Consider the following 60,948-nt stretch of genomic DNA (forward strand, 5'->3'; position numbering starts at 1 on the left):
AACTGTCAAAAATGAAAAGGAATGCATAAACATCAATATGCTAGGCATTAGAGAGCTAAAAGGCACTGGTATTGGTCATTTTGAATCAGACAATCATATGGTCTACTACGCCAGGAACAACAACTTGAAGAGGAATGGCGTTGCAGTCATCATCAAAAAGAACATTTTAAAATCTATCCTGAAGTACAATGCTGTCAGTGATAGGATAATATCCATATGCCTACCAGGAAGACCAGTTAATATGGCTATTATTCAAATTTATGCACCTACCACTAAGGCCAAAGATGAAGAAATTGGAAGATTTTTACCAGCTTCTGCAGTCTGAAATTGATCGAACATGCAATCAGGATGCATTGATAATTACTAGTAATTGGAATGCAAAAGTTGGAAACAAAGAAGGATCAGTAGTTGGAAAATATGGCCTTGGTGATAGAAACAATGCTGGAGATCTCACGATAGAATTTTGCGATACCAACAACTTCTTCATTGCAAATACCTTTTTTCACCAACATAAATGGTAACTATATACACGTGGACCTTGATGGATGGGATACACAGGAATCAAATTGACTACATCTATGGAAAGAGACAATGGAAAAGCTCAACATCATCAGTCAGAACAAGGCCAGGGGCCAACTGCAGAACAGATCATCAATTGCTCATATACAAGTTCAAGTTGAAACACAAGAAAATTAGAACAAGTCGACGAGAGCTGAAGTACACCCTTGAGTATTATCCCACCTGAATTTAGAGGCCAACTCAAGAAAAGATTTGACACATTGAACACTAGTGATCGAAGACCAGACGAGTTGTGGAATGACATCAAGGATATCAAACATGAAGAAAGGGGTCATTAAAAAGACAAGAAAGAAAGAAAAGGTCAAAATGGATGTCAGAATAGTCTCTGTAACTTGCTCTTGAAAGTCGAGTAACTAAAGCAAAAGGAAGACATGATGAAGTAAAAGAGTTGAACAGAAGATTTTAAAGGGCAACTCAAGAAGACAAGGTATTATAATGAAATGTGCAAAGACCTGGAGATAGAAAACCAAAAGGGAAGAACACGCTAGGCATTTGTTCAGCTGAAGGAACTGAAGGAAAAATTCAAACCTCAAGTTGCAATAGTGAAGGATTCTATGGGCAAAATACCGAACAACACAGGAAGCATCAAAAGAAGATGGAAGGAATACACAGAATCACTGTACCAAAAGGAACTGGTCAATGTTCAACCATTTCAGGAGGGAGCATATGATCAGCAATCGATGGTACTGAAGGAAGAAGTCCAAGCTGCACTGAAGGCACTGGCGAAAAACAAGGCTCTGGGAATAGACGGAATACCAACCAAGATGTTTCAACAAACAGATGCAGCGTTGGAAGTGCTTACTCATCTATGCCAAGAAATTTGGAAGAGCACAACATGGCCACTGACTGGAAGAGACCCATATTTATGCTTATTCCCAAGAAAGGTGATCCAACTGAATGTGGAAATTATTGAACAATATTATTAATATCACATGCAAGTAAACTTTTGCTAAAGACCACTCAAAAGCAACCACAGCAATATATTCACAGGGAACTCCCAGAAATTCAGGCTGGTTTCAGAAGAGGACGTGGAACCAGGGATATGATTGCTGATGTCAGACGGATCCCAGCTGAAAGCAGAGGATACCAGAAAGATGTTTATCTGTTTTATTGACTATGCAAAGGTATTGGACTGTGTGGGTCATAACATGAATAACATTGGGAAGAATGGGAATTCCAGAACACTAAGGAACCTGTACACAGATCAAGAGGCAGTCGTTTGAAGAGAACAAGGGGATGCTGTGTGGTTTAAAGTCAGGAAAGGTGAGCGTCAAGGTTGTATTCTTTCACCATATTTATTCAACCCATATGTTGAGTAACTAATCCGAGAAGCTGGACTATATGAAGAAGAACGGGGCATGAGGATTGGAGGAAGACTAATTAACAACCTGCGTTATGCAGATGACACAACCTTGCTTGCTGAAAGTGAAGAGGGCTTGAAGCACTTACTGATGAAGATCAAAAGCCACAGCCTTCAGTATGGATTATGCCCAACATAAAACAAAAATCCTCACAACTGGACCAATAAGCAACATCATGATAAACAGGGAAAAGATTTAAGTTGTCACAGATTTCATTCTACTTGGATCCACAATCAATACCCATGGAAGCTGCAGTCAAGAAATCAAATGACACATTGCATTGGGCAAATCTGCTGCAAAGGACCTCTTTAAAGTGTTGAAAAGCAAAGATGTCACCTTGAAGACTAAGGTACACCTAACCCAAGCCACAGTGTTTTCAATCATCTCATATGCATGCAAAAGCTGGACGATGAATAAGAAAGACCAAAGAACTGACACCTTTGAATTGTGGTGTTGGTGAAGAATGCTGAATACATCATGGACTGCCAGGAAAAGTAACAAATCTGTCTTAGAAGTACAACCAGAATGCTCCTTAGAAGTAAAGAACGGGAGACTATGTCTCACATACTTTGAACATGTTATCAGGAGGAGTAAGTCCCTGGAGAAGAACATCCTGCTTGGTAAAGTAGAGGGTCAGCAAAAAAAAAAGGAAGACCCTTAATGAGATGGACTCACACAATGGCTGCAACAATGGGCTCAAGCACAATGACTGTCAGTATGGTGCAGGACTGGGCAGTGGTTCGTTCTGCTGTACATAGGGTTGCTGTGAGTCAGAACCAACTCGATGGCAGCTAACAACAATATGTGTGTGTGTGTACATGTACTTGTACATGTACACACACACATACACACACACATACACACAAGGTTAATGCACTTGGTTGCTAACCAAAAGGTTGGTTACCCTGAGGCACCTAAGAAGAAAGGCCTGGCAATCTATTTCCAAAAATCAATCATTGAAAACCCTACGAAGCATAGTTCTGCTCTGATACGCATAGGGTCACCATGTGTTGGAACCAAAAGCAACTGGAGATATATATGATATGTATATATATGACTTGGGGAAAGTGGAGGTTTCAAGTCTGGCAGAAAATGTCTGTCACCACTCCCAAGAGGACATTCACAGAGCATTTGGGACGCCCAGGAAACCTGTCCCTTGGGCTTAAGTGAAAGTGAGGGGTCTAAAAGCAGAAAAAACAGGGAGGGAAGAAGTTTAGAAAAGAGGTCAGAGACCAGGTGAAAACGAAAAAGTACTTCTGAAGGCCCAGAAGATACCAAACTTCTCTAGGAGCTAGAACAGGGATAGAGATTCAGGAAAAATACCTCAGAGAATTAGAAAAAAAAACCGTGAATGCATTATGGCATAAATATCTTGAAATCAGACCTGCATTTCTGCCCACCGCTATTTACTAGCTGTGAGGTTGTCTATAAAAGTCACCCACCTCATCTGCCCTAGTTAGCTCAGGAGTAAGGAGGATCAATAAAGTGTGTGTAAAAACACTGCAGACTGTAAAGCACTATAAAAATGTATGCTAGTGTGAGAAAAAAATCAATAAAAACTCTAAAGTAGCACACTCTGTGTTAGGTATTTGTGAACTCTTAAATAGTCTGTACTCAAATAATCCTTAGCAATTACAATAAGCCTATCCCAGAGGCTCCTTGGAAGAAAAGCCTGAAAATCTACTTCCAAAAAACCAGCCACTGAAAATCCTATGGCGTACACTTCTACTCTGACACACGTGTGGTCACGAGTTGGAATCAACTCGATGGCAACTGGTTTGGTTTTGGTTTTAACTGTCAATACAATATTCGAAAAGCTTGGCGGCTTTGTGGAAAATAAACTATGAAGAACACACAGAGCAGGGTTGGGGGACGCTCCATTCCTGAGACCAAATTCCCTGCCCGGCTGCCAAGGGAGGGCAGGGAAGATAGGAGCAACTAGCAAGCAGGCAGCACACCCCTCCGGTCACCATCACTGGGCCTTTGGCTCCCTGTGCAGGTAAGTTGGCCCAGGGTGGCATGACGGTCTTATAAAATTATCTTCCAAAAATAAAAACAAAGAAAAAAAATTATCTTCCACCTCAACAAGAAGTTTCATAATGAGTTATTTAAACAACTTGTTCATTATCTTGGTTATGATTACCCAAAGAAAAATAACAGTCATAGTCAAAAACACAGGGAGCATCCACAGGGCAGTAGCTGCATTTCATTTCCATTGATAAGAAATTGGTTTGTCAAATATGGATCCTCGGGGGGGGGGGGCAAGATGGTGTAGTCAATGCTTCCTGTAGTCTCTCTTACAACAAAGACCTGAAAAAACAAGTAAATCAATTATACATAACAGTCTAGGAGCCCTGAACATCAAAGATGAAGTTGAGGGGTCAGACTGAGCAGCAGGGGGTGGGAGAGACAGTTCAGGAGAAGAGAGGATTTGCGCAAGGCTGGATAGGCCGTTTACAAGGCTGAGGCAAGCAGTAGCGCTCGGGATGCATTTTCCACGCTGGGAGAGACCTAGCGGCGGAGAAGCTGCTCAGGCATCCAGAACTAGGGAGAAGTGGCGCTGAACCAGCGAAAGGTAAGTACAAGTGCCTAACCTACTGTGTGGATCAAAAAACCCTTCCCCACCTTGGGAAGTACCTCTCCCTATTTACCTGCCCCCTCCCTGCTCTGCTGTGAGTCCTGGTCTGGCTTCAGCAATTGCCATGTCCCCAGGGCAGGAAGTAGGACCCATCGTGCGGCCTGATCCATTCTCCTGGCTTTGGAGAGAGAACAAATTAACAAATAGGAAAAAATAATCTGCCAGCTCCCCTAAGCACAGCCCCTCTGCCTAGGCACAGGCATAAGGGGTCCACAGACTTTGAATACCTTTCACCACTTCATAAGACCTGTGTGGGCCCATTTCAACAGCATAGGCCCTCATTAGCACAGTACAACAGGCTGTATACCTGAAGTCTACTTTCAACTACATCAGCTATAAGCAGGAGTAGCAGATTCTTGACATTTGACACCACCCTGCCCATTAAACAGGGTCCTCACCTACCCACATCAGGGGCCTGAAGACTGGTGGCTCCACACACTTCACATAGCCACCCAAGACAGAGGTCCAAGAATAAGTGGTGCCTTCCAGCCCTTACAGCCAACAGCATTAAATGCCCAAAGTCCAGCTGCAAAGCCCACCCACCTATGCACTCTAGGGAACAGGGATCTGCCTTCTGCCCAGGCACTCCGGGGCAGCTGTCAGCCGCCTGCCTTGCTCAACAGATGATCCCCTACTGCAGCCAAATATCTATGCCTACTCCCATCACCCATCCCCATTCAGGACTGTAGGTGAGAGCCTGCATCACACACTCAGTAACCGATGACCTAGACACCTGAGCTGAATCCACACAAGAAAAATAAATGGACTCCTGAGCTCACATACCTAGTAACAGTTCTAACCACCTGGTGACAGGACATGAGAGCTTCAAAGACAGCAATAATCAAAGTAGCTCACACAACCAGCCTGTTTGGGCATATCAAAATAAAACAAGAAGCTAGGACACAGTAAGCAAACATAAAATAAATACAGTAACTTACTGATGGCTTGGAGACAACAGTCAGTATCAAATTACATAGAAGTAGACCATGATGGCTTCAACAAGTGACCAAAATATGGGCCCTCAAATTCCTTGTACACACCATTTCCTTCCTCTGCCCTCCCCCACTGTAACAAGGAACTGTTTCCAAATTGGGAACCATGTGACATAGGCTAGGAGTCCCTGTGTGGCATAGTTAAGCACTCAGTTACTAACCAAAAGGTTGGCGGTCCGAGTCCACCCAGAGGCACCTCAGAAGAAAAGCTGGACAATTTACTTCCCCAGAATCAGTCGCTGAAAATCCCATGGAGCACAGTTCTGCTCTGACACACAGGAGATCACCATGAGTTGGAGTCAACTCAATGGCAACTTGTTACAGGTCTGGTATATGCTACTGGCAATTACAACAGCTCAACCTGTGTAAGTTTATAATTAAGAAAATTGGGACAGAAGGCTGGAGAAAGGTTCTTCAAAACGACCCGGGAAAGAAGGGGGAAGTCTTAATACATTATAGCCCCATTAGCAAATTTCCCAAGAATTAAATTCCTTTATAAGGGTTGGGACAGATATGAGAACCATGATTATTTCCTTGCCAGATAAAAAGCATAGCTTTTGCTTGTCCCTTCTGAGTTAAAGGTCAAGCTGTCTTATCTATAAAATGAATTTGATGGTGTTTACCTATTGGCTGGCACCAGCCAATTCATGTTAAAGTTTAACAATCCAAGTTCATATAATGAGGGACTGAGAGACAGAGCCACAGTTGCATACCTGTTTAAGAAAATCCCTATGTTACAGTGTGTTGATCCTCCTATATAAATAAACCATTCTTACTTCTGTTCTGACCCAGTATCCATCTCCCAGCCTACACCCCTACCCCTCCTCAGGAAGCTCAGCAGTCCTAATGGTTTCTCTGCCAAATCACACCCAAGTCAGTGTCATGGCTCCACCTTCCTTCCAAACCAAACGATTCCCAAGCCCTGGCAACTGGATTCTCGGCCCCGGGTCTCTAAAATGCCCAGTACCACCCCTTCCCGTCCCATAACCAACCAGGTCTGCCCATGAAGCCAGCCCTACTTCACCCGTTATCGATTATGGGAGAGGAGAAGGCACAAGAGGAGAACAAAAACATGGTGAGCCCCAGGGGACAAGACATAGGGGCACCTACTGCAGACTTGTACATGGCGGGTGTACACAGGACAGGGGAGATGAAGAACATGAAAATGGGAGGGAGTGGAAGGGGGACTTCTTTTTTTTAAGCTGTTTAGATTTATAGATATTGAAATGAATACATCTGTAGGCCTTGAACAACGGTAAAAAATAAGACGGTGCACCCAAAGCTTTTTCATATTTTATTACAGAGGTACTTGAGGTGTATTTTTAGTTAATACGTAATTTGTAAAGTGCTAATTCATATCCTACATGTACAAAATCATTTTACAAAAATGCTTAAAAAACTAGTAGATAATGTAGTCTCTGCTGGGTTCGTACTAGAAGGCATATCTGGAGGGGTGACACCCACTGCACAGTTACGGTGGCAGCAGCCAGCACAACCACTGCTACCTCTCCATCGCCAAGTTCACTGCACCTCAATTCTTCACCTTTCCTCTCCTCCTCTGTGGTCTTCTTCTCACCCAGGACCTACCAGGTACCATGCAGGATAAACAAGTAACAGAAATGTGTCTTCGTACCTTTCTATCTCAGACAAAAACAATTTTGGTTCTCTGGGACATTAAGCCATGTTATTTCCTCAGGTCTTTTATCCCATAATGTGTCACTTAAAATGTAAACAAATCTCCTTCAACCAGAGTTCTCAAGTAGACTTCATTACATCCTTTGAGTAGTCCTTTTATGTTCAGTTCTTCAAGTATCTATACTACAATATATAACCCTCATGATGAAAACAACTAAAGAGAGCCGTCTTGTTACAATTATTTCACATTCTGTATCACCAAGAGCTGTACTAAGAAATGCCAAAAGGGAAATTCAGCCCAAAAACTAGCTGCGGCAAGTTCTTAATGGGTGCTACTTGGGGAAGTCTCTAGGGCAGAATTATTGCAATCAAATAGTCAGTTCTTCTGAACATCATCAAAAGAGCCTACATCATGGACTAGACCAGAAATCCACCGTGATGTTGATATACAAAGGTTTGTGTTCCACAGACAGTAATTTATAAGAACAACTAGACAAGCCATCTGTTTTCCAAACTCGTGACACCTGATGTAAGAGCTTCATCCTAAAGATAAAAAGAACAAATGTGAATGATAAAACAAGGATTTGACATATATTTACATTGCTTTTTGACTTACCCTAACATTTGACAAATGCACTCTTGTAAATTATTGTACCTGTTGGGTTTTCGACTGCAAACAAAGTTGGTTTTCCCCATCTAAGATAACAGAGACCAGTGCTAGCCATGTGTTCATTCCAAGATTTATTGTGTCAGACCTCAAGTAGGACCCCGTGGACCAAGTATGAAGAGTCACTGTACTCCGTGAGCTCCCAGTCAAAGGTCACTGATAACAAGTGATGCCTGTCATGAAGCATTAACAGGCCTTGCATAAACTTCAGGGAATCTCTAACCCACCCAACGATCTTGGGAAAACTTTGTGTCTTAGGTAGAGAGGGTACATACCTTTCATAAGAGCCTCAGAAAAAGTTAAGAATATGTGAGGATGAGGATGGATGAAGGGGCACCTAATCGCATGAGTGAGTCTGGGGAGAGGTCACAGAGAAGGCAAATATGAATGAGGCTTAACAGAGAAGTTCACTAAATGAAGAAGATGAGAGAAAGGACGCTCCAGGCAGAGCGAACACCCTGTGCAAGATGCACAGACATGCAAAACCAGGTACATCTGTGGAAGAATAAATCATTCGGCATGGCTGGGACCCCGCAATCTGGGGAGAGTAGCCAGCAGTGAACTGAATAGGTCTCTAGGAGCTCAGTTACACATTACATGTTAACAACATGGGTGGCGATCAGAAGTATAATGCTGAACTAAAGAAAGTTAAAAAAAAAAAAAAAAATTAGAGAAGAATAAATACAGTATGCACTCATTTATATACAATTGGAAAACATGGAAAACTAAAGTCTTTTGTTTGAGGTTATACACATGGTGGAAAACAAGAAAAGCAGGGAAGTAATTTTTACCAAATTCAAGAAAGTGTTACCTCTGGGTGGCGGGGGAAGAGGGGGCAGCAAAGATACGCAATTAGAGAGGGCCATGCAGGTAATGGATATAAACTGGGTGGGAGAGAGACCACAGTATTCACTGTATCATACTTCTCATATAATTTACATTCTCTTGTATATATTCTAATTAATTAATGTCTTAGAATTTAAAAAGAAAAATGCGTACCAACGAACAAAGACTAGAAAAACACAGGAAACATAAAAAAAAAGCTGCTTTGTTAGAGTGGTAGATGCATGGCTAAATCCTGTGTTGTTGAAAGTCCTTTTAATATTGTTTTAAAATTTAGAAGAAAAACAAAAATCAGATCCAAGAAACGCAGATGCTTCAATCATAGCCCATAAAAAATTAGCTTATCTGCTAGGACTCCTTGGTAAAAGGGTAATTCCTAGGGCAGAAAAAGTACAAGACGAGCCTGGGGCCTTCTGTCACCCCAGTGCACAGGGAAGGAAGCTCTCAAAGACTGCAGTGGGTGTGTCAGAAGGACTCAGGAGCCAACCTGAAGAAGACTCCACTGGCCAAAGATGGGGCAATATCAGCATCAAAAAAAAAAGGGGGTGGGGGGGAACCTATAGATTAAGAGAGACTTAAGAAAGACCGTCCAAATACAATCGGACCTTGTCTAAGACCTGATGCCAACAACCCAACTGTTAAAAAAACTAAAAAAGCATTTATGAGATACAATCAGGGAAATCTGAACACTGACTGGCTATTCGATACTAAGAAAATAGTGTTAGTTTTATTTTAGGCATGACAATGATTTACGGTTATGTAATGTTTTTTAAGACTCCTTTTTTAATGTTTTTTAAGACTCCTTACATTTTAGAAGGAACCATAATGGTGCTGTGGTTAAAGCGCTCAGCTGTTAACCAAAAAGCTGGCAGTTCAAACCTATCATCCGCTCCGTGGGAGAAAGCTACAGCAGTCCGCTTCTATTAAGATTTACAGCCTTGGAAACCCACTCTGTTCTATAGGGTCGCCATGAGTCAGAATCAACTCGACGGCAGTGGGTTTGGTTGGGTTTTTTATATTTTAGAGACACATACTGAAGCAATTTCCAAATGAAATCCTATGATTTCTAGGATTTGCTTCTAAATAATCAAATGGAGAAGAGAACAAATTGGGGGGGGGGGGGGGGGCGGGAATCGCCAGGAGTTGAAGACTGTTGAAGCCGAGTATGGGTACATGAGGTTCAATGAACCGTTTGTCTCTACTTTTGTGTCTATTTGAAAATTTCCTTCATAAAATTAGCCTTTACCAAAATGAATTAACTTATCTCATCAAGTTCAGCATAGCTAGGTAAGTAGCTTGCCAGGCATGTGAACCCAGGGCTTACCTTTCTATGTTCACCTCATTGCCTCTGTCTCTATTATGGAAAACCATTGTATATTTGCCTACTTCAGGTGCTGGCCGGAATATTTTCATTCTATGGAGCTCAACCCTAGAAAAATAACAGAGGTTAAAAATAAAAAAATTCATCCTACTTACCTACCACTGGGCACTTAAAAAGAATCACTCACAAAAACTTACACATATACACACAATGGTACACACAATGGGTATTTAAAAAAAGAAGAAAAACTAAAGTTGAAGATTTTCCTCCAATGGTGGGGCCTCAGGCAATAAACTCATCGAAGAATCACATTTAAGATTCACTACTTTACTGGTAAATATACAAAAGCAAATCTGCTGCAAAAGATCTCTTTAAAGTTTTAAAAAGTAAAGATGTCACTTTGAGGATTAAGGTGCACCTGACCCAAGCCATGGTATTTTCAATCGCCTCATATGCATGCAAAAGCTGGACAATGAGTAAGGAAGACCAAAGAGTCTGCCGCTGAATTAGTGTTGGTGAAGAATACTGAATATACCATGAACTGCCAGAAGAATGAGCAAATCTGTCTTGGAAGAAGTACAGCCAGAAGGCTCCTTAGAAGCTAGCATAGCAAGACTTCACCTCACATACTCTGCATGTGTTATCAGGAGGGACCAGTCCCTAGACAAGGACATCATGCCTAGTAAGGTAGAGGGTCACCAAAAAAAAAAAGAGGAGACCGTCAATGAGATGGACCGACACAGTGGCTGCAACAATGGGCTCGAATATGGCAACAATCGTGAGGATGGCACAGGACTGGGCAGTGTTTCATTGTGTTGTACATAGGGTCGCTAGGAGTTGAAACCGACCCTACAGCACCTAGTAACAACAACTGGGGTGCAAAGGAGATGTGTCAATTTATAGTTTTATAGCTAGTCACTTTGCAAAAAAGCTCAGAGTACTTACGTTAAAACATCCTGAAGAGTAGGAAAGTCAAGTCTCTTAGGATTCCTAATTAGCTTAGTGTTGCTTTCTTCTAACAAAGAAATGACCATTTTGGAACCACAAACCTAGGCACAAATCTAGACTGTTATTTACAACCTGGGTAACGCAGTTTACTACTCCAGGTCTCAGTTTTCTAATCTGTAAAATGACAATGATGAGTCACTTTGAAAGCCTCAAACAGGATAATTCACGTGGAACCTGCTTTGCAAACTGGAATGCATCACCTAAGCGCAAAGAAGGGTAGAGCCCGTCTGTTGCACAGTTGATAAATACTCAGTAAGTAAATATCAAACAGTGTCTTTGTTCAAACCGTTTTGGTTTATCCACGGCATTAGCTGAGAACCATTCTGGAGGCCACGATAGTCCCATCAAATGAAAGCGAATCTTGGGGCAGTGAAGAACTGTGATTAGGGCAATTTTCTACTAATCATCCTGGCTGGGCAGTGAAATGGATTTTGGGAATTAGATGGGCACTGTTTACCTCTAGCCCTGGCTACTCCTGCCCTGAAGTCTGGCAGGTGCCCTCAGTCCAGTTCGTAAGCCATGGCCATACAGATTACTGATGGGTTGGGCCAAAGATTCCTGCCCATCAGTAGGGCCATTCCCATGGAGCCCTTGGTCGGAGCAATCCATACCCTCCTGTAAAGAACACTCCAGAGACCTTCAGCCTAGACAGGGGGACAAGACCAGCCCTGGCTTCTTTACACTGAAGCAATGGAAATTTCTGACAGCCACACACCTGTTAATTGAGCCATACATTAGGAATTTCCTTTGCAAGAGGCAAAAGCAGGAGGAAAGGGGGCTCTCTAACAGCCAGAAATATCCTATGATTACAAGTCTGAAGATACAGGCCCCAGGCTCTTGAGTAATTGCTCATTTCTGGGGGGGAAGGGACATCCCTAACTGTCTGGCCATGAAACTCAAGCTCAAGCGAGGGAGCTGAGGAATGGGGCCAGACTGATTTTGTTTGAGCCCCCAGAGCAGAAAGTGGTCCAAGAGCACCCAAGGGTAATGCCAGCAGCCCCACATCGGGCCTGGGAGCCCGGCCGGCAGTTCCCACAACGTGTGAGGCTGGCTCAGGCACAAGAAAGTGCAGTCAGCTGTGCCCACTTCAGTGTGTGCAGCTCCTCAGAGGCTGCTGGCACTGCCCGCTCTGGACACTGGGTCTGGGGCCTGAGGAAAGGCATAGGCTTATCAAAGGTCCTTCCATCTACCTTCCTCAAAAAAAGCAGCTTTCCAGACACTCTGCAGTTTGGTGCTTTTAATTCACTAGTGAGGCCTTGAGTAGTAACACCCACCGACAAGACCACAGAGACCTCCATCAGCACCTGTAGATCCCAAACACCCACAAGCCAGGAACACAGCACCCTCCATCATTTCTAAGCTGCCACTGGCAAACAGCAATTTGGGCCCTGCTGACCTCCCTCCACCCCTTGCCACCCTCTACGTCTTGCAAATCTGCAGCCTTGCGACCTGCTGAACTGGTATCTACTGGCACTAGACATTAACAGAAGTTTCCAGAGCCACCATGATAGCAGAGCCCTTGAAGGAGACCTTTCTATGTTGTTCACCTGAGTCTGAGGTCATCGTCTTCGCCTCCCCATCCCCAGTAGTTGTTAGAGAATCCATTCACCTTGAAAAACTGCTCTCTGGTTAGGGCAGTAACACCCCCGAAATATCCTTTGTAACGTAACCTGGAGCAAGAGAGGTGAGAAAAGGTGAGAACATTAGTAGAAGCCTTTTTGTCCTTCACAGATGCTTCAGAGGTGTCTGATTTCACTACCGTCATTCCAGGAGCGCTCTTAAGACCACGCACTTTTACCCACCACCTCCTGCTGGACATACATCAACTTCCCAACATTCCTAGCCTTCCCTATCTTGCCTTTTTTCCTCTGTCTAGTCATCTGCTCTCCTCTGCTCACTAGGCAAGGTGCCACCCACCCATGTGTTAATTGCTTATACCTGTAGGTCTGCATAGATCCCTGTAAATTGGCACCACAACGTTAGATCTGGATAACAGATTTCATGGCATGGGCCAATCCAATCCACCAGCAACGGCTGTCAAGTGCACTAGGTTAAGAAGAATTCGGAAGCTAAGCCAAGTTCAGCATGAATGAAAATCGTATTAACATATTTTTTTCTTCCTTTCCTTTTTCTTTATTTGGAGGAAAAAGAGATAGTTCTCATCCATGTCCTGGAAAACCCAATACTCCTCAACAACCCTGGGGTTTCTGGCTCAGGCAAATGGCTAGTTGATACTGCCTTATTGGAGCCCTGGTGGTGCAGTGGTTAAGACCAGCTGCTAACCAAACGGTCGGCATTTGAATTCACCAGCCGCATCTTGGAAAACCTATGTGGCAGTTCTACTCTGTTCTCTAGGGTCACTATGAGGCAAAATCAACTCAACAGCAAGGGCTTGGTTTCATTTTTCATGAAAATAGTGTGTACAGAATAATAAACAGGTTTTGAGAAAAAAACACTGAGTTATGTTTTAGGTATCTGACTTTGAGGTTCCCCTGGGGTTTCTGCCAGTAGGCAAAAGGATGCAGGGTCAGAGATATGCATTTAAAAAGCAGCTGTCAAGAGGTGGAGCTTGAAGCCACAGCAGTAGGAGAGATCACCCAAAGGCAAAGCGCTGGGTAAGGAGAGAAGAGAAACATCAACAAGTAAAAGGGGAGGGTGAAGAATAACCCACGAAGGAGATTCAGAAGGAGCAGTCAGAGAGCACTTCATCATCATGTAGTACTGCTATGTGTTATTAACAGACAAATTAGCAAATCTGAGGAACACTTCAATATAACACTATAACAATTCAGAAATGCAAATGAAGGTGGTTTATAACTTGGATGTTACCAAATAAAAAGATGTGACTATTTGAATGATTTCTAACTTTAACTTTAGTTAAAGTGTTCCACTGCAGGTCACCTTTCAGCCAAATAATAGGTTGGCTTACAAAATAAACAATATCACTTGTGAGTAAAGTGCTCCCCTAAGCAATTAACTATATGGGATAAAAGAGTTAACATTTACCCAAAAGCAAACATGAGAAGGCAAGGCGGGGAAGGGAAGCTAGATCAATGGAAATAGAACAAACAGAATGGCTGACACATTGCAAAAATTATACCAACGGCACAGAAAATTTTGTATAAAAATTGGTTAAATGAAAACCTAATTTGCTGTGCAAGCTTTCACCTAAAACACACACACACACATAAAGTGCTCAAGAGTCAATTAAATATTTTTGCTTTTTCAGATAAGAAAAACCAAAGGCAAAGATCAATAAACACATGGACACTTGCAATCTAACAGGTGGGGGTCCCAAAAGCTAATTTGTTGTTCAGCTGTTTGCTTCTATGTTCTGAATACAGACCAGGAGACCCTGTTTAACCCATAATAGAAACAGACTTCCTTATATACCTCCAACCTAAATTGTGGGAATGATATTATCATAACCTAAAACAAGCCAAAGTATAAAATAAAGTGCTCAGAAGGTAGCTGCTTTCACAGTTTCTAAAGAAAACTTTGAGTAGAACCACTGCCCAGACATAACCCGGGAGACAGTGCAAGCACCCATGAGGGACTGTCATGAGCACAACCAGCATGGACGATTTGGTAGCCACCGATTAAGTAACTACTAGCCACCAACTGGAAGAAAGACCCAGCAGTCTACTTCTGAAAAGTATTAGCCAATGAAAACCTTATGAATAGCAGCTGAACACTGTCTGATATAGTGCTGGAAGATGAGCCCCCTAGGTTGGAAGGCACTCAAAAGATGACTGGGGAAGAGCTGCCTCCTCAAAGTAGAGTCGACCTTCATGACGAGGATGGAGTAAAGTTTTCAGGACCTTCATTTGCTGATGTGGCACGACTCAAAATGAGAAGAAACAGCTGCAACCATCCATTAATAATCGGAAAATGGAACGTATGAAGTATGAATCTTGGAAAATTAGAAATCGTCAAAGATGAAATGGAACACATAAACATCGATATCCTAGGCATTAGTGAACTGAAATGGACTGGTATTGGCCATTCTGAATTGGACAATCATATAGTCTACTATGCTGGGAATGACAACTTGAAGAGGAATGGTGTTGCATTCATCGTCAAAAAGAACATTTCAAGATCTATCCTGAAGTACAATGCTGTCAGTGATAGGATAATATCTATATGCCTACAAGGAAGACCAGTTAATACGACTATTATTCAAATATATGCACCAACCACTAGGGCCAAAGATGAAGAAATAGAAGGTTTTTATCAGCTGCTGCAGTCTGAAATTGATTGAACATGCAACCAAGATGCATTGATAATTACTGGTGATTTTAATGCGAAAGTTGGAAACGAAGAAGGATCAGTAGTTGGAAAATATGGCCTTGGTGATAGAAACAATGCTGGAGATAGAATGATAGAATTTTGCAAGACCAATGACTTCTTCATTGCAAATAGCTCCTTTGACCAACATAAACAGCGACTATCCACATGGACCTCGTCAGATGGAACACAAGAAATCAAATTGACTACATCTGTGGAAAGAGACAATGGAAAAGCTCAATATCATCAGTCAGAACAAGGCCAGGGGCCAACTGTGGAACAGACCATCAATTGCTCATATGCAAGTTCACACTGAAACTGAAGATCAGAGCAAGTCCACGAGAACCAAAATATGGCCTTGAGTATATCTCACCTGAATTTAGAGACCATCTGAAGAATAGATTTGACACACTGAACAGTGGTGACTAAAGACCAGGCAAGTTGTGGAACAACATCACGGACATCATACATGAAGAAAGCAAGAGGTCATTGAAAAGACAGGAAAGAAAAGACCAAGATGGATGTCAGAGGAGACTCTGAAACTTGCTCTCGAACATCGAGCAGCTACAGCAAAAGGAAGAATTGATGAAGTAAAACAACTGAACAGAAGATTTCAAAGGGCTCCTTGAGAAGACAAAGTAAAGCATCATAATGACATGTGCAAAGAGCTGGAAACGGAAAACCAAAAGGGAAGAACACACACGGTGTTTCTCAGGCTGAAAGAATTGAAGAAAAAATTCAAGCCTGGAGTTGCAATAGTGAAAGATTCTATGGGGAAAATATTAAATGACACAGGAAGCATCAAAAGAAGATGGAAGGAATAGAGTCATTATACCAAAAAGAATTAGTCGATGTTCAACCATTTCAAGAGGTAGCATATGATCAGGAACCAATGGTACTGAAGGAAGAAGTCCAAGCTGCTCTGAAGGCATTGGTGAAAAACAAGGCTCCAGGAATTGATGGAATATCAATTGAGATCTTTCAACAAACAGATGCAGTGCTGAAGGTGCTCACTTGTCTATGCCAAGAAATATGGAAGACAGCTTCCTGGCCAACTGACTAGAAAAGATCCATATTTATGCCTATTCCCAAGAAAGGTGATCCAACCAAATGTAGAAATTATAGAACAGTATCATTAATATCACACACAAGCAAAATTTTGCTGAAAATCAGTCAAAATGGCTTCAGCAGTGTATCAACAGAGAACTGCCAGAAATTCAGGCCAGTTTCAGAAGAGGACGTGGAACCAGGGATATCATTGCTGATGTCAGGTGGATCCTGGCTGAAAGCAGAGAATACCAGAAGGATGTTTACCTGTGTTTTATTGACTATGCAAAGGCATTCGACTGTATGGATCATAACAAACTATGGATAACATTGCAAAGAATGGGATTTCCAGAACACTTAACTGTGCTCATGAGGAACCTTTACATAGATCAAGAGGCAGTTGTTCGGACAGAACAAGGGTATACTGAGTGGTTTAAAGTCAGGCAAGGTGTGCGTCAGGGTTGTATTCTTTCACCATACCTATTTAATCTGTATGCTGAACAAATAATACGAGAAGCTGGACTATATGAAGAAGAACGGGGCATCAGGATTGGAGGAAGACTCATTAACAACCTGCGTTATGCAGCTGACACAACCTTGCTTGCTGAAAGTGAAGAGGACTTGAAGCACTTACTAATGAAGATCAAAGGCCACAGCCTTCAGTATGGATTGCACCTCAACATAAAGAAAACAAAAATCCTCACAACTGGACCAATGGGCAACATCATGATAAACGGAGAAAAGACTGAAATTGTGACGGATTTCATTTTACTTGGATCCACAATGAACAGCCATGGAGGCAGCAGTCAAGAAATCAAAAGATGCATTGCATTGCTGCAAAGGACCTCTTTAAAGTGTTGAAGAGCAAAGATGTCACCCTGAAGACAAAGGTGGGCCTGACCCAAGCCATGGTATTTTCAATTGCATCATATGCATGTGAAAGCTGGACAATGAATAAGGAAGACCGAAGAAGAATTGATGCCTTTGAATTGTGGTGTTGGTGAAGAATATTGAATATACCATGGACTGCTAGAAGAACGAATAAATCTGTCTTGGAAGAAGTACAACCAGAATGCTCCTTAGAAGCAAGGATGGGGAGACTGCGTCTTACATACTTTGGACATGTTGTCAGGAGGGGATCAGTGGCTGGAGAAGGACATCATGCTTGGCAGAGTACAGGGTCAGTGGAAAAGAGGAAGACCCTCAACGAGATGGGTTGATACAGTGGCTGCCAACAATGGGCTCAAGCATAACAACAATTGTAAGGATGGTGCAGTTCCGGGCAGTGTTTCGTTCTGTTGTACACAGGGTCGCTACGCGTTGCATTGGAACTGACTCAACAGCACCTAACAACAACAACAACAATCCACCAAGTGGAGTCCCTGAGTGGTACAAATGGTTAAAGCGCTCAGCTTCCAGCTGAAAAGCTGGAGGTTCAGGGCCACCCAGCAGTGCCTCGGAAGTTCCACTTCCGAAAAAATTGGTCATTGAAAGCCCTACGGAGCACAGTTCTACTCTGACACACAAAGGGTCTCCATGAGTCAGAAACAACTGGATGGTAGCTAGTAGCGGTGATTGTGATGCTATCCATGTAGTGCAAGACAGCTAGCTAACACGCCCCACTCTTAAGGACCTTACAGTCTAGGCAGAGAGCAGAGTGTCATCAGGGTCTGAGGAAGGACATGCAGCCACCTCAGAAGGATGCAAGCCTGGGAGGATTCAAACAGATAGGAAAATGGGGGCGATCCTGGTGGCCTGAACCCCATGAGGACAAGCACGGGAAAGAGACAGGTTGTTTGAGGAGATACAGAGACCTGTGAAGCTGGAACGTGGAGGCACAACAGGAGACAAGTTGGAAAGACAGGTTAAGGAACTGCTAGTTTCACAGGGACTATTTATTTTTAAAGGGCTATGAGACCCAAGGGTGGGGAAAACGTCATCATAAAATAAAAGAAGGTCCTTGTAGAAAGGAGTCAGATACTGAGGGAATTCTTGGTGGCAAAAATCTACCACTGGCTGGTCCAGAGCTTTATCACTGACCGGGGGATTACTTCTAACCCAGAAACAGATTTTTTCCTGCCTTCATCAGAGTCTGAGACACTTGGACATATTACTTTAACATCTTCCCTCTGCATGTGAGTAAAGTGAAAATATTTTTTGCACTTCTCATCATACAGGGCTACTGTGGCAATGAACAAAGCCTAAAGCCTGTGCCTAGTTATGCTTTGTGGCTGATGTGCAGTTACATACTGTTACCAGCAGGAGGCAGACACTCTGCTACTACACTCACCAGCAACAAAGGTGGGAAGTATAGGGGAGGCCAGCTCTTCTTTTACTTATACATACATAGCTCTCCCTGGTCACAAAGATGGGGCGGATTAAATGATACAAACAATAAAGTAGAAAAATATAAATGATAAGCCAAGACCCAGAGAAAAACTTGAATTAGAAGAGATTAAGATCAAGACTGTATTAGAACCCTGATTTGCAAATAAGATTTTTTACAGTTTCTAAAAGACGACCATGGATCAGGTTCAGAGGTTCTTACACCTTAATCAAAAGGGGAGACATATTCAATTACCTAATTCACGTTGTTAAGGAAATCTGACAGTTATTCAGGGGTGACAAAGCTTTTCATGATATTTAGTTATGAAAGAAATGTCTGGCAAGTTACAACGCCAAGTTACAACAGCCAAATTCATATATGGGCTGTTTCTAAGAGTGAGTGTCCCCAGTGAAAGCCAAGATTGTGACATCAAAGTGTAACTCAAGATCAAATCCAGACAGGAATGCCCATGAACTTGGTTTTCTAACGGTCCATTTAATACAAGGATAAAATTCAGAGTCCGAGCCAAACGCCCATCCTTAAAACAGTCCTCTATGATTATACTTTCTCACTGCCAACATTGAGAAAGAACTGGGCAACATGCAATTTAGGGTTATTACGGCAAGGATCTGAAGTACAGGTGAAGTGCATTGCAGATAAAAAAAAAAAAAAAATTTTTTTTTTTTTTAGTATCTTATAAGTGAAGAGACGGTAGATTTCACAAGCTTCGGAAGAATCCAATGTAGCGGGCCCGTGATATGCTACTTTCTTCAGTGTAGAGGTGGGCTGGGGAGGACAGATAAAGCCTCCTAGATAATGAGATTCAGAATTAAAGATCGAGTTCCCCAAAGGTAAAAACCTATGGTTCTCTTCTGGACTCCCCCTCACCTTGTCCCACTACACCTGCCCTACTGAGGCACATGGCATGTCTCCTGTCTGTTTCTGCCCTCCTGCCTTGCTCTGTCCAACATTAAACATCAGCTGAACTGAGCCTCCTCATGTCGTTTCCCAACTGGAACCCTGTGTCAGCAGCTCACCATTCCCTTCCAAACTCCGTAACAGCCTACATATTCTGGCTCCCGTCTAAGCTCACCTCTTGTCTCTCCTACCTCCACAACCCCGTTCATCCTTGAGCACTAATGAATGACTTGCATTTTCCAGTAAGGGCACCATGTTCGCTCTTGCTTCCACGTCTTGTAACTCTGCTGACTAAGCTCCCAGAGATTAAGACACCACATTCCCTGGGGAACAGCCTAAGCCCTTCCCTAGTGGTTCTTAAAGGCGCTGTGTTCTCGCTCATCAAAGTGATTATTCTAGTTGTTTATATCCTACAGCTTACATAGGGACACGTCAGTCTATGAGGCAAAAATCACCTACAGACAATGTTACTCTCTTAAATAGTCCAAAGTGAGAGGCCTACACAGTAAGAACAACATGGAAACCAAGACCAACAGATTTACTGTTTCCGTCACATTGACTCCAGAGTACACACCCAGGCTGCTGAAATCGCCTGCATTATTTTATAGTTCTCTCTCACTTTATCTCTCGTCCTCTCATTGCCAAGGGCTTACAGTTGAATGCGCAGAAGTTAAATGCAAAAGTGATGCAACTCTACTGTAGCTACCTTCCTCCCCACACTATCACTCAATGGGAGCTCCTACAGGGTGGGCGCTCTGCCTTACTCAGACTGCTCTATGGCCCCTAGCACGGTCAGCACCACAGATGTGAGCACACAGGAAGGGCAGGGCTTGGGGGAGGCTAACAGGCAAGTGCACACACATAGCATATGTAGGGTTTCATCAGTAGAGAAATTGTTGGTCACAATCTTCCCTCAACTGGGCTTGAATAAGAGCTGGTACAATGTGAGGGGCGAGAGGGAGGGCATAAGGACAGAAATGATGGTACCTAGCACCTTCCACAGTGGCTTTGAAAAGGACTTGTCTTGGGTACCCTGGCTCCTCAGTAGACTACTCAGTAGATACGCTCCTCCCCATTCTTCCCAGAATTCTGGAAAGATTCCAGCTGGAAGTGACATCACAGTCTCAACGACAGAGGCCCAAAAGTTGACTAAAAGACACGATCTTGCTGCCTTCTAGAGCGGGAAGTCAAGGACAGACAGTAAGTTCCGTGAGCTCTACTTGGTGTGGGAAGCTTGCAAAAGTTCCACCACGTGGGCACTGCAGGGTGAGACTGGCCGCCATTTGCAATGCTTGAATTACTCTTCCTCTCCTGTTCTTTCCCTTTAGTCTCTGTGATCCTCCGCCAAGTTTGTTGTGGGGTTTTTCCTCATTAGTTTCCCTAATACCTCTTTTGAACTTTATGTGATATATCACAGGCCTTTCTTCCCATTCTCATTTTCCTAAGGTACTCAGCACACTACATTCTGCACAGGGCAGAATTACAACAGGGCAAGCTTCTCGGGCTAAGCATCCATCATCAAAGCCACCTTACCTGTACCCCGTGCTGTTCCTGCCAACCACCAGGTGCTTTGGCTGATTCTCACACTTGTAAAGGTTAAAGTCATGCTCGGGCACCAGGTCCACATCATGGAATATAAAACAGTCCCAATTTTCTTCCTTGAGAGCTTCTAGGTAGCCCACATTCAGGAGTTTGGCTCGATTAAACTTTTTACTTCCAGCCTATAGATACAGAAATTAAAACTTGAAAACCCGTTGAGATAAAGTTTCATACTTCAAGCCTCTTCCGTTCTGAAGCAGGAACTGGCTTTACTCTTGCTAACTCACAAGGATACCTGTGACATAAAGGTCTGATGCAGTATGCAATAATGATAAAACACCATTTGTTTCGTTTTCTTTAAGCTTCATACATTATTTATATTCCATCACTAAAAGCACACCTTTATTTATTCCATGTAAAACTATAAAACCTTTCTTACACACTAGCCACACCAATTAGCACCTATTTCTTCACCGTTCAACTCTCAGCTGATCCCAACGTTATCCTCTGCTATAAATGTATAAATTTACACCAAGCTTCCGAGAAATGTAGTTAATGGCTTGCCAGAAAGGATCAAGGAAACACGACTTATAAACAGAGAAGGTTATTGCTAGTATTACTAAGCTACTTAAAAGTTTCTTGGAACCACTGGAACAAAATCCTGTAAACCAATAATGGTAGAGGCTAATCTCACACTGCCTTCACGGTGGTTTTTTTAACTGGGTTTAAAAAAATAATAATAATAATTTGACCTGTAATATGACCAAAGCTATAGTCAGAAAAACACTTTACAGCAGTAATTTCTTCATGACTGCTTAGATTAAATTCCACAGGAATAAATTCCAGTTCAATAAACAGTTTATCATAACAAAAGTAAGGCAGCTCTCAGAAGTTGCCACACTGTTTTCCTGAAAAAAATAACACAAAGCAGATATATTTTTCTATTCATAAAACCTTGAGGGTTGTTATCTAGAGGAAGAACTCCAAATCAAATAAATCATAGCTATGACCAACCATGTTGCAAACAAAAATAATTATAAACAAATATAACAGTAAAACTCTGTTTCAAGTCCTGAAAAGTGGGAATACATATATACTATTTCCACTGATTTTCAAGAGCCTAGTTTATTATAAAGTACATAACACTGCATTATCTGACCAAGATTAGAGGGCACTTTAGAATTCTTGCCCTCCATGAAGCAGACCAAGGTGCGATACACCTCCCGCATGGCCACCACCACCTGTCAGTGGAGGCTTGTATGTTGCTATGATGCTGAACAGGTTTCAGAGGTGCTTCTACACTAAGACAGACTAGGAAGAATGACCTGGCAATCTACTGTATTTTTACGCAAATAACATGCGCTTTCCAAGTTTGTTTGCCAGCCACTCCCTCCCACCATGAGCCATTCTCTTCCAAATGTTGCTATATAAAAAAAAATTAGCATAGGGTGCTTAAGAAATACCTTGAGGGGGCAGGGCACAGCCGGTAAACATGTTATTTACATAAAAAAAAATGGTACTTCCTAAAATCAGCCAATGAAAATCCTGTGGAACACAAAGGTCCAATCTGCAGCCAGTTGTGTGGATGGCACAGGACCGGGCAGCGTTTCCTTCTCTTGTGCAGGGGTCACCGTGAGCTGGGGGCTCACTCGACGGCAGCGAACAACGACAGACATTGCCAATACTAAGCATGTAATTAATGATTTCATTTGCATTCTTAGCGTCTTTAAGAATTGGAACGGGAATTATTTGAACAGCCCAGGCCAATTTCAAAAAAACTATACACGGATGTTTAAACTGATACCTTATCTTTCCCTCAGTAAACCTTAACGGCAAGTGGAGGCATTTTTAATCACCCACTTCATTGACCTTAGAGCTGAACTCTTCCAAAGAAGTCGACAGTTACTCTGTGTTCCCACTAAATCAGGCTCCCGGAGACAAACGTGAATTGAGAAAGTGAGAATTAAACATAATACATTTTACATAACAAATAGTGGCAAAATTAAAGGTAGAAAGATAGGAATGGCCAAAGAGCTCGATAGCTGATAACACACAGTATTCTGTCAAACCCTCTGTCTACTCTCCATTGAATAGTCTTGCTCAATATTGAAAAACAATTCAAACATCTCTTTATGTAGCATGTGTTGTTGCTGTCAGGTGCTGCTGAATCGGTTCCAACTCATAGCGACCCTATGTACAACAGAACAAAACACTGCCCAGTCCTGTACCATTCTCATAGTCTTAATGCTTGAGCCCATTGTTGCAGCCACTGTGTCCGTCCATCTCGTTGAGGGTCTTCGTCTTTTTCACTGACCCTCTACTTTACCAAGCATGACGTCCTTTTCCAGGGACTGGTCCCTCCTGAGAACATGTCCAAAGTACGTGAGATGAAGTTTTGCCATCCTTACTTCTAAGGAACATTCTGGTTGTACTTCTCCCAAGACAGAGTTGTTCGTTCTTTTGGCAGTCCATGGTATATTCAATATTCTTCGCCAACACCATAATTCAAAGGGGTCAGTTCTTCTCCAGCCTTCCTTGTTCTTTGTCCAGCTTTCACAAGCATATGAGGAAACTGAAAATACCATGGCTTGGGTCAGGCGCACCTTAGTCCTCCAAGTGACATCTTTACTTTGTAACACTTTAAAGAGGTCTTTTGCAGCAGATGTGCCCAATGCAATGCGTCGTTTGATTTCTAGACTGCTGCACAAACGCAAAAGCAAACACTAGGGGCCAGTGAATCTCAGGAGGAAATCTTGTGGAAGTCACTGCCTAGCATGGAAGGGCCAACAAGAAGTAGGCTTCCTCCAGAAGTTCATTTAAAGGCCAGTAAAATTTACAGAATTTGGTCCCAGAGCTCCACACCCTGGGACAAGAACTTCCTTTACTCCTTTCAAGGATAACCAAGGTAACAGAGTTTTCATTTAATGAAAGCTTGTTGTTCAGGCCCCCAGAAAGTAGAGGGTCTGGAGGACAGGGCTCTGCTCTGCCCCCCACACTCACCTGGTGGATGACATAGATGCCATAATCCATCTGCTGCCTCTGCAGGAAGGGATGGAGATGCTCTAGCAGGTACAGCAGGTGTTTCTCTCTGTTGCGGTGTGGGATGAGGATGGCGACCCGCTGCGAAGCCTTGCACTCCTCAGGGTGATAGCGGCCCCGGTGCACTCTGGGATTTTCTGCCTGTACTTCTTCCAAAGTGAGATCTGCTTTGAAAACGAGCTTGCTCCGGCCGACTACAATAAACACAGAACATAATAACAGTATGGTAATAACAGGACCTTTCTCATAAGGTGTTGAGAGGCTTGTTGTGGTTGTTAGTTGCTTCTTGTTAGTCGCTGTAGAGTCAATTCAGCTCCTGGTGACCCCATGTGTGCAGAGTAGAACTGCTTCCTAGGGTTTTCAAGGCCGTGGCCTTTCGAAAGCAGATGGCCAGGCCTGTCTTCACAGGCACCTCTGGGTGGGTTAGAACTGCCAATCTTTTGGCTAGGAGTCAAGTGCTTCACCGTCCGTGCCACCCAGGGACTTGTTGAAAGGCTTGCATGAGTTAACACATGTAAAGCACTTAGAACACTGCCTGGCATATCGTGAGCACTATATGAGTGTTAGCTCTTATTATTATTACTTTAAAGCTCCATTTAGTCAGAAACTATAGTAACAAGACTCATGTGACGAAGGTAATTGGCGACAAAAGCAAGTAACTGCTATGTAACAGCATTCCTCGTGGCGGGGCAACCAACTCTGGGTCTGACTCATCTACACACAGGAGGTGCAGACTGTCCGTGACCCAGCAACACACAGCAACTCTGAAGAGCAGAGAACAGTGCTAGACTAAGTAACTCTCCAGATTTCATTTTGCTCTATCCTCTCTACCCTCCCCAAATTCCAGGTGTCTTTAAAATGACAGTGTGAACGGAACCAAGCTCATGGACAAGGCCCTCTTCCTATTCCTTTCCTCGGCTCTTGGGAGCAACGCCAGCTCCCTGAAGAGAAAGCAGTGGAAGGAGGTGAAAACCACCCTCACCTTCTAACCCACTGGCCACAGGTACGTGGCAACAATTTCCACATTCTGCCACAGTGGCAGACATTTCCAGTCGAGCACAGCATTTGCTCAGTGAGTCTGGAAGCTGCCAGGCTGGATAGACTCCAGTGGCCGTCCTGCCCTAATCAATCCTGTGCAAGGCTTTAAAGATCAGGCTAAAGCTACCAACCGTCCTCTTCTGAACCAAATTAACAAGGAATAATGACTAGTGAGAGAGAAGGTGGAGTTCTGGTTAGGGAACTGAGTTATGCGTTTGTTTTTTAACTTCACATATACTGGTCAGGCTGTAAAATCTCAACACGACTGCAAGGAGCACTACCCTCCTCTGAGCAAAGCAGTCACGGCCTGTCCTCTGTGTAAGTCACGGTGCCTTGCCCCACATGACCTGCTCGCTACCCTGGCCACGGCTGCTTAGACCAGTCTCCAGTGTCTGTGAAGGGGCTCAAAGGCTGCCCAACAGCAGCAAGGATAAGTAACTGCTTCAAACCACTTGGTCAGAGGAACTGACTGTCCTCTAAGAGCCTTTCCTGAGTGGTCTGCATGGAAGATATAGTTGGCAGTCACTCATGCCCACAAAAACAGTGAGGAACAGAGGTATGTGAAAGGCAAGCTACTGGAGATGCTGCTGGGAGATGATGGTATGGCTGCAGAGATGGTTTCCTGGGGAGCCTTAAGAAGCCCCTTCATCTAAGGGAACCTAACTGTGTCTCTGTCCTTGCCATGCATCTGAAATAAATGTGTCTTAACTGTTTAATGTGCCCTAACCTCCTACTAAGGAACCTTAGTGGTACAACAGTAAAGCACTTGGCTGCTAACCAAAAGGTTGGCAGTTCGGACCTACCAGCAGCTCCACAGAGGAAAAGACCTGGTGACCTGTTTCTGTCAAGATTACAGTCTAGGAAACCCTATGGGGCAGTTCTACTGTCACCTGGGGTCACTATGAATTGGAATTGACTCGATAGCACACAACAACAACAACTTCCTAGGACGTGCTTCCACTTACTCTCTACCAGCCTCCCCACCATCCCCACCATCCCTTCTCTAGTTTTGATCCTCCTTCTTAATTCATCCCCACTCACACCACCCCCTGAATCCAGGTCTTCCTCAGTCTTGTGTCACTGTCTACCTACACTTTATGAATGAATTTATTTCTTAAATCTGGTATGAGGATTTTCATCAAAGGGGATAATACAGTCAGATTTGCATTTTAATATCTCAGCTTGATAATCTGTTGGCTGAACAATGACCCTCAATAATTAGGGATAATGTTTTGGCTCTTCTGTGACTGAGACAGCATGCCGACATGAACACAGTATAAGACCCCGATTCAGCGAGGAAAGAGCACCTGCAGTTCTTTGTTTGGCCAAGAGCATCAAGTCTGTGAAGAGCCCACGGCCAATCAGGAATAACAAGCAGGAACTGAGGGCTAATTTAGTGCGTGCAGAAAGCCGCCCCTGCCAGGCCCCGTGAGAGGTGCCAGACTTCACAGGGCTGGAGAGGATCATCCTGCCCACATCCTACTCACTGTCCCCTGGCAAAGAAAGGCAAACATATGAACAATACACTGTGATCAGTGCAACAAGAGAAATACAGGCAGGCACACAGGTATACAAGGAACACGAGATTAACCCTGGCTGGGGTAGTCCCACAGCCCTTCTGGAAGAGGAAACATCTAAGTTGGGTTTTTATGAATACACAGGAGCCCACCAGGCAGACATGGATGGGAAGACCATTCTGGAAAAGGAACAACACAAGTAAAGGTGCACAGGAGTGTTTAGAGAACTATAAGCGCTTCATGTTCTAGAGAACCAACACGTGTGAGAAATAACGCTGCATGGGGCTTGTTTGTTTGCGTTTTCTCTCTTTAGTTTATACCAGTTGCCATCAAGTCAATTCCAACTCATGGAGACCCCTTGTATGTCAGGGTAGAACTGTGCACCACAGGGTTTTCAATGGCTTTGTCCTTTTGAAAGTAGGTCACCAGGCCTTTTTCCACAGGTATGTTCATTTGTGAAACTTAACCAAGCTGTACACTTCTGATTTTCTCTACATACTCATATTTAAATAAAAAGTCTACACATTACTTGCAAGAAAAAACTTACTGAGGTATGGGGACATAGAAGGACAGTTTTTGACGTCTGCTTTTTTCACAGGTGCTTTATCAGTCAGAGTTTCTTCTTTCTCCAAAACTGTGGCCTTGTTGAAATTAGCCATGAAATCAGTTGCTTTAGGAATCTCTTGAATAGCATCCACGAAGTAGTTACTGGTGGCCCACCCAACCACCGTCAGGCACAAGGTAAAAAGCAACAGTAATCGGACTCTGTAGGAAAGGTGGAAAGTCAAGTTGAAGCCCATGACGTTGACTATGTGAGCTTACGTATCTCACCACTTCTCTGCAGGCTGGAAGTTTCTTCAAGGTAGACTTCTCCAATGTGATGGCAAAATCAATGACAGCTGAAGATGAAATGCCTGTTTTTGCTCAGTAGTCCTGCTCCAACAATCTCTAAAAGGCAATGACAAAAGACATTTTGTTTCAAATGGAAATCCTATCCTGAAATTATCCACTTCACAAACTGAAAACCTATTCCTAATACACCTTGACTACCAGTAACACCAGTTTTCTAACCTATGGTTTAGAGATCAAAATACCAGAGATTGTAGCGGTAGAAGGTTCTCTAATCATCTACACATCACAGAAGCTCTCCCTAGATTCTCTCTCAGGTTATCTGTCACTCAAGAAGAGACGACATTTCCCAATGCCGTATGGGGGGAGAAGGCAAGAGAGGGAGACTGCAAATGCTTCCTCAGTTCTGAGCTGGGTACAGCCTAAAAATTGTTACTGATTTTGTTGTGTGCCATCGAGTCGATTCCACTGATAACGACCCTATATGACAGAGTACAACTGCCCCGCAGGGTTTCCAAAGCTGTAATCTTTATGAGAGCGGATCAGGTCTTTTCTCCTGTGGTACGGGCTGGTGGGTTCTAACCTCCGATCTTTCGGTTTGCAGCCCAGGGCTCCTTTCAGCCTAAAAATAGTCTGTCGTGATCCTCTCCCTCAGTTGCCCCTTCCTGGCACAGCTTTCAGGAAATCTAGTTACAGGAGTGTATTTTGACCCAAAAAGAAAATAAGAAAAAAGACAAAAGCGCTTCTCTGTAAGAGATAGAAAAACAGTGACTGAAAAGCCAAGGATTTTCAGTTATAAATGCTATATTCACAGTAGGGTACTGGCACAGGGCACATCCCCACAGTGGGGGCACCAGGTGACTCAAGAGAACCCCAACACACAAGGTCAATAATCTGTAAGAATAACCAAACCGAAAAACCAAACCCACCACCGTTGAGTCGATTCCAACTCATGGCAACCCTCTAGGACAGAGTAGAACTGCCCCACAGGGTTTCCAAGGAGCAGCTGGTGGATTTGAACTGCTGACCTTTTCTCTTAACTGCTGTACCACCAGGGTTCCTTAGAGAGCAGAGAGCTGGGAAAAATCATAAACTAATATGACTGAACTGTAGCCCATGGAGTATATCCCAAGATAAGAAATTTATTCTAAAAGCAAGGAACCATTATTAATAATTACAGAATAATTAGCCCTTCATTACTAACCTTTCTTGTTGAGACTGTCCGATCCAATTAAAAAATAATCACTTCCTCCTTTTTCCATGCCTTTATGCCCTCCCCAAAGCTGGCTGTACAGGAAACTAGCATGAAGGAAGCTCGAGGTTGAGGTCTCCTTGGCTCCTTTGAGTAAACAGCCAAGGTGTGAAGGACTTATAACACTGTTCATCTGTCAACAGACATCTCCTGCCTGCGCATTAGTTGCGTGACTGAAGACAAGTCCTCATGTGCTTCCCCAGCTATAAAATGGTAAATAAAGAAAAACTTTCCTGACAAGGTTGATGTAAGAATTTAATGAGGTGAGCCCCCAAAAATCAAAGTTTTATTAAAAAAATAAGAACAAAGTAGGAGGCCTCACACTACCTGATCTCGGAACCTACTCTACAGCCATGGTAGTCAAAACAGCCTGGTACAGGTATAATAACAGACACAGAGACCAATGGAACAGAACTGAGAACCCAGACTTAAACCCATCCACTATGGTCAGCTGATCTTCAACGAAGTCCCAAAGTTTATTGAATGGGGAAGAGAGAGTCTCTTAAACATACGGTGCTAGCAAAACTGGATATCTATAGGGTCGCTATGAGTTGGAATCAACTTGACGGCACTGGGTTTTTGGGTTTTTTTTTTTTTATCTGTAGAAAATGAAATAGGATCCATACCACCACCATAAGCAAAAACTAACCCCAAATGGATAAAAGACCTAAATATAAAACAATAAAGATCAGGGAGAAAAAAATAGGGACAATGCTATGGGTCCCAATATATAGCATAAATAGAATACCAAACATAACTAAATATGTACACACAGACAGAAGAAGATGAACTAGATAAACAGGACCTCCTAAAAATTAAACACTTGTGCTCAATAAAAGACTTCACCAAAAGAGTAAAAAGAGAAGGTAAACCAAACCTGTTGCTGCTGAGTCAGTTTGGACTCATAGCGACCCTACAAGACAGACTGGACCTGCCCCATAAGGTTTCCAAGGAGCAGCTGGTGAATGCAAACGGCCAGCCTTTTGGTTAGCAGCCGAGCTCTTAACCACTGTGCAGCCGGGCACAGAGTGGGAGAAAAAAAATTTAGCTGTGATGTATCTCGCAAGGGTCAAATCTTCAAAATTTATAGAAAACTTCAATACTTGAACAACAACAAAATAAAATAATCCAATGAAAAAATGGGCAAAGGATATGAACAGACACTTCACCAAAGATATTCAGGCTACTAACAAACATACGTAGGAAGAAACTAGAAAGATGCAATCATTAGCAATTTGAGAAATGCAAATCAAAACTACAATGAGATACCATATCACCCCGACATTACTGGCACTAATTAAAAAAACAGAAAATAACAAATGTTGACGAGGTTGTGAGGCAAATAGAACTCTTATACACTGTTGGTGGGAATGTAAAAGTTTATAACCACTATGGAAAACAGTATGGAGCTCCCTCAAAAAGCTAGAAATAGAAATACCATATGATCCAGCAATCCCACTCCTAGGTATATGCCCTAAAGAAATAAGAGCCATGACACAAATAGACATATGCACAACCATTGCATATGTTCATTGCAGCATTATTCACAATAGCGAAAAAGTGACCATCAAGAATCATGACCGTCACGATAACTAAGAGCCCAAGAGACAGAAAGGGCCACATGAACCAGAGACCTACATCATCCTGAGACCAGAAGAACTAGTTGGTGCCCGGCCACAATCGATGACTGCCCTGACAGGGAGCACAACAGAGAACCCCTGAGGGAGCAGGACATCAGTGGGATGCAGACCCCAAATTCTCATAAAAAGACCATACTTAATGGTCTGACTGAGACTAGAGGAATCCCGGCAGTCATGGTCCCCAAACCTTCTGTTGGCCCAGGACAGGAACCATCCCCGAAGACAACTCATCAGACATGAAAGGGACTGGACAGTGGGTAGGAGAGAGATGCTGATGAAGAGTGAGCTAATTATATCAGGCGGACACTTGAGACTGTGTTGGCATGTCCTGTCTGGAGGGGAGATGGGAGGATAGAGAGAGAGGGAAGCTGGCAAAAAGGTCACGAAAGGAGAGACTGGAAGGGCTGACTCATTAGGGGGAGAGCAAGTGGGAGTACGGAGTAAGGTGTATATAAACTTATATGTGACAGTCTGACTTGATTTGTAAACGTTCACTTGAAGCTCAATAAAAGTTAATAAAAAAAAAATGAATTAAAAAAAAAAGAATAATGACCGTGTTTAACGAGAAACTAATTTCCTCTGTAAACTTTCACCTAAAGCACAAAAAAGAATAATGATGAATCCATGAAACATCTCAAAACATGGATGAATTTGGAGGACATTGCTGTTGTTGGGTGCCATAAAGTTGGTTCTGACTCACAGCGACCCCATGTAAAACAGAAGGTAACACAGCCCAGTCCTGCAGCATCATTGTTATGCTTGAGGCCATTGATGCAGCCACTGTGTCAATCCATCTCATTGAGGGTCTTCGTCTTTTTCACTGACCCTCTACTTTACCAAGCATGATGTCCTTGTCCAGAGGGACTGGTCCCTCCTGAGAGCACGTCCAAAGTATGTGAGACAAAGTCTCGCCACCCTCACTTGTAAGGAGCATTCTGGCTGTACTCCTTCCAAGACAAATATGTTCATTCTTCTCACTGTCCATGGTATATTTCAACATTCCTTAGCCACTGCCCAGCTTTTGCATGCATATGAGGCAACTGAAAATACCATGGCTTGGGTCAGGTGCACCTTAGTCCTTAAAGTGACATCTTTGCTTTTAACACTTTGAAGCGGTCTTTTACAGCAAATCTGCCCAATGCAATAAGTCATTTGATTTCTTGACTGCTGCTTCCATGGGCATTAATTGTGGACCCAAGTAAAATGAAACCCTTAACAACTTCAATCTTTTTTCCGTTTATCATGATGTTGCTTATTGGTCCAGTTGTAAGGATTTTTGTTTTCTTTATGCTGAGGTGTAATCCATACTGAAGACTGTAGTCTTTGATCTTCACCAGCAAATGAAATCTTCAAGTCTTCTTCACTTTCAGCAAGCAAGGTTGTGTCATCTGCATAACGCAGGCTGTTAGTAAGTCTTCCTCCGATCCTGATGCCCGGTTCTTCTTCATATAGTCCAGCTTCTTGGATTATTTGCTCAGCATACAGACTGAATAGGTATGGTGAAAGGATACAACCCTGAAGCAGGCCTTTCCTGACTTTAAACCACCCAGTATCACCTTGTCTGTCTGAATGACTGCCTCTTGATCTATGTACAGGTTCCGCATAAGAACAATTAAGTGTCCTGGAATTCCCATTCTTTGCAATGTTGTCCGTAATTTGTTATGATCCACATAGGCGAATGCCTTTGCATAGTTAATAAAACACAGGTAAACATCTTTCTGGTATTCTCTGCTTTCAGCCAGGATCCATCTGACATCAGCAATGATATCTCTCGTTCCATGTCCTCTTCTGTATCCAGCTTGAATTTCTGGTAGTTCCCTGTCGACGTACTGCTGCAACCACTTTTGAATCATCTTCAGCAAAATTTTACTTGTGTGTGGTATTAATGATATTGTTCAATAACTTCCACATTTGATTGGATCACCTTTCTTTGGAAAAGGCATAAATATGGATCTCTTCCAATGAGTTGGCCAGGTAGCTGTCTTCCAAATTTCTTGGCATAGACAAATGAGCACTTCTAGCACTGCATCTGTTTGTTGAACCATCTCAATTGGTATTCCATCAATTTCTGGAGCCTTGTTTTTCACCAATGACTTCAGTGCCGCTTAGACTTCTTCCTTTAGTACCATTGGTTCTTGATAATATGCTACCTCCTGAAATGATTGAACATCTACCAATTCTTTTTGTTAAAGTGACTCTGTATTCCTTCCATCTCCTTTTGATGCTTCCCGCATCGTTTAGTATTTTCCAACTCGAGGCTTGAATTTTTTCTTCAGTTCTTTCAGCTTGAGAAATGCTGAGCGTGTTCTTCCCTTTTGGTTGTCTAACTCCAGGTCTTTGCACATGTCATTATAATACTTTATCTTCTCAAGCCACCCTTTGAAATCTTCTGTTCAGCTCTCTTCTCTCATCATTTCTTCCATTCACTTTAGCTACTCAACATTCAAGAGCAAGTTTCAGAGTCTCTTCTAACATCCATTTTGGTCTTTTCTTTCTTTCTTGTCTTTTTAATGACCACTTGCTTTCTTCATGTCTGATGTCCTTGATGTCACTCCATAACTCATCCAGCCTTCAGTTATTAGTATTCAGTGCGTCAAATCTATTCTTGAGATGGTCTCTAAATTCAGGTGGGATATTCTCAAGGCCGTACTTTGGCTCTTGTGGACTTGCTCTGATTTTCTTCAGCTTCAACTTGAACTTGCATATGAGCAACTGATGCTCTGTTCTGCAGTCGGCCCCTGGCCTTGTTCTGACTGATATTGAGCCTTTTCATAGTCTTTCTCCACACAGGTAGTCGACTTGATTCTTGTGCATTCCATGCAGCAAGGTCCACATGTACAGTCGCCACTCATGTTGTTGAAAAAAGGTATTTGCAATGAAGAAGTTGGTCTTACAGAACTCTATCATGCAATCTCCGGCATCATTTCTATCACCAAAGCCATATTTTCCAACTACCAATCCTTCTTTGTTTCCAACTTCTGCATTCCAATCGCCAGTAATTATCAATGCATCCTAACTGAACGTTCGATCAGTTTCAGACTGCGAAAAGTGGTAAAAATCTTCCAATTTCCTCATCTTTGGCCTTAGCAGTTGGTGCATAAATTTGAATAATAGTGGTATTAATTGGTCTTCCTTGTAGCCATATGGATATTATCCTATCACTGACAGCACTGTACGTCAGAACAGATCTTGAAATGTTCTTTTTGATGATGAATACAACACCATTCCTCAATTCGTCATTTCCAGCATAGCAGACATATGACTACCTAATTAAAAATGGCCAATAACAGTCCGTTTCAGCTTACTAATGCCTAGGATATAGATGTTTATGCATTTCATTTCATTATTGATGATTTCCAATTTTCCTAGATTCATACTTCATACATTCCGCATTCTGATTACTAATGGATGTTCGCAGCTGTTTCTTCTCATTTTGAGTCATGCCACATCAGCAGATAAAGGTCCCAAAAGCTTGGCTCCATCCACATCATTAAGGTCGACTCTACTTTCAGGAGGCAGCTCTTCCCCAGTCGTCTTTTGAGTGCCTTCCAACCTGAATGGCTCATCTTCCAACACTACATCAGACAATGTTTTGTTGCTATTCATAAGTTTTTCACTGGCTAATTTTTTTCAGTAGACCTCCAGGTCCTCTTCCTAGTCTGTCTTAGTCTGGAAGCTCAGCTGAAACCTGTCCACCATGGGTGACCATGAATACCAGTGGCACAGCTTCCAGCATCACAGCAACATGCAGGCCACACGGTATGACAAATTGACAGATGCGTGGGGGATGAAGGACATTATGGTGAGTAAAGTAAGTCAACTGCTAAAGGACAAATATTGTGTGAACCTGCTATTATAAAGTAACAACAAAAGGTTTACAAACAGAAAAAAAAATTATTTGATGTTTACCAAGGATGGCACGAGGAAGAAGGGACAATTTTAGATAATACCAAAAACCAAATCCACTGCTATCAAGATGACTCCAACTCATAGCAACCCTATAAGACAGGGCAGAACTGCCCCATAGCGTTTCCAAGGAGCAGCTGGTGGATTCGAACTGCCGAGCTTTTGGTTAGCAGACATGTATTAATACTGGTGAAGGGAAAGGCAATACACAATATGGGAGAAGTCAGCACAATAAGACCAAGGCAAGAGAGGACACTGAGGGGAACGCAGGAATAAAGGACAAATACAGTAACTACTATAGCGCAGGCAATCTGGTAACAACAGAATTAACAAAAATAATTTATGAATGGATGCATAGAGAGATAGATATGCCAAGAGGTGAGGGAGGGTGCTAAGGGAGCACACCTAATGGCAGATACTGGTTTGGTGGTGGAAATTTCTAAATTCATGACTGTAGGTGTTCCTCATATATTAATATAGACAATAGAGCACACGAGGAGCACAGTCAGGGAAACTTCTTAGATGTAACTAAATACCTCGCGGCATGAAGTCCGAAGGCTTGAAAGCAAAGGCCCATAGACTCAGGGGTCATCTATGTCCACAGGTACAACAAAGTTCCTAAAGACAACGTTCCACATCTTACTTTGGTGAGTAGCGTCTGGGGCCTTAAAAGCTTGTGAGCAGCCATCTAAGATACAACGATTGGTCTCTTCCAGTTCAGAGCAAAAGAGTGAAAAAAAAAAGAGGGACTCAAGGGAATAAGTAGTCCAAAGTACTAATGGACCACACGAACAACAGCCGACATGACCCCGAGAAAAGAAGAACTAGATGGTGCCCAGCTACCCTTACCGATTACTCTGATCAGGATTACAACAGACGGTCCCAGATAGAGCAGGAGAAAAATGTAGAACAAAAGATCAAATTCACAAAAAAGACCAAACTTACTGGTCTGACAAAGAATGGAGGAATCCCCGAGACTATGGACCTAAGACCCCTTCTGACCTGGAACTGAAGGCGTTCCCAGAGATCACCTTCCAGCCAAACAATACACAAGCCCATAAAACAAACAGTGCTTGACAGGAACGTGCTCCTTAGAGCAACCAATTATAAGAAACCAAAGGGGCAATACTTGCCCAAAAGCAAAGATGGGAAGGCAGGAAGGGGTAGGTAATCAGGACAAAAGCAAACACGAGCCCAGGGCAGAAATGGCAAGAGTGCTGACACTTTGTGTTTAATGACATCAAAGCCATGAAACACTTTATGTACAAACTATTGAATTGAGGCTCTAATGTGCTCTGTAAATGTTCACCTGATGTACAATAAAAAAAAAAAAAAGATACTATTAGTCACACAGGCTGGGGATATAAAATAGCTGGAGAGGAAGTTTTGTTTCCCTAACTATAGTACAAGTGGGGCATGCATAAAACAATGTTACAGTCCTACAGGCGGAGACCCGCAGAAGGTAGCCCCTCCTTTTTAAGTCCCTCACTGACAGCATGAAAGAGTCATCACCTCCACCCGGACAGCCTTCTCAAGGGAGGGGAGGCGGGACACTCAAAAATGGATCCACATTTGTTCTGGTTTGCTGTCTGCTTCTTCTAAGTAATAAAAGCTATCTTCCATATGAAAAAAAAAAAAGAGAGAGAGAATTTAATGAGGTCATGGACCCAAACACACCTGGTACATTTCCAGTATGTACTGATTCTAGCTGCCAACGTGATTCATGTTCAAGTTGTTGCCAGAATGTTAATCAAGGTAACGTTATATCTGGAATTATGTACTGAAATACAGGTGACATTTCTTATCTATTTCTCTGTAATTTCCTATTTTTATCTCAGTGAATATATATCACTTTTATATTCAGAAAAATAAAATTTTTTTTTAAACAAAAACTGTTTAGGGCGGGTGACTCCTGGCTGGTGTTTGGAAGAATGCCACTGGATTGAACTTACTTTTAAAAACATTTAAAGAATTAAGAGACCCTGAACTCTCAGAACAGTCCCAGAGATATTCTTTTTCAACCAAGGCTATCTTGATACAACAGGAAATGGTGAAAATAGATAACAAAGTCAGACAATGTGACAAAAGTTATTTTAAGGCAAGATTCACCACCCTATTACTTTCTGTAAGTCTGCTCTAGAGTTAGTTTAAAATGATCATGTTTTTCTAATTTTGTTTTTCCTACTAACAACCAATCCTTTCTGAGTACCTGTTAGGCACCAAAATTAATGGGCAAAAAGTTGGGGATAAAGGGAATTTGCATAGTCTCAAAGTGTCTCCCCTAAGATAACTATTAACTACAAAGGGAAAGGCAGTAACTTTATAATGGAAAAACCTTAACCAGGTGATCAAGGTTAATATTGCCAGTGATAAAGACTTACTGACTTCATGAACCCTGTGATGATACACCAAGGGAAAACATCACTTCTGTGGTATTGGTGCCAAGATGTATAACTCACGAGTATGAGAAAGATATCAGACAAATTCATTCTACAAAGTGACTAATCAGTACCCTTCAAAAGGGTCAAGATCATGAAAGACAAGAAAAAACTGAGGAAATATTTCAGACTGAAGGAGACTAATGATAAGTAAAAACTAAATGCAATGTAAGGTACCGGATAGAACTCAGGAGCACAAAAAAAGAAATCTGAGTAGGAAAAATGATGAAATTCAAATATGGTCTGTAATTTACTTAACAGTACTGATAACTGTGCCATGGTTACGTACGGAGTTAATATTAGGGGAAGCTGGGTGAACTCTGTATCATCCTTGCAATTTTTCTATAAGTCTAAAATTAGTTAAAAATAAAAAGTTAAGAAAAAATAAAGTTGGGGACTGAGTATAACCCAAATCAACATATGGCAGTAAAATTAACTTAATTCTCAAAGAGAATCACTGTTTTTTTTTGTATTCCTAGTGTCTCAAGCCAACCTGACACATGGCAGGTACTCAACTTGGTAAATAATGAGTGACTTTCTAGGATACACTAGTTGGAACATCTAAGGGCACACCATAATCCCCAACTACTACTGAAAGAGATGAAACCAGTGCTAAGACTTATTGACCTCGTGAACCCTGTGATATGACACACCAAAGGCAAAACATCACTTCTGTGGTATTGGTGCCAAAGATACATAACTCACCAGCATAAGAAAACATCAGACAAATCGTTCCATGAAATAACTAACTGGTACTGTTCAAAAGGGTCAAGAGCATGAAAGGCAAGGAAAAACTGAAGAAGTGTTTCAGACTGGAGAAAACGAAGGATAAATGAAAACTAAATGCAAAGTAGGGTCTTAGAAAGAGAGAGAGAAAAAATAAAGATTAAAGGAGAACGAGAAAAATAAGTTTAAAATTCCTCCTTGGAAGGATTTTAAAAATGGAAAAGGAGTACAGTAGAGAAGGGTGGTTCCATCTCCTCCCTCCGTTCACCCCAATGCTAACTCCATTCTGCTGACCACACCACTACCTTTCTAAGGGTTGTGGACCCCACTCTAACCAATGGCAGTTTTTCTTGGTCATGTCCATCACCTTCTGCTCCTCTGCCATTGAGAAGCAATAGTGCTTCTGCCATCAAAACTGGTCCTTGATTTCTTGACTGTCCCTTCCTCCATGAACCCACAAAGCACCACTCTGTGAACTACTGATGCACCCTGGAGCAGAGTGTACCTGCTCTGGGCAAAGAGCTGCAGGAATGGACACTTGAAGCCTGACAGTCCTGCAACACCCATTTTAAACCAAGAGCTATTGAGAAATGTAAAGTAAATGTAACTGGCGAATGCGTGGAATTGTTTTACGTCAATATATGTTATGCACTATAATAAAGATTCACAAGAATTTCTGATGGGAGATTTTAATAAAGATTCAATGTGTACTTATGTGTCATGTTCAGTGGGGCCCAGGGGGAGCTCACTTTCTGTAGTCATTAGGGGCCCATCAATGAGAAGGTTTGAGAAGCTCCCTGGTAATGGAGAAAACAAGGGCTCTGAGTTCAAAATTCTTGTCACCAGATGCATAAATGGCTTTGGGCAAGTGACTTAAATTCCTGATTCCATTTTTCCATTTATTTAAAATGGATTTCTTCAAGTGTGGTTCCAAGACTGCCTATATCAAATAAAAAAAGGGAGTTTGTTGAAGTTAAAGAATCCCCGGCCTCATACCAGAGCTAATGGGTCAAAACAGCTGGGCCTGGGACACAGGAGAATGAATTTTTAACAAGCTTCCCAGGTGATTCTTATACACATGAAAGTTTGAGAACCACTGAAATAAGAGCATGGGCCTGGAATATAAAAGACTCTACAGAAATGTTCATTTTCCTTCCAGTGAGGAAAGGCAGCAAGAAGATATCTAAAAATAGAATTTGCAAAATGCAATTGACTCCATCATTTAGAAATTTATTCGAAGGAAATAATCAGAGAGCTGGACCACAACATTCCACTCAACATGACTAAAATCACCAAGAATTACAGAAAACCCAAATGTTAACAGACAGGGAACTAGGTTAGTTACGTCCATATGATGGAACATATGCTGTCATAAAAAATGGTGTTTAAAAATTTTTTAACTACACGGGGAAGTGCTCATGATAGCTAAGCGAAAAAACCAGAATATAAACGGACACAACTATGCTATGCGTTATGTGTGTATGTTTTATACATAAAATGCCAGAAGGAATCACTGGGACTCATCTCTTGATCACAAAATTAGGCACATTTTTGTTCCTTCTGCATCTTCCAATTTTTCTAAAATGGCATTTTTATGATCATAGACTATATTGGGTTTTTTTTTTTCCTGACAAAATGACTACCTAGTTTTCCTTTAAAATGTATTAAAATTTAAAGATGACATCACAGATGGGAATTACAACTTTTAGTTACATAGGATTGGTGATGATTCCTTTAGACGACCCTTAAAGAAAACTGTTTCAAATAGACCCCAGCAAGCCAAAATCTCAAAGAAAACCCTCAAGAGACTTATCAGTAATTTTTAATGTCAGAGAACCCCGTGACTTCTGTTTAAAATTCCTATCCCTAGGCTTCCCCCCCCCCCCACCCCGAGATTCTGATTTTCAAAAGTCTGAGATGGGGCAGGGGAACCCGTATTTTAAAACAGGAACTCAGGTAATTCTGAGACACATGCAACCAGATTTGCCAACAACTGATCATTGATGGTTTAAATAAAGATGAGACCACCACTACTGACTGGCTTTGAATCTTTCACCCAGAATAAAAGAGCTTCAAAGTCATGGTTAGTTCTCAAATCATTTGCACCCACTCTTGAAAAAGCACTTAGTATTAGCTCAGCTTAAAGTAGATGCTAAATACTTGATATACCAAGTGGCATAAAAAATATAACCTCAGAGCTACTGTAACCCCCTCCCCCACCACCACACCCCCCCCGCAAGATTATGTAACCGAACAGTTCAGTGCAATTACTGCTTATCTTTAACAGCTGTTTAATCTGATCAAACCTATGGACCAGCTCAGAAACACACAGGTAGGTACGCATAAACGTCGTGCAAGTTCATGAGGTTTATAAAACCCGTAGCCTTCAAGAAGACTCCGACTCATAAGGACCCTGCGGGACAGAGCAGAGCTGCCCCCATAGGGTTTCCAAGGAGTGGCTGGTGGATTCCAACTGCTGACCTTTCCGTTAGTAGCTAAGCTCTTAATCACTGCACTACCAGGGCTCCGTGGGACTTCCGGTCCCCATAAAAGCCAACCCTCCTCTAGAAGACAAAATCCCAGGAAGATAAACTATCCCTGAATCAAGCATCATGTCCTTCCCCTATAGAGACATTCCAGTACTCCCCAAGCAGGTGCCTAAACGAAACCGTCCAAGCCCCCTTTTTAAACCCAATTTCTCAACCTAGTCCCTGACTCCCATCCCATCCCAATCTAGGTTTCCCTACCTTTCTTGCATTCTCAAAATCTTCTTTTGTGGTGGATCTGGATGATGAGTATGCTGACACGGACATTCCCACCACCCTTATCCGCAGCAAGGCTGATTGCCCCACTATGGAGGCCCAGACTACACTGACCACAAATGACATTGTCATCAGTAAGCTCACCCAAATCCTTTCCTACCTGAGGCAGGGTACCCGCAACAAGAAGCTCAAGAAGAAGGACAAAGGGAAACTGGAAGAGAAAAAACCTCCTGAAGCTGATATGAACATTTTTGAAGATGTTGGAGATTACGTGCCCTCTACGACCAAGACACCTCGGGACAAGGAGCGGGAGAGATACCGGGAACGGGAGCGTGATCGAGAGCGAGACAGAGACCGTGACCGAGAGCGGGAGCGAGAACGAGATAGGGAGCGGGAGCGGGACCGAGAGAGAGAGGAGGAGAAGAAGAGGCACAGTTACTTTGAAAAGCCCAAAGTTGACGATGAGCCCATGGATGTCGACAAAGGACCTGGGTCTGCTAAAGAGTTGATCAAATCCATTAATGAGAAATTTGCTGGGTCTGCTGGTTGGGAAGGCACTGAATCGCTGAAGAAGCCAGAGGACAAAAAGCAGCTGGGAGATTTCTTTGGCATGTCCAACAGTTACGCAGAATGCTACCCAGCCACGATGGATGACATGGCTGTGGACAGTGATGAGGAGGTGGATTATAGCAAAATGGACCAGGGTAACAAGAAGGGCCCCTTAGGCCGCTGGGACTTTGATACCCAGGAGGAATACAGCGAGTATATGAACAACAAGGAGGCTTTGCCCAAGGCTGCATTCCAGTATGGCATCAAGATGTCTGAAGGGCGGAAAACCAGGCGCTTCAAAGAAACCAATGACAAGGCAGAGCTTGATCGCCAGTGGAAGAAGATTAGTGCAATCATTGAGAAGAGGAAGAAGATGGAAGCTGATGGGGTTGAGGTCAAAAGACCAAAATACTAACCTCCAGTTACAACTCCAGGAAGAATCACCACAAGGATGTATTCCCCACTGCTTTCTTCCTGCAATTCCCAGAAAGGCTGCAGGGTGTTTTGTTTTGTTTTGAATGTGTATAAAATTTTTTGTATGATCATTTAGTTTGATTAAAATTGGCTCACCTGCTGTCTTAAACTTCTCAAAAAAAAAAAAAAAAAAACTATCTTCAACCCTCAGATTACCATCTTTTCTCCTCTTTCTTTTCATCACCAAACCGCCCAAGGGGTCTACCTGTGCCCTTTGCCGCCTCCGCTCTAGAAGGCTTTGCCACTGGTCGGCCCGCCCACCCTCTGTTGGTAATTGTTGTCCTAAGGCAATCAATTCCAAGGCCTGCGTCTCAATCCCAATCCTCCTGGGCTTTTCTAATTTTTTCGAACCAAGAGTTAAAAAGCTCTTATCTAATGGAACACAGAACATCAGCAGAGACCGACCAACAGACACTGGGTCAAGGAGAGCCCGGCCAAGGGCAGGAGTCCCTGAAGTACTTTCAAAATCCAGGTGTGTAACCCTCTGAGCGGGTAGGGGGAGGGTGCCCTGTGGCGCAGTGGTTAAAGGCTCCGGCTGCTCAGCGAAAGGTCAGAGGTTCGAAACCACCAGCCGGCAGTTAGCTTCCCTAAAGATTCCAGCCTTGGAAGCACTACGGGGCAGTTCTGCTCTGTCCTATAGGGTCCCTCTAAGGTGGAATCCACTCGAAGGCAGTGGGTTTGGTTTTGGTTAGCCCCTTGGGGGAAGCTCAGAATTCGGATCCTCGCAGGCCCCCAGCTCACCAGTTTCCAGGTGGAAACCCTAGGGAAAGCAGGGTCCTTGGAGGAAGGGGCTTTTTCATACTGCTGCGCCCGGCTGGGGGCACCCCATAACCCTAACACGGGACCTCCAGGGGCCTCTGGATCTTTCCCCACATGGCAGCATCTCGCCGGCCCGCGCTGGGACGCCCGCGCCTAAGCCTCGTCCCAGACGCGGCCTCCGCAGGCCCCCTGCCCGGCCCCTCGGCTCCGGCCGCGGAAGGCGTCCCCCCGACACTCGGCCGCGCCGGCCCCAGGCCCGCCCAGCCCACGGCCGGGACCGGCCCCTTTCCGCGGCCCGCGAAACCCCAGCCGGCGCGGCCGTTCTCCGCTCGGGGCTGCGCGCCCGGGGGCCGGCGGAGCGCAGGTCCGCGCGCGCACTTACCCGGCTGCGGCCCAGGAAAGGGGAGGTGGCGACAAGCGACCGTGGGGACCGCCCGCAGCCCGGGAGGCGGCCCCGGAGTGTGCGCTCCGCCTCCTGCCCGGCCCGCGCTCCGCGGCCGCCGGGTTTCCCCCCGGGGCGGGCCGCCGGCCTGACGCTCCACCCCCGGCCAGAAGTCCCCACCCAGGGATGGAAGGAGCAGTGGAACGGAAAAGAGGGGTGTGCAGCCGGCCTTTGGAGGATCTTAAAGCCTTGTGCCAGTACTGCACTGCGCTAGGGGCTGGGCCCTTCCCAAACTCCTCCCCTGTCTGGTAAAAAGACCAGACTTAATAGTCTAACTGAGACTAGTGGGACATCGGAGGTCATGCTTCCGGGACCCTCTGTTAGCCCAAGACTGGAACCATTCCCGAAGCCAACTCTTCAGACAGGGACTGGATTGGACTCTGAGACAGAAAACGATACTGGTGAGGCCTGAGCTTCTTAGCTCAAGTAGACGCATGAGACTACGTGGGCAGCTTCTGTCTGAAGGCGAGATGCAAAGGCAGAGGGGCACAGGAGCTGGTTGAAGGGTCACTGGGAATACAGGGTGGAGAGGAGGAGTGTGTCTCGTTAGGGGGAGAGCAGCTAGGAGTACATAGCAAGGTGTGTATATGTTTTTGTATGAAAGCCTGACTTGATTTGTAAGTTTCACTTAAGGCACAATAAATAAATTTTTTAAAAAATTCCATCCCCGTGGGTGCTCACAAAGAACTGGGAAGAGAATACGAAGCTTCCCATTTTACAGAGTAGGAACTGAGACTTCAGAGGTTAATAAACTTGTCTTACATCACCCAGATTTCAGCTTTCTCAACGGCATCATGTACTGAATTACCTGGCTTTTCCATTTCAGACTGTGTTCTTGTTAGGTGCCATGGAGTCTGTTCCAACTCATAGCGACCCTATGTACAACAGAAAGAAACACTGCCCGGTCCTGTGCCATCCTCACAATCGTTGTTATGCTTGAGCCCATTGTCACAGCCAGTGTGTCAGTCCACCTCCACCTCGTTGAGGGTCTTCCTCTTCTTCTCTGACCCTCTAGTTTACCAAGCATGATGTCCTTCTCCAGGGATTGCTCCCTCCTGATAACATGTCCAAAGTACATGAGACAAGTCTCACCATCCTCACTGCTAAGAAAATATTAAATGAATAAATTGTGAAAAATCTTAATTTCTTCAAATATATTATTACAGAAAGCCGAGACAGATTCATATTTATACTAATGATTTGAATGAAAACTTACGGTATGTTCTGCTTGAGCAGGCCGCAGAGCAGGCTAGATTCTCCAGGGCCCTGCCCCATTGGCTCACTGGAACATAAAGGGAATTCCCCAAGAACCACAGCATTCACCCCCTGCTGAAAACAGAGAAACAAGGGGAAGAGCCAGTGCTGGGATCATGGAGCTCTAAGCAGGAGATCTGGGGCTGTGCTGAGGGCAGGTGGAAGGTTCATGGTGGTACTGTGATCTGGGGGCAGAAGCGAGAAGGTCTGAATCTGAGCCATGGTTCCAAGTCTCCTGTGCTCTGGACAAAGCAATGAAAGGCATCCTCAATTTAGTCCCACAAGGTTCAAACAAGTATAAGTTCACAATTAAAAAAAAAAAAAAATTCACAAAACACAGGAGGCCACACATCAGTGTCCACAGAACTAATACTCAACAGTTTTAGACACCGCCCTCCCCCAAAGGACATCAGTATTGGAAATATCTGATACAGAATACAGAAAAGCTGGATATGAAATTTTTTTTAATGAAAAAAAAAGATGTCTCCAGAGATTTCTTATTAATTACAAAGGGCAAACTGTACCTTTTCACTGGAGAGAGCTGGCAGGTAGTGCCTCGGTTAATTTCACCAGTGATACAAATTGACATCACACTTGAGGTGAAGCTTGGAGAACCTAACATCACCTTTATCGTATTCCCACTAAAATTTCATAATTCAAATTTAAACATGAGGAAACAGTCAGACAAGTTCAAATTAAGGAACATTCCACAAAACAACTGGCCTGTACACTTCAAAAATGTCAATGTCAAGAAAGACAAAGGAAGATGAGGAATTGTTTCAGATTAAAGAGACTTGACATCTAAATTCAATGTGTGTTCCTAGGCTGTATTGAGACAATAAGGAAAATTTGAATATGTATAGTGCGACAGATTAAAAATAACCTCAAATTGGTCTGGAGTCTTAAAAGCCTGTTTGCAGCCATCTGAGATACTCCACTGGTCTCACCCCTTCAGGAGCAAGGGAGAATGAAGAAAACTAATGACATAAGGGAAAGATTAGCCCAAAGGACTAATGGACCACATCTACCACAGCCTCTACCAGACTGAGTCCAGTATACCTAGATAGTGCCCTACTACCACCACCAAATGCTCTGACAGGGATCATAATAGAGGGTCCCAGGCAATGCTGGAGAAAAATGTAAAACAAAATTCTAACTCACAAAAAAAAGACCAGACTTACTGGCCTGACAGAGACTGGAAAAACCCAGAGAGTATGGCCCCTGGACACCCTTTTAGCTCTGTAATGAAGTCACTCCTGAGGTTCACCCTTCAGGCAAAGACTAGACAGGCCCATGAAACAAAATAAGACTAAAGGGGCACAACAGCCCAGGGGCAAGGACCAGAAGGCAGGGGGAAATAGGAAAGTTGGTAACAGGGAACCCAAGGCCAAGAAGGGAGAGTGCTGACATGTCATGGGGTTGTTAACCAATGTCATAAAACAATATATGTACTAACTGTTTAATGAGAAACTAGTTTGTTCTATAAACCTTCATCTAAAATACAATTAAAAAAAAGAAGGAAAAAAATAATAACCTCAAACTCTTTGACATTCCTCTCACTGAAGACGGGGGATATATTTTCCCTCCCTTTAGATCTGGGCTGGCCCCCGAATGCTTTGACAAATAGAGTGGTAGTGAATCTATACTAGTTATGAGCCTAGCCTTTAAGCAGTTTCCACCTCCAGCTCTAGAATCACTCAGATTTGGAACCCTGAGATTGCCATGCTGTGAGAAAGCCCAAGCTGGCACTGTGGACAAGCCATGTGGAAAAGAGAAAGGGATGCTGTCTTAGCCATCTAGTGCTGCCATAACAGAAATCCCACAAGTGGGTAGCTTTAACAAACAGAAATTTGTTTTCTTACTGTTTAGGAGGCTGGAAGTCTGAGTTCAGGGTGTAAGCTCTAGGGAAAGGCTTTTTCTCTTTGTTGGCTCTGAAGGAGGGTCCTTGTCTCTCTCTCTTTTTTTTTTTTAATTGTACTTTATTTTATTTTTTTTAAAGAACTTTTTATTATTGTACTTTGGATAAAGATTTACGGCACAAATTAACTTCTCATTAAACAGTTACTACACAAATTGTTTTATGACATTGGTTAACAACCCCATGACATGTCAACACTCCCCCTTCTTGACCTTGGATTCCCTATTCCAGCTTTCTGTTCCCTATCATATCATTCTTGCCCCTGGGCTATTGTGTCCCTTTAGTCTCGTTTTGTTTTATGGGCCTGTCTAATGTTGGCTGAAGGGCGAATCTCAGGTGTGACTGCATTACTGAGCTATAACAGTGTCCAGGGGCCATGCTCTCAGGGTTTCTCCAGTCTCTGTCATACCAGTAAGTCTGGTATTGTGTGTGTGGGTGTGTGTGTGTGTGTGTGTGTGTATGTGAGTTAAAATTTTGCTCTACGTTTACCTCCAGCTCTGTTTGGGACCCTCTATTGTGATCCCTGTCAGAGCAGTCAGTGGTGGTAGCTAGGCACCATCTGGACTCAGTCTGGTGGAGGCTGTTAGTTGTGGTCCATCAGTCCTTCGGACTAATCTTTCTCTTTTGTCTTTGGCTTTCTTCATTCCCCCTTGCTCCTGAAGGGGTGAGACCAGTGGTCGCTCACCAGCTTTTAAGACCCCAGACGCCACTCACCGAAGTAGAATGTAGAACATTTACTTTATAAACTATGTTATGCCCATTGAACTATATATTTCCCAAGACCATGGTCCCCAGAGCCCCCAGCCCAGTAATTTGGTCCCTCAGGGAGTTTGGATGTGTCTATGGAGCTTCCATGAGCTCGCCTTATACAAGTTGTGCTGGCGTTCCCAGTATTGTCTTACCATTCACCAAAGTTACCACTGATCTAGTGTCTATTTAGAGTTTTTTCCTTCTACCCCGCCCCCTCTCATAACTCTCAAAGATTGTTTCTTTTTGTGTGTAAACCTTTTCATGAGTTTTTATATTTGTCCTTTTGTGAATTGACTTCTTTCGCTCAGCATAGTGCCCTCCAGATTCATCCATGTTGTGAGATGCTTCGCAGATTCATCATTGCTCTTTATTGTTGCACAGTATTCCATTGTGTGTATGTACCATAGTTTGTTTATCCATTCATCTGTTGATTGGCACCTAGGTTGTTTCCATGTTTTTGCTATTGTGAACAATGCTGTAATGAACATGGGTGTGCATATGTCTATTTGTGTGATGGCTCTTTTATCTCTAGGATATAATCCTAGGAGCAGGATTGCTGGATCATATGGTATTTCTATTTCTAGCTTTTTAAGGAGGTACCATATCATTTTCCAAAATGGTCATACCATTTTGCATTTCCACCGGCAGCACATAAGAGTTCCAATATCCCCGCAGCCTCTTCAACGTCTGTTATTTTCTGTTTTTTTTTTATTCATGCCAGTGATGTCAGGGTGAGATGGTATCTCATTGTGGTTTTGATTTGCATTTCTCTCATGGCTAGTGATCGCAAGCATTTCCTCATGTATCTGTTAGCTACTTGAATGTCTTCTTTGGTGAGGTGTCTGTTCATTCCCTTTGCCCATTTTTTAATTGAATTATTTGTCTTTTTGTTGCAGAAGTGTTGGATTTTCCTATCGATTTTAGAGATTAGACCTTCGTTGGATTTGTCATAGCCAAAACTTTTCTCCCAGTCTGTAGGTTGTCTTTTTACTCTTTTGGTAAAGTCTTTTGATGAGTATAAGTATTTAATTTTTAGAAGATCCCAGTTATCCAGTCTTGGCTCTTTCCACTTTCTGTTTCTTGGTTCCTGGCGATCTCATGTAACGTGGCATCTGTCTTCCCCCAACTCTGCTTCCTTGCTTACTGGCTTAATCTGCTCTTTTATATCTTAAAAGAGATTGACTTAACACATACCCTACACTAATACTGCCTTATTAACAAAGCAAACCTATTCCTAAACGGGATTATAACCACAGGTATAGGGGCTAGGATTTACAACACCTGTTTTGGGGGAACACAACTCAGTCCATAACAGATGCCCAGCCACCTCCCAATGTTCTAGTCCCTAGACATTCAGAGTCACCCCAGCTAAATCTCCAGACATCATGGAACAGGGGTGAGACTTGCCCATAGTGTCATATCTGAATCTCTGACCCACAGAATCATGAGATATAATAGTGATAATGTGTTGTTCTAAATTCTAAGTTTTGGCGTAGTTTTTTTTTTTTTTTTTAACGTAGCAATAGATAATCACAACAGGCCATATGTTAGATAATAATATTGTATAAATGTTAAATTTCCTGAATTTTATCCTTGCATTGGGTTATATAGGAAAATGACCCGGTTCTTAAGTATTTAATGAGGAAATATTATGATCTATGCAATTTACTCTCCAATGGTTCAGGCAAAATATATATACAGAGAGAGAGAGAGACCACCACTCATGTTGCTATGATGCTGGAAGGTATGCTGTTGGTGTTTCAGATACCAGCAGGGTCACTGATGGTGGGCAGGTTTCAGTGGAACTTCCAGACTGAGATAGGCTAGGAAGAAAGTCTTGGCAATCTACTTCTGAAAATTAACCAAGGAAAACCTATGGATTACAACAGAACATTGTCCAACTCACTTGCCTTGGACACGTCATCAGGAGGAATCCATCTGTGGAGGAGACATCATATTTGGTACAGTGGAGGGCTGGCGAGGGAGGCCTTCGAAGACATGAATGGATGCGGTAGCTACAGTGATGGACTTGAAAATGCCAGCAATGGTGAGGATAATGCAGGACCAAGTGACATTCACTCTGTTTTACATAGGCTGATTCTGAGTTGACTCAACAGCAGCTATTTATCAGTCTCAGTATAGATACAGCTGTAACTGTAGATATAAATGTCAATAAAAAGAGGACACAATGTGCAAATGTGGCAAAATATTAACTATTGGTGAATCTAGATAAAGTGTATATAGATACTCGTTGACTAATTTTTGCAATTTTCTAAGGCTTGAAATTTTTCAAAATAAACCTTTAAATAAAAAAGGAGAGAAAAGATTAAGTCTCAAAGATGAAAAAGCAATGGCTAGACTTCCCCTTCCAGCCAAAATGAAGTAACAGGGGCCGTATTTACCATCCCACCTGAAACACCCAAAACAAACAACCAAACAGAAGACAAAGTATACGAAACAACAACTCTCAAGACACTCACCGTATGCCAGTGAAGGACAGTGATCTCTGAGAGATGGAAACAAACAAGGTGAGCCCTACAATTGCCCCCGCTTATTACCTTGGGAGAGTTTCCACAGCATGGCAGAGAAAGGGGGAATTAAGGTAGAGTCTGGCAGACTCCCTGAGTTGAGACAGACCCTAGAGTCCAGAGGAACCAAGAAAACTAGAGCTCATGAAACATAACAACAGAAAGAGAGGTGCACAGAGAAAGAATCCTGGCAACATGCAGAGTGCCTTTCTCAAGTGTTCAGCAGAGTACTGATCAATTCATGAACGTAGAGAAACTATCCTTGGCCAGGGAAAGAATCATCTATAAGGATTAGAGGGGACGATTTCTGTCACTCACAGCAGGAAGAGAATAGCGCCTGTTTCCGTCAGTCAGACTGAAAAAACTCATAATTCACAGGGTATTAGATAGAGTATTCAGCGAAGTTTTGCCTCAGTGGTATGGAAGAATTAGCCCTAGACTAAGCACTGCTTTGGACCTTCTTAACATATTATAAAAGCAAGACCTAAGGAGATACAATTTGTTGTATCCAAATAATTTAAGCATCTTCTAGAGCAAAGCTAAAGAAGACTTACAGGAATACAAAAATATCCAGGACCCAACAAGGTAATATTCACAATGCCTGGCATCCAAACAAAGATTACCAGGAATGCAAAGAAGCAAGAAAACACAACCCATAGTGAGGAAACCCATCAGTCAAAAGTGAACCAGGACTGACACAGATGTTAGAATTAACAAAGGGCATTAAAATAGTTATTATAACAATATTTCTGATATTCAAAAAGTTGGAGACGTGGAAGATATAAACAAAGACCCAAACTGAACTTGTAGAAAAGAAAAGTAAAATGCATGAAAACAACAGCACATTGGCCAAAAGGAGAGAAATGGAAGTATGCTATTGTAAGCTTCTTATACCGTATGTGATGTAATACCACTTTAAGCTGTTGTTGTTGTTAGGTGCCCTCGAGTCAGTTCCAACTCATAGCGACCCTATGCACAACAGAACAGAATATTGCCCAGTCCTGTGCCATCCTTACAATCCTTATGCTTGAGCTCATTGCTGCAGACACTGTGTCCAACCACCTCGCTGAGGGTCTTCCTCTTTTCTGCTGACCCTGTACTCTACGAAGCATGATGTCCTTCCCCAGGGACTCATCCCTCCTGACAACGTGTCCAACGTATGTAAGACGCAGTCTTGCCATCCTTGCCTCTAAGGAGCATTCTGGTTGTACTTCTTCTAGGACAGATTTGTTCGGTCTTTTGGCAGTCCATGGGGTATTCAATATTCTTCGCCAACACCACAATTGAAAGGCGTCAACTCTTTTTCGGTCTTCCTTATTCATTGTCCAGCTTTTAAGGTAGACTGTGTTAAATACGTACACTATAATCCTTAAGCAACCACTAAAATAACAAAATAAAGAATTTACCTTAAGGCACAAAGGAGATAAAATAGAATCATTAAAAAGATTAAACTATCAGAGAGATGTAAATCAAAACCACAATGAGATACCATTTCACTCCCACTGGGATAGTTAATATTTAAAAAAAAATTTTTTTTAATAATTTTTATTGTGCTTTAAGTGAAAGTTTACAAATCAAGTCAGTCTCTCACATATAAGCTTATATACACCTTACTCCATACTCCCATTTACTCTTCCCCTAATGAGTCATCCCGCTCCCTCCTTCCAGTCTCTCCTTTCGTGACAATTTTGCCAGTTTCTAACCCTCTCTACCCTCCTATCTCCCCTCCAGACAGGAGATGCCAACACAGTCTCAAGTGTCCACCTGATACAAGTAGCTTACTCTTTGTCAGCATCTCTCTCCAACCCATTGTCCAGTCCCTTCCATGTCTGATGAGTTGTCTTCGGGAACAGTTCTTGTCCTGGGCCAACAGAAGGTTTGGGGACCATGACCGCTGGGATTCCTCTAGTCTCAGTCAGACCATTAAGTATGGTCTTTTTATGAGAATTGGGGATCTGTATCCCACTGATCTCCTGCTCCCTCAGGGGTTCTCTGTTGTGCTCCCTGTCAGGGCAGTCATCGGTTGTGGCCGGGCACCATCTAGTTCTTCTGGTCTCAGGATAATATAAGTCTCTGGTTCATGTGGCCCTTTCTGTCTCTTGGGCTTATAGTTATCGTGTGACCTTGGTGTTCTTCATTCTCCTTTGATCCAGGTGGGTTGAGACCAATTGATGCATCTTAGATGGCCGCTTCTTAGCATTTAAGACCCCAGACGGCACACTTCGAAGTGGGATGCAGAATGTTTTCATAATAGAATTATTTTGCCAATTGACTTAGAAGTCCCCTTAAGCCATAGTCTCCAAACCCCCGCCCTTGCTCCGCTGACCTTTGAAGCATTCAGTTTATCCCGGAAACTTCTTTGCTTTTGGTCCAGTCCAGTTGAGCTGACCTTCCGTGTATTGAGTATTGTCCTTCCCTTTACCTAAAGTAGTTCTTATCTACTAACTAATCAGTAAATAACCCTCTGCCACCCTCCCTCCCCCCCCATAACCACAAAAGTATGTGTTCTTCTCAGTTTATACTATTTCTCAAGATCTTATAATAGTGGTCTTATACAATATTTGTCCTTTTGCCTCTAATTTCCCTCAGCATAATGCCTTCCAGGTTCCTCCACGTTATGAAATGTTTCACAGATTCATCACTGTTCTTTATCAATGCGTAGTATTCCATTGTGTGAATATACCACAATTTATTTAACCATTCATCCGTTGATGGACACCTTGGTTGCTTCCAGCTTTTTGCTATTGTAAACAGAGCTGCAATAAACATGGGTGTGCATATATCTGTTTGTGTGAAGGCTCTTGTATCTCTAGGGTATATTCCGAGGAGTGGGATTTCTGGGTTGTATGGTAGTTCTATTTCTAACTGTTTAAGATAACGCCAGATAGATTTCCAAAGTGGTTGTACCATTTTACATTCCCACCAGCAGTGTATAAGAGTTCCAATCTCTCCGCAGCCTCTCCAACATTTATTATTTTGTGTTTTTTGGATTAATGCCAGCCTTGTTGGAGTGAGATGGAATCTCATCGTAGTTTTAATTTGCATTTCTCTAATGGCTAATGATCGAGAGCATTTTCTCATGTATCTGTTAGCTGCCTGAATACCTTCTTTAGTGAAATGTGTGTTCATATCCTTTGCCCACTTCTTGATTGGGTTGTTTGTCTTTTTGTGGTTGAGTTTTGACAGAATCATATAGATTTTAGAGATCAGGCGCTGGTCGGAGATGTCCTAGCTGAAAATTCTTTCCCAATCTGTAGGTGGTCTTTTTACTCTTTTGGTGAAGTCTTTAGATGAGCATAGGTGTTTGATTTTTAGGAGCTCCCAGTTATCTGGTTTCTCTTTGTCATTTTTGGTAATGTTTTGTATTCTGTTTATGCCTTGTGTTAGGGCTCCTAACGTTGTCCCTATTTTTTCTTCCGTGATCTTTATCGTTTTAGTCTTTATGTTTAGGTCTTTGATCCACTTGGAGTTAGTTTTTGTGCATGGTGTGAGGTATGGGTCCTGTTTCATTTTTCTGCAAATGGACATCCAGTTATGCCAGCACCATTTGTTAAAAAGACTATCTTTTCCCCAATTAACTGACACTGGGCCTTTGTCAAATATCAGCTGCTCATATGCAGATGGATTTATATCTGGGTTCTCAATTCTGTTCCATTGGTCTATGTGCCTGTTGTTGTACCAGTACTAGGCTGTTTTGACTACTGTGGCTGTATAATAGGTTCTGAAATCAGGTAGAGTGAGGCCTCCCACTTTCTTCTTCTTTTTCAGTAATGCTTTGCTTATCCGGGGCTTCTTTCCCTTCCATATGAAGTTGGTGATTTGTTTCTCCATCACATTAAAAAATGTCATTGGAATTTGAATCGGAAGTGCATTGTATGTATAGATGGCTTTTGGTAGAATAGACATTTTTACTATGTTAAGTCTTCCTATCCACGAGCAAGGTATGTTTTTCCACTTATGTAGGTCCTTTTTAGTTTCTTGCACTAGTACTTTGTAGTCTTCTTTGTATAGGTCTTTTACATCTTTGGTAAGATTTTTTTCTAAGTATTTTATCTTCTTGGGGGCTACTGTGAATGGTATTGATTTGGTGATTTCCTCTTCGATGTTCTTTTTGTTGATGTAGAGGAATCCAAGTGATTTTTGTATGTTTATCTTGTAACCTGAGACTCTGCTGAACTCTTCTATTAGTTTCAGTAGTTTTCTGGAGGGTTCCTTAGGGTTTTCTGTGTATAAGATGATGTCATCTGCAAAACAGAGATAATTTTACTTCCTCCTTGCCAATCCGGATGCCCTTTATTTCTTTGTCTAGCCTAATTGCTCTGGCTAGGACCTCTACCACAATGTTGAATAAGAGCGGTGATAAAGGGCATCCTTGTCTGGTTCCCGTTCTCAAGGGAAATGCTTTCAGGCTCTCTCCATTTAGAGTGATGTTGGCTGTTGGCTTTTTTTTTTTTTTTTATAGATGCCCTTTATTATGCTGAGGAATTTTCTTTCAGTTCCTATTTTGCTGAGAGTTTTTACCATAAATGGGTGTTGGACTTTGTCAAATGCCTTTTCTGCATCAATTGATAAGATCATGTGGTTTTTGTCTTTTGTTTTATTTACACGGTAGATTACATTAATGGTTTTTCTAATATTTAACCAGCCTTGCATACCTGGTATAAATCCCACTGGGTCGTGGTGGATTATTTTTTTTGATAGGTTGTTGAATTCTATTGGCTAGAATTTTGTTGAGGATTTTTGCATCTATGTTCATGAGGGATATAGGTCTGTAATTTTCTTTTTTTATGATGTCTTTACCTAACTTTGGTATCAGGGATATGGTGGCTTCATAGAATGAGTTAGGTAGTATTCCGTCATTTTCTATGCTTTGAAATACCTTTAGTAGTAGTGGTGTTAACTCTTCTCTGAAAGTTTGGTAGAACTCTGCAGTAAAGCCGTCCGGGCCAGGGCTTTTTTTTTGTTGGGAGTTTTTTGATTACCGTTTCAATCTCTTTTATTGTCATGGGTCTGTTTAGTTGTTCTACTTCTGTTTGTGTTAGTTTAGGTAGGTAGTGTTTTTCTAGGAATTCATCCATTTCTTCTAAGGTTGCAAATTTGTTAGAGTACAATTTTTCAAAAAAAATTTTTTTTAAGCAGAAAATAAAAAATACAGTTGAGGATATGGGGAATTGGACTCTTCATCCGCTGCTGCTGGGGATGCAAAATGGCGGAGCCGTTGTGGAAAGCAGTGTGGCGGTTCCTCAAAAGAACATGAAACTAGAACTACCAGATGACCCTGCAAGTCCACTCCTAGGTGTATACCCCAAAGACTTGAAAGCAGAGACTCAAACACTAATATTCATTACAGCACTGTTCATAACAGCCAAATGTGGAAACAACCTAAATCCACATCAACAGATGAATGGATAAACAAAACGTGATACATACATACAATGGAATACTGCTCAACCAGTAGAAGAAACAAAGCCTTGATACCTGCTACAATATGGATGGAGCTTGAAGACATTATGCTGCATGAGATAAGCCAATTACAAAAGGATAAATATTGTATGACCTCACTTATATAAAAAGACAAGAAAAGGCAAACATATAGAGAACAAAGTTTATTAGCAGTTACCAGAGGTGGGAGGGACACAGAAAGGGAGGGCTAAGGTAATGAAAAATTGCATTGATTAAGGGGAGTATTGGACAGCCAATTATTGTAGTTGCTGCTAATAAGTTGTACCCCATTAAAGTTGAACTGGCAAAAGTTGTTTGGTAGATGTATTTACAATAAAAACAACAACAACAACAAAAAGAGTAGCTGCTGAAGTTGCTTATGTACAACCAAAAACTTCCTTTGGAGGTTTAGGGTCATGGTTTCATGGAACATCCCAGTTATTGGCCTAATAACATGGTTAGTGCTTCTGTTCTACCTCCTAGTTCATTGTGTAGTGCTTTGGTCCTTAAAAGCTTGCGAATGGCCGTTCAAGGCACAACATTTGGTCTCTATTTGCCTGGAGCAACAGAAGAAGGAGGGTTAGGAATAGGAGGAGGATACGGAATGTAGGGCTGATTTCTTCTGTGAACAATTGCCTCCTTTGCCATGAGACCAGAAGAGCTGGATGGTGCCCAGCTACCATTACTGAACATGATGATCCAAGACTCTATAGAAGAATTCTGATCAGAAAGTGAAAAATGTAGAACAGAATTTCAAATTCTCATGGACTCAAGACTTTCTGGAGCCAAGGGGGCTGGATGAACCCCTGAAACTATTGCCCTGAGATAATCTTTAAAACTTACACTAAAAATATCCCCTGAAATCTTCTTAAAACCAAACAATAATTTAGCCTACCTAGAAAAAATGTCTGCATTGAACATTACGCTCTTTTAAGAACTATCTATATGGGATCAAAGTGACAACGGCAACTTGAAATATTAGATAAGAACCTTAGGGTGCAGTGAGTTTATGTTAATGCGGGAGGAACAATTCAGAAAAGGACAATGACAATGGCTACACAACTCTAGGAATGTAATCAATGTCATCGAATTGTACATATAGAAACAGTTGAGTTGGTGTATGTTTTGCTGTGTACATTCTCAACAGGAACAAAATTAATTTAAAAAATTAAACTAGTTCAAAAGATATAAAATCAGGAAAACTGGAATAAAGAACGTATGGAACCAACAGAAAACAAATAGCAAAATGATATACTGAAACCTAATCATATTAATAATCACATTAAATGTGAATGGTATAAACACCACAGTTAAAAAGCAGAGATTTCAGACTGAATAAAAGAGCAAGACTCATTTATATAGAAATTTTCTTTAACTATAAAGATAATATGACAGACAACAAATGCTGGTGAGGTTGTGGAGAGATTGGAACTCTTATGCACTGCTGGTGGGAGTATAAAATGGCACAATCACTATGGAAAATGATATGGTACTTCCTTAAAAGCTAGAAATAGAAATACCATACAATCCAGCAATTCCACTCATAAGTATATATCCTAGAGAAATAAGAGCCATCACATGAATAGACATATGCACACTCATGTTCGTTGCAGCATTATTCACAATAGCAAAAAGATGGAAACAACCTAAATGCCCATCAATGGATGAATGGATAAAAAGAACAGTGGTACACACACAATGGAATACTACACAATGACAAAGAATAATGATGAATCCATGAAACATCTCATGACTGGGTGAATCTGGAAGGCATTATGCTGAGTGAAATAATTCAATTACAAAAGGACAAATATTGTATGAGTCCACTATTATAAAAAGTCAAGAAAAGGCTTACATACAGAACAAAACATTCTCTGATGGTTACCAGAGATGGAAGGGGGAGGAAGAGAAAATCACTAGATAGTAGACACATGCTAACTTTGGTGAAGGGAAAGGCAATATACAGCATGCGAGAAGTCAGCACAACATGACCAAGGCAAGGAGAAGCACTGAGAGGTACAATGAATGGAAATGGGGAGTTCAGGGGGGTATTGAAGAAAGTGCTGACACATTGCCGGGATTGCAATAAATGTCACGGGACAATTTGTATATAAATTATTGAACGGGAAACTAATTTGCTCTGTAAACCTTCACCTAAAGCACAATTTTAAAAAGAGAAGAAAAAATATCTGTTACAAATATGTTAAAAGTAAAAGGATGGAAATAGATATACCATGCTAACGCTAGTCAAAGGAAACAGGAATGACTACTTTAAAATCAGACGAAGTAGCTCGCAAAGCAAATAATATTACCAGGGATAAAGGAGGCCATTTTATAAAGATAAAGGGGTCGATTTATCAAGAGGACGTAATAAGTCTCAACATTTAAGCGCTTAATAACAGAGTTTCAAAAACATGGAGTTAAAATTCATAGAGCTGTACAAAGAAATAGACAAATCCACAATTATAGTCAGAGATTTAAATACTCCTCTCTCAACAGTTGCTAGAACAAGTATGTAAAAAATTAGAAAGAATGTAGATTTAAACAACAGTATCAACTACTTGAGCAGAATGACATTTATAGAACATTCTACCCGAGAATAGAAAAATACATATTTTTCTCAAGTGCACAGAAAGCATTTACTTTTTTTTTCTGGGTCAGAAAACAGGACTCAATAAATTCAAAGGCATTGAAGTCATATAAAGTATGTTCTCAGCTTACAAAGAAATAAAATTAGAAATTAATAACAGATTCTTGAAAAATTCTCAAATATTTGAAAACTAAACAACCTCCCTCTAAATTACCTGAAGATTTCCCAAAGCCAACTCTTCAAATAGGGATTGGACTGGACTATAAGACAGAAAATGATACTGGTGAGGAGTGAGCTTCTTGGCTCAAGTAGACACATGAGACTATGTGGGCAGCTCCTGTCTGGAGGTGAAATGAGAAGGCAGAGGGGGACAGGAGTTGGTTGAATGGTCACAGGGAATACAGGGTAGAGAGGAGGAGTGTGCTGTCTCATTAGGGGGAGAACAGCTAGGCGAACTTAGCAAGGTGTATATAAGTTTTTGTATGAGAGACTGACGATGTGTAAACTTTCACTTAAAGCACAATAAAAATAAATAAACAAATTACCTGAAGATTGAAGAAGAAATCAAATGAACGTTAAAAGTATTTTGAACTGAATGAGAAAGAAAACACAACATATCAGTGAAATGCCACCAAAGCGGTACTTCAGGAGAATTTTATAGCACTAAGGTCTTTTTTTTTTTTTAAGGTCTTTAGTAGAAAAGAGGAAAGATTTCAAATCAATAATCTTGACTTCTATATTACCAAACTAGGAAAGGAAGAGCAAATGAAACATAAAAAAAGAAGAAATGAAATTAAAAAGATCAAAACAGAAATCTGTGAATTAGAAAACAGAAAAACAATACAGAGAATCAATTAACTCAAAGGCTAGTTCTTTGAGAAGATCAATAAAACGGATTAAGCTATAGCCACACTGATCAGTAAAAAAAAAAGAGAGAAGACACAAATTAACAACATCAGGAATGGGAGAGGTGACATCACTACCGATTCTTCAGATATTAAAAGAATATTATTAATGTCTTTGTTCCTGAGTTGTACAAACTGTTAACACACTTGGCTGGTAACTGAAAGGGTGGAGGCTCGAGTTCACCCAGAGGGGTCTCAGAAGAAAGGCCTGGCAATCTACTTCTGAAAAACCAACCATTAAAAACCCTATAAGCATGGTTCTACTCTGATGCCCATAGAGTTTCCATAAGTCAGAATCAATTCACCAGCAGCTGGTAAATAAATAACTTTATGCCAGTAATTTGACAACTTAGATAAAATGATAAATTCCTTGTAAGACATAAGCTACCAAAGCTTACGCAAAAAGAAATAGATAGCCTAAACAGCCCTATATCTATTACAGAATTTGAAATTGTAGTTAAAAACCTTCCCAAGGGAAATGCAAGGCCAAGATGGCTATTGAATTTTATAAAGAGTTAAGAAAGAAATAATATCAATTCTACACAAACTTTGCCAAAAATTGAAGAGAAGGGAATACTTTCCAATTAATTCTAAGATGTCAGCATTACCCTGATACCAAACTCAGATAAAGATTTTACAAGAAATGAAAACTACAGACCAATATTCCTTGTGTACATAGATGCAAAAATTCTAAATAAAATTTTAGCAAACTGAATTTAACAAAATAAAAAAGAATAATACAACATGACTAAGTGGGGTCCAGAAACCCTGGTGGCGTAGTGGTTAAGTGCTATGGCTGCTAACCAAAAGGTCAGCAGTTCGAATCCGCCACGTGCTTCTTTGAAACTCTATGGGGCAGTTCTACTCTGCCCTATAGAGTCGCTACGAGTCAGAATCGACTCAACGGCAGTGGGTTTCGGGTAAGTGGGAATGAAGGATTGGTTTATCATTTAAAAATCAATGTAATTTGTCATATTATCAAACTAAAGGAGAAAAAAAACATGATCATCTCAATAGATACAGAAAATCCATTTAAAATCCAATATCCATTCCTTTTAAAAATTCTCACCAAACTAGAGAGAGAGACACTCCAAGATATATTGCTAAATTAAAAAAAAAAAAAAAAAAGTAAGGTTCTGTACAATGTACTACCATCCTTGGGGGAAAGACAATAATATATTCATATACTTGTGAATACACGGAGTCCTGGTGGCACAGCTGTTAAGAGCCCAGCTGCTAACCAAAACGTCGACAGTTTGAATCCACCAGCCACTCCTTGGAAGCTTTATAGGACCTTTCTACTCTGTCCTGTAGAGTTGCTATGAGTCAGAATCGACTCGACCACAAGGGTTTGTGAAGGCACAAAATATGTCTAAAGGGATGCATAAAAATTAGTAGGAGTAGTTGCTTCTCCAGTGAAGAACTGAATGGCTGAGGGACAAGGGTGAGAGACTAACTTTTTGCTGTATATTTGTTGGTTCTTTTTTAATTATGTAATGTGTGCATTTATGACCTCTTTACAAGTAAATAAAATTTTTAAATGTATAATTAAGAAGCTGGAAGGTCTTAGTGACATAGTGAGGAAAGCATATGTGAGCAAAAAAGAAAGGCAATTACAAACTGTAAGGAAAACAAGAAAAACTTAAAGAAAAAAAAAGGCAGTGTAAAGTACGAGGAAACCCTGGTGGCGTAGTGGTTAAGTGCTACAGCTGCTAACCAAAAGGTCGGCAGTTCAAATCCGCCAGGGGCTCCTTGGAAACTCTATGGGCCAGTTCTACTCTGTCCTATAGGGTCGCTATGAGTCAGAATTGACTCGACGGCAGTGCGTCTGGGTAGAGTATGAAGCAAATGATAATGTGATAGGATTTGAGCGAGCTTTATGCAGTATAAGAAAAGAGAATCCACTTGACTTTGATGCTTGTTTCATTCTCCTTTGAATAGCCCAGGTTTAGAGAGGTTGGATTAGTTTCTTCTGAGCCAATCTCTTTGTGTTCTGTAGCAAATATTTACATAAGTATAAAGTATAAGTCATAAACTATAATTTTTATTGATTTTTCTTATTAGAGCCAATTGATAGACAAAATGCAGAAAAGTAATTCTACTTACAAAACAAAATGCAAATGTTATCAACTCTAACATTGTAAATGTAAAGATAGAGAAGACAGAAATTGGGAGATGGATAGGGAGATTGGGGCGGAAGGGAGGGGGCAGAGAAAGGTGAAGAGTAGATTGGGGATGCTGTTTATCTCATACTACCTAGCAGGGAACCAAAATTACTACCTACATTGATAGAACAGGAATTCAAGGTTTAAGTACAGTATTTAAATTGATAAAGATTCAAAAGAAGAATGGAAAATAATATAATTAATAAAACACACGAAGGGGGAAGGAAACAGAGAAGTAATCTAAATGAGCTGTATTTCTCATTGTTCAGAACACGGGCTTAATAGATAAGAAACCGTGATATAAGCGTAGAGTTTATAATTACACTGCTAACCACCAAAAGAATTGAAAACAAATTCTTTAAGATGGTTACTTTTGGTTGGTAAGATGTGTGGGTGGGGGAATGGTTTGGGGAATGAAGCAGGAAACTTTTATTTTTCTATTTAGGACCATTCTATAACTTTTGGATATTTGTTAACCAAGTGCATGTATTACTTTTTACAATAGATATTCCTTATACAGTGTTATCATTTTAGTTTTGTATAATTTCTAGGTTAAAGGCATATAAGGAAAATAAAATGTATTTATTTTTAAATTCATATGATCTGAAAAAAAAAAAAAATTTATGTTTTGCAGATAAAGCTAAGCTACTTCACAGCCTGTCTCCACACTGTGTTATTTTCCAAAGAAACACTAAGCGACATCCAAAAATAACAGAAGGGCAATTTAAATCTTTACTGCAATGTCATGAAAACATCAAAGGGGGATTCCATTCATAATACATAACAAAACCTCCCGAAGTCTTCTTTCCCTGATCCTCTTTCAAGATCTCATACCATATGTTAG

The 60,948-nt window shown here is 41.9% G+C and overlaps 2 protein-coding genes across 3 annotated transcripts; one reads left to right on the top strand and one right to left on the bottom strand.

The window, feature by feature from the left end:
- Positions 1–6,857: 6,857 nt before the first annotated feature.
- Positions 6,858–42,610, bottom strand: B4GALT4 (beta-1,4-galactosyltransferase 4). 2 transcript variants are annotated; one of them, XM_049877129.1, is made up of 7 exons: positions 42,493–42,610; positions 27,303–27,703; positions 24,162–24,394; positions 21,156–21,343; positions 12,592–12,714; positions 10,040–10,144; positions 6,858–7,748 (listed from the first exon to the last, which is right to left on the bottom strand). In XM_049877129.1, the coding sequence occupies exons 2-7, from the start codon at positions 27,553–27,555 to the stop codon at positions 7,616–7,618; spliced, it is 1,035 nt and encodes a 344-aa protein (XP_049733086.1). In that variant the 5' UTR covers positions 27,556–27,703; positions 42,493–42,610; the 3' UTR covers positions 6,858–7,615. The 2 variants fall into 2 exon arrangements, with proteins under 2 accessions (XP_049733086.1, XP_049733095.1); XM_049877138.1 differs by lacking the exon at positions 42,493–42,610 and adding an exon at positions 42,093–42,335.
- LOC126057511 (protein Red-like) lies at positions 35,206–41,460 on the top strand. Its single transcript, XM_049852888.1, has 2 exons — positions 35,206–35,233; positions 40,304–41,460. The coding sequence occupies exons 1-2, from the start codon at positions 35,206–35,208 to the stop codon at positions 41,290–41,292; spliced, it is 1,017 nt and encodes a 338-aa protein (XP_049708845.1). The 3' UTR covers positions 41,293–41,460.
- Positions 42,611–60,948: the final 18,338 nt, after the last annotated feature.

Source organism: Elephas maximus, chromosome 1, assembly GCF_024166365.1.
Source record: "Elephas maximus indicus isolate mEleMax1 chromosome 1, mEleMax1 primary haplotype, whole genome shotgun sequence".
Taxonomy (NCBI): domain Eukaryota; kingdom Metazoa; phylum Chordata; class Mammalia; order Proboscidea; family Elephantidae; genus Elephas; species Elephas maximus.

Coding starts and splice junctions, on each gene's coding strand:
- B4GALT4 (XM_049877129.1), bottom strand. CDS start 27,555: ATGGGCTTCAACTTGACTTTCCACCTTTCCTACAGAGTCCGATTACTG. Junction 12,715..21,155: donor AGGAACAGCACGGGGTACAG/GTAAGGTGGCTT, acceptor CTCTTGCTCCAG/GTTACGTTACAAAGGATATT. Junction 7,749..10,039: donor AATGAGGTGAACATAGAAAG/GTAAGCCCTGGG, acceptor TTTTATCTTTAG/GATGAAGCTCTTACATCAGG.
- LOC126057511 (XM_049852888.1), top strand. CDS start 35,206: ATGACCCCGAGAAAAGAAGAACTAGATG. Junction 35,234..40,303: donor GAGAAAAGAAGAACTAGATG/GTGCCCAGCTAC, acceptor ATCCCAATCTAG/GTTTCCCTACCTTTCTTGCA.